The sequence below is a fragment of the Netta rufina genome, assembly GCF_964035555.1.
Source record: "Netta rufina genome assembly, chromosome: 1".
NCBI lineage: Eukaryota > Metazoa > Chordata > Aves > Anseriformes > Anatidae > Netta > Netta rufina.
In genome coordinates this window covers 94,192,308-94,245,726 of record NC_140123.1, presented here as the reverse complement: position 1 = coordinate 94,245,726, position 53,419 = coordinate 94,192,308, and the positions used below count along the sequence as shown (strand labels likewise).

The following is a 53,419-nucleotide window of genomic DNA, read 5'->3' as shown; positions in this document are numbered from 1 at the left end:
AGCAGCACACATGGGAATATCATCCCTTAGGTATTATCCTTTCAGCTGAGGCTCCGTGGAGCTCTGGGGAATGATGTGAATCTCCTTGACAAAACTGCCCACATCACATCCCACCATATGGAGTCTGAACCACTGAGTTACCTTTTTGGGTCAATGGCAAAGGTAATAGGACTGCTTATTTTAGCCAAGCTTCTTTCCACGGTGAGGAGAAATACATGTCCTAAGGACCACCTCCATGGGATGTTGGGAGTCTACTGAGTATCACGGTCTTTCCCTGTGCTGACCCATGGGTTATCACACTGAACAGTGAACATGTCATGGATAACATCATACTTTGCTTGTCTTCTCAGCAAGTTTGACTCTTAAAAAGGCAAGAGTTGTAACTGAAAAGAATATTAAATCTTTTGTTTCTATGTGGGTGTCAAAGTGATGTCAAAAAATCTCATATGTTGATGTGACCTATCTTTAGCTGAAGAGCTGGACATGTCCTGCTTTAGGCCATGCCACATGAGGATTAACCAAAATTGCAAAAAATACCTGAGCAACAAATTTAGGCTCTGCCTACAGGGTCAGAACTTCAGCTGCTGTGGGCTGGCCAAATTCAATAAGGCTAGGTTCATTTGGCTGTCTGGAGCATACAATGTAAAGGATGATGAAACGTTGCTTTAATTTTAGCCCACTGCGTTTCAATACATTTCAGCAATTGTGTGTTTTGGAAAAGCAAACAAAACCCAAAGAGGAAAATCTTCCGCCCCACACACCCTAATCCCATTTGCACTGAAACAATTTATTCTGCAAATTTGGATTTGCTCCCTCCTTCCCTTCCATTCTGAGAAAGGCAATCTTCTCCCAGGCCAGCCAGCAAGCTCTGTTGTGCACCTGCCAGCCGGTACCAAGTACAGCCCAGAGAAGTGTTTCCCACTTGCTTGGAAATCATAGGTGAGCAGAGGGCTCAGCTTCACTCACAAATTCAGCAAAATAAATTGATGTTGTGCATGGTGAACATTGCATCTCCAGCGAGTTTAAATTTCAGCAGACTATGGGATGTAAACATGAGCTTCTTGTGAAAAATAATGTGCCTGCAACTCGCAGAGCTGCCAGGACAAGCATGGCCACCCCGCGGCCCCACTCTGCTTCCCAGGTCGTGCACCCAGCTCTGGAGAATTGCACCCCATTTCATTAAGTGGCTCTTTCCTACAGTAATAATTACTAATGAGAACCAACTTCTCTTTAAAAATAATGGCAGGGATGCACAGCTGGGCAGTGTTTTACTACACATGCTGCACAGAAGTGCAGGAAACTTTTTCCGAGGTGCCCATAACAGCAAAGGAGCATGAATCCCGCCTCTCCCCACTTTCCACAGCCAGCGTTTTTGATTTGATTCTGGTGGGCACCTTCAGGAAGCAGGGGCGGGAAGAGGAAGAAGAGAAGGAGGAGGACAGAGAGCCCACCACCCACTCCATGGAGGACGCTCCTGAGTGGTGGGGGTAGCTGTGCAGCTTGCAAACCTCCTCCCGCACCAGCCTCATGCATGCCACTGTTGTGGCCATAAATGGTGTTACCAGAAAAAGCTGTTTTTGTCAGCCATAAAATGACCACATAAAATAGGAAGGAAGTTAAACAATTATTCCCGTTGCTTAAGGTACAGGCTGACAACATCAAAAGGGCTGATAATTAAAAATACAGCGATGTTTTGCTGAAGTCTCTTGCAATCTTATTTCCTCTTCTGAGACTGGTGTTTTATGAAGCATCATTTTATCAACATCTAAAAATATCTCCACACTGGTTAGGAGCTGTCTCCCCTCCCTCCCCCCAGGACACTGAATCGCGAGCTCTTGCAGTTCTGATTGCTTTAAAAGCACAAAGCACTGAAGCACGGATATGAGTGAGGTGTCCTGCCCAGGTCCCACCAACCCTGCTTTGTTCACGTGTCCAACGTTAAGCATGCTAAACTGCCACACAAATCTACAGCCTCGGAGTGAGTCATTTGAATGGGATTTAAATAAAAAATGGGAAAAACATAGAAAGCAATTATCCAAATTCTGGAAAATGCAGGTGTGTTCCTCAGAGCAAGATTTGGCAATATCCTCTTAACTTTCATGGGGTGTAGGAACAAAAGCAGAGCTTTCACAGTAAATGCTCTAACAGACCTTGCAATTAAATAATTTAACTGACCTATCTTTTTTAATGGTCTCCAGTTCCACGAACACAACAGGTTTTCAAAACAAAACCAAAAATCTACATAAAATCAAGGGCGTTCTACAGTGAGCTGGAAGGTGGTGCTTATCCCACCCTCACCACACAAACAAAAATATGCCAGTCAGGGCTATGGTGACGGAGAGAAATTAAGAGTTCAAAGCACAAAGCGCATTTGTAAGCACACAGAGGGTGCTACAGCTGACCGTCCTGCCTGAAGAGAAGAGCTTCAGATGCCACCAGCCCCAGCTGGGAATGGCAGAGGAGGGTCCAATGCCCCACTGCAGCCCTCAGCTGTCCCCAGCCCTTTCTCTGAAAGGCGCTGTAATTGATACTGGTTGGTATCATGACACTTTTTTTTTTTTTTGGCAAGCGAATTGGGAAAGATGCAGATAGCATCGCCCATCACCACCTGATGACGGCATTGAGTAAGACACCCGACTGCTGTCCTCAGAGGCTAGGGGCCAGCTCTCCTCCTGGGCTTGCTTAGGCTGTTCCTATTTGCATCCTCCTCTGAGTCATTAATGTCTTCTGAGGCAGGGATCAGAGGCTGACATTGGCAGGAGGGCTGCGCTATCTAGGCCATCTACCTCAAATCAAAGTTCTGGCAGACCTGGCTGGGGTGAAGCAAGCCCCCTTCATAAGCCCAAGCCAAGACTGGGGAGGCAGGAGAGGAGGCTGCCTCTGGTTTCTCCACGCCCCGTGTGCGATCTGACATCCTCCTCTTGATTTCTCCCACACGTGGCATGCTCACTCCAGCCGCAGCCCATGAGCGCATGATGACAGGGAGGTGAGTTTGCCCGGCGTGGGTGTTTGATTCCCTCATCCCTTCCTGAAATAAATAATGAACGGGGAGCTGGTGACAGCAGGCACGGGGACCACGAGATAACGTGCCCTGCTGTAGCCAGCGTGCTGGTGCAAGGACAAGACCCAGCCCCAGCATGCTCAGGAGCAGGGCGTGTGGTAAGCACACCAACCACATTAAGGATTATAAATCAAAGTGATGAACCCCAAGAGAGGCAAATGTTTCTATAGCTTGAGGATTCTTGTGGACATCCTAAATTTACCAGGCCCTGTAATAATCCTCTGCATTGCCCATCACTTACCAGTTGATACAGCCTTTGAAAATCTGGAAAAAAACAACAGATTTTGTATTCACACCACCTCACTTAATTCATATTTACAAAATTAAATACCAGACCGATGTTCTGTCCATCTCTGCCTAGAAGATTAGCAATTATTCCATATTTTCAAGAAGCCGTATTACAAATAGTCAGTTCTAACTAATTGCTTTAATTATTCAACCCCTGATTTAAATGCAAGTTTTTCAGCATTACTGCTGGTAAGTTAATTAATTGTAATTATGTACAGGTCACGTTCCAGATATATAATCTTTATAAATGATAGACAGGTGAGTAAGGATAGGAATCCAGATCACCAAACACAAGTTCAGCCCCCAATTAAAGAACTGTGTGCATCCCAAATGTAAATGCTGCATAATAATTATTTCTATAAATAATAGTATCTGGAGAAGGAGCTGATGACAGAGCTGTATCCCAATAATTAGGAATGACTCCAACTGTGTTTACTATTCCCTCGAGATGCATGCCTATTGATTTGGTTTCTAAATGACCAGCTCACCCCAGCACCTCAGAGTATGCTATCAAATACTCAAGCTGGCTCTTCAAATACCTGCTCTTCACAAGTACCACCTCTCAGAGAAGTCGTAACTGGGGCTGAAGCAGTGTGTAGTCCTGGTAGGAGAACCAAAGCGTTAGCCAACAGCTACACATTAACAACTTTGTCAGAGCTCTTCTCTTTGGTTCACCAAAAGCCATTTCTGACATGTTTTTAGCTCAAAAGAGTAACATTAAATATACAATATTTTTAATGGAAATATAGAATGTGTAATTCATTAACATGAGTCAAACAGTTATTTAAAAGCCATTGAGTTGATTCAGATATTTTGCTTTTTTTTCATATTTTTCTTATGAAACAGTCCATCAGAGAATGCTTGAGGTGGCCATTTCCTTTTAATAAATTTTGAACCCTGAGCCAACTGCTGTCACATTTTGCAGAATACAGGAGGTCTCAAATTTATTACGTTGCTACACTTACTGAAAACGAGCAACTGGGTAGGAGACTGACCTTGTCAGTGTCCCCATTGAAAGAAATGTTACGAAGCTTGAATTAATCAGGAGTCTGCCATGGAGAGGCACAGGAAATCAGGTTTCCTTTAACAGTTTCTAGGCTTCCATCCATTATCCTGCAGAGACGAGGCATAATCCTTCAAATGGACGTTTCTCTTCCCTTTGAACTGTTGCAATCTTTTCTCTGCCTCTTCCATCTTCAACCCTTCCCCACTCAAACCCTATAGAAACTGCTGCTGCTAAAGTCATCCTTGTGGTTTGTCACTTCACCGCCTTTTTCCCCGAGGCTTTACATCACATTAGCCACAGGCTTCCAGCCCTTACCAGCGGCCTGACTCATGAGATTTAGTCCTTCCTACACACTGACTTTTGTACCTTGTCGTCTACTGCCACAGCCTCCACTGTACTCCAAATCAAAATGACTTTGCTCTTTCTTTCACCTGAAAAATGCCAGGCAGCTGGTTATCCACTGGGCTTCTTCCTGAGGACACAAATAATAGTAATAATAATAATGGAGTTAGAGAACAAGCTGGTATCCTCTACAAATTAACTCACTTCTCCTTCTGTAAATCTTGGATTGAAACCTATCAATTAAGCATTACAAAGCTCTAGCAATTCTTGCAGTCCACTGCCATCTTTAAATTAGATGGCGGGTCTTTGGAAAAGGAATTGATTCCTTTCTTTGCACAAAATCTGACCCAATGAAGAGCTTCACACAGTCCTTGGGAGCAAAAGCAAGCATAAAAATTGTGACCCAGAGGGTGGAAATAAGTACAGAGCATAGCTGGTGGTTTGACCTTTGCAGTTCATATGGAAGACTAAGGTTAAGAGATTTACAAAGTTTGTTCTTGAATTTACTGTTTACAAAAGACATCAGAAAGCTGAGAAAAAGAAAATAATAATAATACTATTTTTAGAATCCCATAGACAAAAGATGTGCAGGTCCCACATTCCACATTGCTAAGCACATATACTTGAATCATTTACATGTATGATCATCACCCGATGAACAATCTCCCAAATATCAGAAAACTGAATACATCTCCTATCCCACTATTACTGGGTATGGAGGGTACTCTTCATCATGAACCTATAGAATACATTATCCAAAGTGACATACTGAAAACACAGGAAACAGGTAAGCACTGTAAGCACTGATAAGGAGCACTAAAATCTGGAAGACAGTCACAGCAGGGAGAAGGTACTCTTCTCCTTTCTCCACTGGGATTTCTACCACGAGGCTCCCAAATTACTTACAGAACTGGTACACTACAAATAAACACAACAAACAAACAAATCAAGCAACAACAACAACAACAAAATAGCACAAATGTAGGCGTTAATATTCCTGAAATGAAACAAGATATCTGATTCACTCTCTAGGGATGGATAGGTGCCCATTTTCTATGCCTGCTCACTCATTCCTGGTCAGATTTGGCAAACCTAAGTATCAATGGCAGTGGCCATTTGCCAAATAGGTTCCCAAATGAAATTGCCAACTCACTAATTAATAGCATTTGAATAGCCTTCAGCCAGTCATGACTTTCAGCCACTGTTGATCTCGTTTGGACAGGAGTGCATCCATTTGGCATCTCCCTGTGAAGTCTGGGAGTCACCCAACCCCACCACTTGTAGGCTTGGCAAACGATTTAAGGCTGATCCTAGCAATTCTGCTCTTCAGGCAACAATGAGACAGCAACGCAAGCCCAGGCCTCCTCTCACATCTCATCAAATATTCCCACAAAAGAGCTGGCTCAGACAGAGCTTCAGTAGTGATGAGAAACCACTGAGTAGATATAAATACTAAACTTTACCAAAGCAACAAGTAGTTCTGCAAGGAGGAGAACAAATGATGCCTGTTGCTGTGATTTGTGTCTTTGGGTGGCTTATCTCACATCTAATAAGATGCAAACTCTTATCTCAAGCCTCATAAGATGTGAGCTCTGATCAAAGGTTCTCCGTAATAGCATTTCTTTCTTGTGCGATTGTCTGGAAACAAATACAGTTGAGCCCATGTTTCTGCCTTTATCTCCATGGGGGCACTAGCTCTGGTGTCTTTTGTCTACTCTACTGCCTTTTATTTCTGAGACATGTAGGAACTTTATTTCCCTCAGACCATGAGATCCCTCACAGGTTTGGTTAAGGCTGACCAAAGAGTTCAGAAGTTGTTTGGGGGAAACAGGATGCCAGAACAAAAAATGGCTGAGTGACTCTGTGACTCTCATTTCCTTAAGTGAAACCCAAGCTAAAACATATCCTTGAAGAGAAAGCATGAACCCATGTAACAAGTAATTGATAAACAAACTTTTTCTTTAGGGACTTATTCCTTTCAAGGGAAGAGAAGGGTGTATATGCGGAGACAGGGGAATGAAATATCCTAGAAAAGCTAAATTCCTTTAGGTGTTTTCAGTATGCTTGAAAACAGCAAAGGGGAAGAATTATGCTCATTAGGAGCTCTTTACCCCTTCCTCAATAACTAAACTCTCCACTGGAGCATGTAACAACACAGGATATGGAGGCCTAAAGAAAGAGAGCGAACCCTTAATTTTCAGAATGTCTGATGTGGAAAGCAGGTGCAGTGCTTATGATTTATGGGGCATTTTATAAATAATTCTCAATCTTTTCTTTTCTCTCTTCTCTTCTCTTCTCTTCTCTTCTCTTCTCTTCTCTTCTCTTCTCTTCTCTTCTCTTCTCTTCTCTTCTCTTCTCTTCTCTTCTCTTCTCTTCTCTTCTCTTCTCTTCTCTTCTCTTCTCTTCTCTTCTCTTCTCTTCTCTTCTCTTCTCTTCTCTTCTCTTCTCTTCTCTTCACAAACACTAGCCGTTGTGGGTGAAAGTCCAGTAGGGTCCTTTTGGGAAGCATCCTCACACCACTGCCACAGATATGCCTGTGTTTGGAGGCTGCCAGTGGCCAGCAGCAGCAGCAGCAGCAGCACAACCAGAACAAGGCAGGGCTGCAAGCTGCACAAACACTGGGCAGGCACAGAGGGTCCAAGTGCATGGAAAGGGTATTTAAAGGTGACTGCTGACCTTCAACCCTGGCACAGGCTGAGTGTGAGTTCCCAGAAACTCTGGGTTCCTGAGGGAGCCCAGAAGGAATTTGAAGAAGGTGGGACCAAACTCCCTGTCTTTTAAAATCAGTTTAGTTTGTTTCCTGCATGACCAAAGTGTATGTTCCCCTGAGATAAGAGCTCCACACCACAGCTAGTTTTTCCTCGGTTTACTCAGGAGCATTAAAAGCAATACAGGTTGTGCTTACAGAAATCCAATGGAAATCAACAAAGCTCACCCAGATGGGACCCAAGAGCTTTACTTCCAAAGTTCAGTTTCCATACATGGACAGAATTAAAGCTGTGATGTGGGTAGCAATCACCTGGATGACATAGGTGAAAAAGCAAATGAATGATTATCATAAAGGTCAGAGTAGAATATATACACTCAATTGAAGACTTTGAGGAAGCATCAGCCACGTCAAAAAAAAAAAAAAAAAAAAAAAATGGTTTGTACTGAGACAAAGGAAAGATATGGTACTACTGAAAAAAAAAAAAAAATCTTTTAATCAAGTGGGCAATTTATTTCCCTTCTAATTAAAACATTTCTAATGCTGAGAAAAGGCACAACAGCAACAAACTCCTACAGCTGCTTCTCAGCCAAAGGGCAGAGAGCAATCCACTTCACACCTGCGAGCGAGCAGTGACTCCAGAAATCTTGGTGCTGTCAGCAGGACCGACTCCTTGACTATGGAAACACTCAACTGTACAAGGAGAGAAGGACATCTGGCCCAGAGGGAGGAATTTGTGCTGGTGGGGAAAAGCTACATGGAGATTCATGGGGAGAGAAACTGCCTACAGTGCTCTCCCACAAGATGAATCCTTTGCTTGCTGTGTCCAGAGCTCCACCAAAACCCACTGTTTGTAAAAAGGCAATTTAAAATAAACACATGTTAAAAAAAAAAAAAAAAAGCCAGGAGCAAAAAGAATGCAAGGGCTTGATCAATTATTGCTTTGTTTTTATATGATTTATTTTTTTTCCAAAACAATTCATTAAGTATTTTTTAACCGATTTTTGTTGTTCCTGTGGGACAAACGCCCCAGCTCCAGCAGATCCTCGTGGGCTCAGAAGACAATTTCTGCCTGCCTTTGTGTCAGCCCAGCTGGCCCCTCGGAGGGCTGGCCGACCAGCGTGAACACGGAGGTGGTGGTTTCGGCTCCGCGTGTCGCTTGGTGCCTGCAGGGCTTCACGCAGGGCCAGACAGCCGCAGTCGCATGGGGCAGTGCGGGAAGGGCTGCCTGGCTGGGACGCTGCTAGCAGGGCAAGGGGACCACCGTGCTCCGGGGCTCTGCCACCAACAGAGTTGCACATCGGGTGAAGCAAGACCAGTGGCTCGGCCCCAGCTTGACACCGCTGTGGGATATCAGCTTACCCCACACCCTATAATCCAGTCTCCCCCCACAGAAGCCAATTATTTTGAACTCTAGATGGGGAATTTGCTTGCTAGGGTTGATCAACACAGCCAAGCTCCCTTTTTGCTCTGCTAATAATAATCTTATAAACAGTATCGTTTTCAAAATTCCTGGTATATGGCATATGTCATGTGTTCTCCACAAATATTAGACATACCCCCACCCATCCCTTCTGTGTTCCGACTTCATTTGCTGTTATGACAAAGATATTCTTTAATGAATCTTAATGACTCACCTCAAATGTTGTTTTTTTGGCATTCTGATAAGCACTAGACGGGATGACTAATAGACTACATGCAACACCTAGACAACGTGAGCAACTCAGTGTTTGCTTAAACCATATTAGATCCTGATAACAGACATAGGCATTGCACCTGCTCCACTATATAAAACACCAAACAAAACAAAACAAAAACCCACCACAGCACAGATACAGCAACTGCTACTTATATTTGTATAGAGCAAATTTATCTTGTCAGTGTTCCAGAGAACGTATGTTGTGGCTATTACAAACCTTCCCTCTCTTATAAAAATGACTAATTTGACATTGTGCCCCTGGGGAAGTAAAAGCAAAAAGGCAGCCAAGTTGGCTAAGACAGCGCAGTGCTTCACAGTGAAGATGTCTGCTAGTCAAAGGCGGGCAGCTTCCCAAGCGTATGCTCTGATGGACACAACAATGAATAATGGTTAAAGCTGGTACTGCCTTTCCTTTTCCTAATTCTGTGAGATTTGGGTTAAAGCCCTTGAGAGATGGCCTGAACCATCTTCCAACAGAAGTGCGGAGCATTAAAATGGGATACAGGTTTTGCACAGATGTTATGCTAGGCAAGGCCACTCAGTAGGTAATTTTCTCCCTGGAAGCCTCAGGCTGATGTCCTCAACACAGAGGCAGTTGGATAACCCCGCTACAGTCGTCTGTGCCTGAATTTTTGCTGAGGTCAAGGAAGAGGCCAGCAGCTTCTCCCACAGTCCTGGTATTGAAAACCATCCTATAGGTCCCAGCATGTAGTACCATCCAGGCTCAGATCCATGAATTTCAAAATATTGTGTAAACAGAGATATCTAATTCACTGACCACAACAAGACTCACCACTGCTCTTTATGTAAGCATGTGCACAGGCACTAAACGTGCATCAAGAGGACACGTGGATGAAATCATAGCGTTTCCTTGTCAGAAAGAAACAAACAATTAGACATGACCCTGTGTTCATTTTTGTTCCACAGGTTCTGCCACCACCTTGCTCCTGACTTGTACTCTCACTGCACAAACCTAAGTCAATGATATGAAAAAGCCAATGGTGCAAAAAGGGAATTTCCTCTGGAAGGTAGGGGTGGGAAAGTAGTTTGAGAATAATAAATAAAGTAATAGGCAACATAAAACAGGCTTCCTAGTAATGGTCTCTCCCATCCCGTACTGTAAACATTGTTATCAATAAACTTAGTGCTTAAGTTTTTAAAATGCTTGTGACAACTTACCAGGTGCGAGCATGCAGCTTTTACAGCCACAGAGAAAGATGCAAAACTCTTGATGTTTTTTCATGACACGGAGGAGAAGAGGGGAACTGTGCCGATTGCAACACGCAGGACTGCTCTAACTGGTAAGAGGAGCGTGCCTCTGCCTACCCAGACGGGAGAGCAAACGTGGTGATGAAGGTCACATCACAGTTATTCATGAGCTGAACAAGAGGATCGTAAACCTGTGCACAAGCAGGGTAACTTTTAAATGAAACCAGCAGTACATAAAATGCAGGGAATAAAAGAAAAAGCTCTGTTGCTAAAGGACATTAAAGTGTATTTTTTTTTGAGCACAGTCATCCAAAAACAATTATTAAGCTCGTCAGTTTCTGAATACACTTGGCCTTAAAATATTAACATGTGCTTTTTATTTTATGCCTCAAACTGGATGAAATTAATTAAATACACCCAAAATGGTATGAGCAATCCCTTAAGCACTAGCTAGTTTAATGACTGATCTTCTGCCTTAGTATGAAGGGTAAAGGTTTATTTTTTTTCTGTCATATGATCCACCATCATACAGTTCATGTGTTAGGCATCTCCCTCTGTCCACTGGCAACAATTACCTGAAGCACGCCTGTAACATTTTCACTTGTTGAAAAAATGAGAAACAGAAGAACTTCGCATTTTTATACATGGTGGAGCTGACAGCTTACTTAATTTCCTTCAGCTCTATGCAACACAGATGAAATACAGTGATTTTTGTTACTGTTCAAACATGTTGGCAGAACTTTGACATAGTATTTTTTTTCTCTCTGTGGTAATTACTAGTGTTGGTTTGCATGTGCTAAGAATAATGACACACATGAATAGCTTGCCATACTTTATGACTCACGGAGATGCCTTCGCAGAAATGATCTTGGTCATATTTTGTTCACCATGTACTGTGGGGAGAGCTTTTCGGTGGGGATGGTTGGTGGTGTTTTATTTTAACAGCCTCTTCCTCAGCAAGTGAAGAATATATTACGTACGTAAAGACTTCTTGATACTGCCGTTTCCCCAGCCCTGTATAAATATTTTGGTTTAGCTGTGTTTGAACCATGGGGCCAACGAGTTTCATCCTTTGTTTCAACTATAACAGTGTGTTGTTTGAAGTCCGAGATAACCAGGTCTCTACTTTCCAAAGCTGTCACTTCCCGAGACCCTTTATGCTGTGATCTTACAGATGCTCCCTGCTGGCGTTTCATTGTTAATTGTCTTTGGGGGGCACAAGCAGGCAGCCTCCTCTGTTCAATGCATGACCAGGGTGTTTGTTTACCTTACCCAGAGGGATGGGGCGGCCAGGTGCTGAGCCCTGTTTTGGTCACCCCATGATCCCAGGCATTCGCCACGAAGAGGAGGAGGAGGAGAAAAAGAAGGAGGAGAAGAATGAGGAGGAGGGCCACGCATGCCCCAAACACACATGGGCAGGGGAGCTGAGCCAACATGCAGATGAGTGCTCAGCGCATACTTTGAAAGCACGAAAGGGTTTTCACTCCTGAGTGTCCTCTCAGTGTCGCAAGAGAAATTCTGGAGGAGTAAGTCATACCTTCGCTGGAGCGCTGGCTGCAATGCGGCTCTGCCACATACCTGCTGCCTCTCATTCCCTCTTTGTGCTTTAAACCTCTACATTTTTAGGATCTTATTCCCCCTCTGTTTTGGCACAGGCATCCCTGGGATGCCCCAGCACTCAGCTGTTCCTCCTCTCCTCCGGTGAACCTGCAAATTAGCATTGCAGCTGCTCAGGTCAGAAATCTGGGGCCAAATTATCCCCTCGGACATCCATCCATTGCTTTCAGCACAAAACGTCATGTACCTGAACAATGTAACAAATGCTAAAAAATCCTTCACCTTAATTCACTGCACTACAAGAGGGTCATTTTTTCAACATATTTCTGAGATACCATTGCAGAGAAAGAAGATGAAGAAAAAAAAAAAAAAAAAAAAAACATAAAAAACCTATTTGCAGTATGGGTCCTCTTTAAAACAAGAAATTTATGAGCAACAAGGACTGAAAAAAAAGTCTTATCTGGACTGTCACAGAATCCTAGTACAATGATTTTGCAAATATTTATTATTATTATTATCTTTATCTCTGCGCTTTCCTTTTGTCTTTCTAGTTACTTCAGCCTTGAGTACTGGAGCTACTTCTCCCTCATGCTAAAAAAGAAAAAAAACAAAAAAACAAAAAAAAAAAACAGAAAGCACCAGTGGATCCACAACAAAAAATGTCCAATATTTACAGCCTGGATTATTCATCAGGTTATACATAGCTCCTCCTTTTATCTCTCTGTATACCAACACACGTGCAAAAAACGCAGATAAGGGCTAAAGCAATTGTGAGGAGGATGGACACTTCCTAAAATAAAACAAACACACTTGTATACTACAGAAGCATTTTCAACCAAAACAAAAACTATTTTTTCTTTATTTCTCTAGCATAAAGATTTTACTCTCTGACAATGATTAGTACAGAGGGAACGCAATCCAGGTCAGCAAGGAGCTCTGCATGTCCCTGACCCAAGCAGGGCCACCCTCACTGTTCAGTTTTGATATATACCACGCGCTCCAGCCTACTGAGCATGTACCACTTGTAATGGAGCAACAGTGAATTTTATACCAGCAATAAGTGTCAATGAAATTAAATATATGTATATGATAAGAATCACTTTTAAAATAAGGTTTTTAATAGAGGAAAATAGGGGCAACTTAATAATTTTGTTCCAGATTCCAGCACATCAATTTAGCAAGAAATAAATAACTCCCAGCCTTTCATCTTATCTTTTTGGCAGATGTTTCCCCTGTATAAAGGGTGGCACAATTGTTTTTGTCAGTGTTATAATTAAAACTGCTATCCAGCTGACATACAGTTTTTAATGGCTTCCCTTAGGATTCTAACAGATGTTGCCTCATTAGATCGGGACTCTCCCGAAGAGAGAAATGTCACTGGCATAATCAAGACTTTTCTTCCAGTCTCAAAGTGTGCTGTCACAACTTGCCTGGTGACATTTGGCCATAAGGAAACGAGTACCAGCCACTTGCCTAAGGAGAGGAGGAGGTATTCTGAAGAGTTTGGAAGAAATACCAGAAAAATCTTACTCTGAGGCAACAAGTGGCATGGTCTGGCCTTTGCTGCGGCTAGAAATAGCTGGAGAGCATCAAAGGAGGTGACCCTGACAACTGCACCACCACCACCAGCCGAAGGCACTGTAGCTTTCTGTTGGTACAAATAACCACAACTTCAGCAAAGGGTCACATGTAATCTGGTGAGGAACCAAGGGGTGGCAGCTACCGGGGGCTCCTGTCCCAAGAGAAGTTACAGCCACACGACACAACTGTTAATTTGAGATGGGGAGTTAGTTTAAATAACACAGCCTGTCACAGCAAGCTTGGAGAACAGCTTTTTAAAGGCAGTTCAGCTCCCTTGAGGGTCACCAGAAACCTAGAGGAGCACAGGGTGGAAGCGAGGGTGGATATGCGGGGGCTGCTGCCCTCCCCGGGCTCGGGGTCTCACTTGGGCAGGGGAGGTGGCTGGGCACATCGGTGTTGATTCTCCCATCTTAGCATCTTGAGGCCGGGCATTAATTAAGCATGGAAAATGTCCGTGATGAGTTATCTGGTGTATAGACTGTGGGGAGAGAATGTGTTTCTGGAACGATCCCAAACAGCCTTTTTTGCCTTCCCCAAACTGTGGGGGTCCCCTCCCACAACCCCCCATCCAGCACAGCCAGCCGTAGCACCCCCCCAGACCCCCAAAACCCGGGCACTGCGAGCTGGCCTAGCCTTCCCCCGGCCTCCGCCCTGCTCCCCGCCGCCCTGCCGGCGAAGGGGCCGGGCTCCGGGGGGCGGTCCCCCCGCCGCCACCGCCCCCTGCCCGCTGAAGAGCGCCGGGCAGGCCGGGCGGCGCGGCACAGCGCAGCGCACACGGCTCCGAGCGGCGCCTCGGCACGGCTCGGATCGGATCGGCTCGGCTCGGCAGCGCCCACGCAGCCGCCCGCCTCCCTCCTCCTTCCTCCCGCCCCCTTCCTCCTCCTCCTCCTCCTCCGGGACTCTCCGCTGGGATCAAGCCGGCGCTGCCTCCTCCTCCTCCTCCTCCTCCTCCTCCTCCTCCTCCTCTGCTGTTGTTGTTGGCCGGCTCTGCCACATCGAGGATATTTTGGCTCCCGGAGAGAGGCAGCGCGCCTTCTTCTCTCTCTCTCTTTTTTTTAATTATTATTTTTATTTTTTTATTTAATTTTTTTTTTTTTTGGACCCTGCCGCCGAGGAGGGGGTGAAGCCGAGGAGCAGGCGAGCTCCGCGCTCGGGGGCCAGGTGAGCGGGGGGAATCCCAGGGGAGCCCCGAGCTGGGGTGGGGGGCTCCGGGCATCGCCCCCAACCCGGACCCGGACCCGGGGGGTGATGGCGGCCGGCGCCGCCCGCGGCGGGGGAGGAGGGCTTGGCTTGGGGGGAGGCGGGCAGGAAGGGGTTAACGGGCAGAGGGTGCTCGAAAGGGACCCCAAAAACGCCGGGTCGGGTGAATTTCCCCCGTCGGAGTTTGGGTGCCGAAAGGGGGCTCCCCCCTCCCCAAGCAGCTGCAGGGGGTTGGGCAGAGGTGGGAAACGAGATCCTGCTGACAGGAGACCGGTTATCCCTTTTGTTTGTTTGTTTGTAGGGTTCTGTTTGCTTGGTTTAGGGTTTTTCTGTTTTTTGTTTTTTTGGTTTTTTTTTTCTTTATTTTTAAGAAGAAAGAAAAAAAAGCCGTGGAGGTGTTCTCACTGCAGGCACTAGCGTGGCTTAGGTCGCCCGGCTGGGATGGTTCCCAGCCCGCTCAGGCTGTGGGCGAGCACCCGGTTATTGCTGAGGAGAAGTTGATCAGAATTCAGGAGTATTAGTTAATAAGTGCCTGATCCTGTTGACCCTGTTCTGGTTCACCCGCTCGGCTCTGCGGGGGTGTTGAAGAAGGTGTCCTGCCAGTTAAACCAATTATAGCTGGCAAGTCGCAGTCAGCAGCGGCGGAGGAGCTGGAAGCGAGGCCCGGGCACATCATGCCCTAGTGTCTTTTCTGGGCTCAAACTGCAGCTTTTGGAGTCCAGTGGGGGGAAAAAAAGGCTTTAACCCTTTCATTGTGAGAAGCTACGCTGCCTTCTTGGTCCTGATAGCTTGTTGCTGGTTGTGCTGCAGGGTGGGAAGCTGATGTGTGGCGAGCAAAGGCTATAGGAACCCATAATAACCTGAGAGATATGGTTAGAGTGTTACAAAACATGCTAGGATGTTCCTGGGTTGTTAGACCGAAGCTCTGATGCCTTTTTTCACAAGGTGTGTAGCGCACAGGGAAGGCCATGGAAACGCAACGAGTTGGGTTAATGAGCAACGCCGAGTAATGAAGGCTTCTTGTGAACCCTCTCTTAGTGCCCGAAGTGTGTCCGAAGAAGCAAACAAACAAAAAGCCTGGAAGGAGGGAAAACCTTTTAATCAGTGGGAAAGTTCCCAACAGAATTCATGCAGAGGCCAGGACTGCACCTGAAATTGTCAGAAATCCTGTTGGTAGCAATCGCTGGGGATGAGATCTAAGATCACTGAAAATGTGCATAGTGGTTTTACAAGTGCTTTCCCACTGGTAAGGCTTGTAGGGATAAGTAGCTATATAACCTCTGACTTCAGCGTCAAAACAGGGTATTAGAATTGGCAATATGTTTGTTTGTTTTTAAAAAGCTCAGTTGAATGCAAGGGTAAACAGCTTAAACTGTGGGAAATGTAATGAAAATATTAGGATGCTTGCTGAGTGAGACTCACGCTGTGTAAAATTCTTTGGTGCTCAATGAGATGTGTAATTTAGTGCAAATATTTGTACACACTATTTGAGGTAAAACCCATCATTCAGTAGGTTGCACTTTTGGGTAGTGTTAATGAAGTATAAGTTGACTGTTCTTTTTGTATCCAGTTAATTTGTTTTGGTGATAAGCCCCATACATCTCGTAACAGTGAAGCTGAAATGGGCCTTTCAGATTGAGGACTCTTATTACTGTTTTATTTTTAGTGAATGCATATAGAGGAGGATGAAAAGGATCTGTCTTTAGCTGTTGGGTATTTTTCTTTTCCTCTGCTATACAGACAGACTTTGAATTTGTCATTTTGGTGGGCTCTGCTTGTTTTGTTAAGCTCTCATTTGCCATCTTTTTCTGAGTTCAAGATTGTATTTTGATTTATTTTTTTCCTGTGTTAAAATGGCTGGAGAGAAATTGCTTGTAATTATTGGTATTCCCACAGAACTGTGATTATTTATATCCTCCATGACTTTGCTTAAGTAGTGGTGCACACTTTCAGATAGTTTCTGTAAAACAAAATAGTTTAGCACAATGCTTTGTAGAAGGAAAATCGTTGAAACAACTTGCTGCGGTCTAGCCTGATAAGGGATCATTTACTGACACCTGAATTACAGCATCATGATAAACTTGAACAATGGTTGTAAAATTGGCTTTATTCCTTATGTTTGATCTCTCATAGGTCAGTAAAAGGATAAGAATCTTATCGCCCTACTCCTTGAGTCATATGTATGAGAGCAAGTTATACAGGCCATGCACAATCCTTTTCCTGGTAACACAGGGAACGTGATACCTTTGACTTCAGTAGCTGTTGGTGGTCCTAGTTCCGTAAGAAGGACATCTTACGGCATGAACCCCTTAACTTAAACCTGAGCCTTCCAAAGGTGTATAAATACACTGATCCCATGTCTAGAAAATGGGCAAAATAATACTGTTTGGAGATGCTTTGCCTAGTGAAGGAAGCAGGCTGATGGTACCTGGAGTTAGCTTCCAGAGGTAATTCATGAGAGGAGTGAGTAGGATGGATGCCAGCCTGTAGCGTGGTGAGCGCCCTGTTGTTTTTCTTCGGTACTTGAAAAGGCAAAGTCCGGAGTGAATTGTGGCATATAGGCATGAATACAGTAAGCAAAGATAGTGAAAGGCTTAATGTTTAAGATAATGGGTGAAAAGTTAGAAAGTGACTCTAAGCAATAGGATGGACAAAGGACCTCTGTAGGCTTTTATGAGTGTCTAATGAGATGAGGTACTAAAAGACCTCCCTTTGGGTATCACAAGCTAATCATCCTCTTGTGGCTTATATCACAAAACTCTTAACTCTGCTGATGCCTGGGAAAGGTCTTCCACTTAAAAGCTGTTCAAGCAAGGTGAGAATTGTGCCTTGTGTAGTTGGGATGTGGGCAATGAAAAAGGCTTTGCCTGTACCTCACACAGAGAGCTGTTCTGCAGTCTGTGCTCAAGCAGTATGAGATGTAAAGATGCCTCTGTTAACTTGCTTCCTTCCTCAATAGCAACATACTTCATGTGACCCCTCTTGTTTTTCAGATGAGTGAATTTGGGATCAGAAACATGGATCAAGTAGCTCCCGTGTCGACCATGTACAGAGGAATGCTCAAGGTGAGTGCTTGTGAGCAAGCAGCTGTTTAAACCCCACTGTTCTTATCTCCTGGCTAGGGCATGTACTGTTTTTATTAATGCTAGCAAAGAGTTGTACAACCATGTTCAATGCTGAATGCATGTTCAAGTTTCAATAGCTTGATTGTGACCTGTAGATTTCTTCTAGAGTATTCCCACAGAGTTTGGTGGATATGAGCAAAGTGGAACTGAGGGAAACATAAATCTTACATCCCCTGTCCTAAGGATTTGAAAATGAGAGGGTAGACAAGAGTTGAGCCCAAATTCATTGGAGATCATAGAAATTCAGTCTAAATAAAGGTTCCAGGCCTGGCAGTATGAGTGATCTTTATATAGCTAACTTGAGCAGATTGGCAGTGTTGTTCTGTTAGCTCTAGTTAAACCTCATTCTTCAAGACTATTGTGTGAAAAACCTTTTTTCATACTTACTGCATGCAACTATATGAAATGGCAGTCCAATACCTGTAAGAAACCAAAGTTAGTTATTCAATATATTTTATCCTTAGATAAGATGTGTTTATTATCTTGTTTGGAAAACGGCTTAAAAACTGAAGGCAAAAGATAATTAACCTATAACAACTCAGTCTGTTAAGTGTTTCTCACTTCCACATTCATGCATGCTACTTCTCATCCCAGTATCATTTTTTTTAACACAGTATTGATTAATGTAAACCTCATAATAAGAACAGAAAGTGACTTCCTAATTTTTAACTTTGAAGAACGTCTGTGTATTAGTTTAGACACAGTTTTAGAATCAGTTAGTGAGACTTCAGTGTTCTGCCTCCCGATACTTTGTCCCCTCTTCACTTTTTCTACTGCCCCAGCAGCAACAGGGTCCAAAAGAGATTCCCCCAACTTGATAGCTGTGTGCTCTTGAACACAGTAGTTGTGCGAAGCAGATAGTCAGTGTTGGTCGACATGTAATTAATTAAAAATCAAGACCTGTATTCTAGTACTTTGTAGCTGCTCTCACTTTTTTTTTTCTGTAATAATTACTGTTAATATATGTTGAAAAAGCAAATAAAATGGTTGCATGACTGATAGGACAAGCAGAATTTATTCTACATTGTTTTTTCCTCTTGATTTACTATTAAAACAAGAACCTGCTTAAACATTAATTTAATCCTTTTTGAAATGTGAAACTAGTACAGTATAGATTTTACTCATTCACATGCCACAGCATTTTTTCCAGTGACTCAGGATAAGGGTCAGCTATTTACACAAAATGCAGGAGTTTCCAGATTATGTTGAAAGAACTTGCCCTTTCTTCTAGGTACTAGCAATGAGTCAGTGTTTTTTATCTAGTAATGTACCAAGAATTCTTTAATAACAATTGCCAAATATGTTAGTGTGTTGTTTCGTTCGGTTGTGAGGTTTTTCACGGGTTTGCTCTGACTCTTCTTCTGCTGGCTGTGGTTGGCACCTGAACTGACTGTATGCTATTTGTCTCCACTGGCCAGCTCTTAGTGGGGATTTCTGAATCCAGTTAACCCCTAGAGACATGATATTGTGTACTTTGTCAGCTTTTTCTTCTGTGGAATGCATGCTTTCATAATGAATATAGTGGCATGCATCACAGCTTATTATAAAATACAAATAAAGGTTGATGGTCCTTAGTTTCTTGGTAGGGTTCATATGAGGGGCTGGGGAGGAGTAGCAAGAGCACCCAAGAGGCACCTAGTGCAAGAAAGACTCCAAGCCCCTCCAAACCTTGTAGGATACCAAAAGGAAAGTTAGGGAACATGTGGAAATGTTAACACTTTCCTGCTATTGCAGAAACATCGTTCGGGTTGCTTTTGCCTTGCACCTGAATGCAGCCCTGAAATATCTTTGCCTTGTCCTCAGCTACATTTTCGGTTTGGGCACTAACTGGCATACTGCTGCATGCTTAAAAAATAAAAGAAGCATTTGCAAGTACCCTTAGTCTTAACCTCCCTGAGCTGTCATAAGTGTTGTAGCTTTCCTGAACAATATTCTGTCCTCAGGTGCTTTTGAGATCTCTGGGCGATTCTTATCCGTTTTTGCCTCTGGATGGTGCAGATACTGTTTCCTTATGACTAACAGACAAGTTGCATAAGTTGTTTTTAAAGTTATTTCCTCCTTTTTTTCACGTTTCCCTGCCTCCCCCACCAAATCCTTATGTGGCTGGAGAGACCCAGTGATTGTAGTCTGTTTTTAGCATATTTATTTGACACAAGTTAAGTATGCAAGTTAGGTTTTCAAAATGTACCGGTATTTATTTATAAGGCTGCTAATGCATCAGTAGAACGCGTTTTTATCTGGAACACTTCTATTACCCTCCTATTTATCCCTTTCTGTATAATTAAATTAGCTATTTCACTGAACACTTGAAGACTGCAAAATGTAGTGGCTGGCAAATCCAGTAACTCAGAAGTATAAAAGTCCTCAAGTCCTGTAAAACTGCCTGTATAGCTTCAAGTGATGGGGTTCAGACTAAGGATTTGCTGTTAAATAAATTAAAAAAAAAAATTGTATAAATCTGTTGTAGGTCTTTTCACTGCCAATTGTTTGTTCCAATATTTACCAGTCCTGCCTCTGCCGTCATGAACTCAAGTGGGCAGTGAATTTAATGGGTTAAGGAAATGCTAGAATTTCTTCAAAGTGTATCTGGGAATATGCATGCATTCTCTATTGTTAAAAATCTCAATTACAGGAAAACTTAGAATATCCTTACTTTGCTTTACTGTGACTTGCAGAACATGCTATGTGATTAGTACTGTGGTCTGAGTGTTAGTTGTTTTGTATTAATGTACAAAAAGATAGGCTGTCTTTGTGTTTACATTTCAAAGGCACGAGTTAGTTGATTCAAGATAGTGGTTGTGCATGATCTGAATCTAGGAAACTGAATGCAACCACTTCCTAGCAATTGAGTTGATAGTGCTCCAGCAAAATGCTAACATTAAGGCTTTTATTATTCTGTTGCTTTGCAGCGTCAGCCAGCGTTTGACACCTTTGATAGCTCAAACTCCCTCTTTAGTGGATATTTTTTATCACTAAATGAAGATCAAACGCTTCAAGAAGTGCCAACAGGATTTGATTCTACTTCTTATGGTAAGTTTTACTTTGTTCCTTGGTCCAATCCAGAGATCAGAGAAAAATCTGTGGGGTCTAATTCATCCCTATACTCTTACAAGTGCTATGTAGATTTTCCTAAAAAGAAATTTGTTTAATTACACGGGTTTGTGTTTAGAGCCATGACTTTATCTGTGTGAGTTGCTCTGTTGGTTGATGCTGTTCTCTGCATTGTAAAAGAATGGGATCTGGGATTCAGTAGTCTAAGGTAGATTGACAGTCCGTGGAAGAAGCCTTAGGTTTTAAAGCAGGGCTCGTTTTAAGGCAGTTTAAAATACTTAATTTATAATACTTACAATACTTTAAAATATATATATTTTATATATTTAAACTTACAATTCAATTAGGGTTGAGATGTTGCAAGTATTCTGCAAGCTTTTTTTTGACCCTCTGGCATTAAATCCTAGAACAGTCCTTGTTTTTCTTTTTCCCTAGTGATTTGTTTTACACCTAACCTTAAAGGGGGGGGGGGGGGGAACAGGGGTGAGGATGTTTACAAGTCTTTTTTTGTGTGTAAGATAGGACCTAACAATAGTTCTATACAAATCCTTGCCTAAACTCCTTTACTAGATTTTTTTTTTTTCCCTCACAAAAAAAAGTCAGTATTTTATCTGATGCTGCCTTCATCTCACATTGTAACATGAGATCCTAATCAGTTACCTGCTCTGGTCAGCAAAGCAAGTCTTAGTATATATTGAGGATGGGTGTGGTTAAAAACAGAAGCTAAGCTCGTGGCTGGTGATGAGATCCACTTGCTGGGTCAAATGGAGCCTGTACGTAGTAGTCAGGACCCAGGAAAACAAGAAGAGCCACACACATTCATGAACTGGCCTGAAGTCTGATAATTCACCGCCTTTATATACCTCGTCACCGTTACATGCCTCTCACACAGCAGAGCTTTCAAGTGCTGCCTGTGTGCTAGTTTTCAGAGGCTCTCAGGTGTTCAGGGATGCAGGAGTGAGGTAGTTACAGTGTTCTCAAATTACCCCCTATCTTAACAGTGCCAATGACAAACCAAATATGAGTAAAAGCTTTCCTAATCTGAAACATTTAGAGACTCTAATTACTTCTATTGAGCTTATAAATTCTTTGTTCAGAGTAATATGAGGCATCTTTCGGTGAAGATACTTCAGTAAGAAATGCGAAATGGAAGCTAAATTTGTCCTTAAAATGTGATCTGTTTGCAAACATAAAGATCAGTTATGCAGATTAGTAATTTACGATGGCCTAGGATGATGCTGGTTTGGGATTTTATTGCATTACTTAGGCACTGGGCAACAGCTTGTGACCAGTGGCTTGTTTGGTTCAGGTGACTGTGAAATGCATGGAAAGGTCAGAAACAGTTTGCTGGAACATGGTGTGGAATAGTGCAAGCTAGTTCTTAGTAACCCTACTGTCAGTGACTTAGCTCTCAAACTAAATGAAGGCTGTCTAGAGTTAAAATAAAGAAGTCTGAGGTCAAATTAGAGGTGAGAAAATAGGAAAAAGCAGTCTCATTTCCTTTTTTTTTTTTTTTTTTTTTAAAAAAAAGTTCTAGTAAAAGTCCCTTGCAACAAAGTCATGTTGTATAACTATTCAGAGTCAGTAAGGATCTATATGATGAAAACTAGTAAAGATTTAATTTATCGTGAAGTAATGTTATCAACCCAGTACTGCAAAGACTTCAGTGTTGACAATATGTTAAGTCAGACTGGATGTTCTGAAAAATGGATGTTCTGAAAAATGGATTTACCATGTTTGTTTCTGTTTTAAAATACATAGTTTCTAGCATCCAAGGCACTTTTTTCACTGGCCTAAAAGCTAATGCATCTTCTTTTTCCCTCCTCCCACTTTCTCTCTTTTAGAGTCCAACAACTGTGAATTGCCTCTGTTAACCCCGTGCAGTAAGGCTGTCATGAGTCAGGCCTTGAAAGATACTTTCAGTGGTTTCACAAAGGAACAGTGTCGGCTGGGAATCCCAAATAGTAAGTGTTTTCTATTTATTAGCGTTTTTTTTAATGCTAAGGAGGACGATGAATAGCGGCTCTTTCAAAAGAGAAAGAATGATGTCAGTAGGAAATACAAGAATGGATCCTATGTGAATCTGGCGCAGCTTGATTCGGAAAGACTAAACTTGCTGGTATTAAAAATGGGTGCCTGGAGATCTCATATTTTGGCAGCCTAAGAGAGACAACCAAGCTGAGGACATCTCTGGTTAAAAGTGAACGCGGAAGGAAAATAGAGGACTTCTTTTTAAATTCAAAAATAAATTAGTTCTGAAGCTTAGGCTTCAGAATGAAGTAACCTGTGGTTAACAATTTCTTTCATTCACTGCCTTCTAATGAAGATTGTTTCAGAAGCTGACACAGGTCAGGAGTTCTCTAAATACCGGATCCTTTCTGTCTTACAGATCCCTGGCTGTGGACTGAGCAGCAGGTTTGCCAGTGGCTTTCCTGGGCTACCAATGAGTTTAGCTTGGCAAATGTGAACTTCCATCAGTTTCTTATGAGTGGCCAAGACCTTTGTAACCTGGGCAAGGAGCGCTTCTTGGAACTGGCACCTGACTATGTGGGTGATATTCTGTGGGAACACCTGGAGCAGATGATAAAAGGTAACTACAGAGACAGAAAGAAGTCTTTTGTTCTAAGGCTTCTCTGACAGACAGAAATAGGACTCTTTCAACACTTACTTCACTATGAAAGGTTTTTGTTACATGTGAAAAGTCAAGATTAAATTTAAAACTTGGTTAATAAAAGCATTGTCAATAGTTGTATTATATCCTTTGCACACAAAGGACACGTGCAGGTATCTGCAGAAGCCATTCTGTGCTTAGACTGAGTATCTCTTGCAGTCAAGTTTTATTTAGAATAATCATTGAAATAAACGAGATTAGGATAAGGCTACTGCAGTACCTCATTTGCTAAAAATATATATATTCAACCAAAAGTTGGACAAAATGTGTTCACATCATTACAGGCATTTGGTTTTGTTTCTTTTATGTAGTGTTTTGAGATTATTCAGTAAATGATTGTAAAGATGTCAAGGATGCCTAAGGCATCTTAAGTGAACACTAATGGTGTTGCTAAAACTCCATATGTGTTCCCTTGATATGGGAGTGTAATACTCTGTAGTTGTAGTTCAGGACTTTGATGTTATTATTTTTTTTTTTTAAGCTAAAAATTTGATTCGTATGATGGTTTTCAAACCTACTAGAAGTTTTTTGTGTTTTTTTTTTTGTGAGGTCTTTTGGTCACCTTTTTTGGTGGCTTTCTTATGAGAGAGAGAAGTTGAAGTATGTTAGTAATGAATATGTGAGTGATGACCCCAAACTACTTGACTCAGAAACGTTTGCATTCAGAAACATTCTTTACGGGTTAGTTCTTTAAAATCGTAAAACCAAGTTTTCTATTTTCTTCTCTCCAGACAGTCAAGAGAAGACACAAGATCAATATGTGGAGAACCCTCATCTCACCTCAGTTCCTCACTGGGTTAACAATAATTCCTTAAGTAAGTATTTTAAGAAATTTGACATTTTAGATATGGTATGTTTATTCTAAGCTTGTCACAGATCCCGGGGGGGTTGTTTTTTTTTTTTTTTTTTTAAAAAAAAAAAAAAGTACCAGAATAGTTACTATGCTTCAGGAAAACACTTCAGTTGCTGCCATCTTCTTTCCTAGTATTGTTTAATTGTCATCTATTTCATATCAGAAATCTTTTGAAGAACAAGGGCTATGAAAAAACAAATTTCCTCTTTGAATACCAAAGCCTACATCTGCGGAGCAGAGTGACCACTCCCACCTCTATCAATCAGTCAAAAAGTAGCAGCAGGAGCTATGTTTAGGCCCTTTTGAAGACTGTAGAAGCGTAACAGAGCTGTTGACGGTGTATGGCACAACCATAGAGACAAAGTGTTCGTTCTCTCAGATTGTGTGATTGGTGTTGTTTTACTGAACCACAGTTTGATCTCTAGGTCAGCCTAATTACATCGCTTAATGATGAGGGCCTTCCTCAAAACCACTTAAGCTTCTCCAGCTTTTTCTGTAGCCCTGTAATTTCCTTGAAGAACAGACAATATACATACTTGTGGTCTGAAGTTCAAGGTGGAGATGAACAGAATCTGATTTGGAGCCCAGTAGATGAGAATCTTCTCAGTGATGTCAGTAGCCTTTCCAGGAGCTCTATAGCATCTAACACCACTCAGATTTTTTTATGGGAAAACTACTACTTAGTGTTATAGCTCTAGTGGGGTGCTTGAGGTGTGTTGGTTTGTTCAAGGGACTGTGGAGAAAACCATTTAATTCATTCTCTTATTTTTTTTTTTTCCTTCAGCTGTTAATGTGGATCAGACCCCTTATGGAATGCAAATGCCTGGATACCCTAAAGCCCTCAGTTATCCCAAACCCAGTCTCCTGAATGACGTCTGCCAGACTTCCACGGGACCAAATCTCCTCAATCCAGAACAAGAGTTTTCATTGTTTCCTAAAACCCAAGTAGATGCAGTTGGGGTCAACTACTGTGCAGTAAATCAAGATTTCACAAGAAGCAATCTGAACTTGCTGATAGATAATTCTGGTGAGTTACTATCCATGTAATAATGAATCCGAAACCATACCCTATATATCTTTCCCTCCCTTGCATTGTTTATACATACAAGCTAGAAAAGGGAGGAAAAACACACTTTCCTCTTTCTTTTTTTCTTATGAAGGTAAACTTAGAGAACACGAATCTAGCGACAGTGGTGCAGAAAGTTACGAAAGCTCAGATTCAATGCTGCAGTCCTGGAACAGCCAGTCATCACTAGTGGATTTACAGCGTGTGCCATCCTATGAGAGTTTTGAAGATGACTGTAGCCAGTCCTTGTGTCTGAACAAACCTACAATGTCTTTCAAAGACTATATTCAAGACAGAAGTGATCCTGTAGAGCAAGGGAAACCAGTTATACCAGCAGCAATTCTAGCTGGCTTTACTGGTAAGTGGTGAAGCAAAATGGTCACTCCTCTTCTTATGTAACATATTTATTCTCTATAAGTGTGTGTCTGTGCTGATAAAGGTGTGTAGTATCACAGTGTGTCTTACAAGGTGGTGAGAGACCACTACTCATGAGGAGGTTCAATTCTAAATGTTTATAAGGAAAGTCCCCTAGGACTATCCATCTAAAGTTAAGAACACAAGTACATTGGAATGCTGTAGAACTCAAATGTACTTTCTGATCTGTTGAAAAGAGGTAAACTTTTTAACAGTATTTCTCAGTGACAAAGTGTTCCTCGGTTCTGAGTTTCTGCAGGTGTTGGCTTACTTATGAGGACCTTATTCCTGTAGTCCTTGCTGAAATCAGAATTTTCCTATAGAAAATCTGACAAGACAAAGGCTTCAGGACAGGACATAAGGGCTGATTTGCAGCTGCTGCAAAGTGGGAGGGAGGGGTAAAGAATCTGTATAACGAAGGGAAGCCATAGGTTGCATCAGATCCTGTGTTTCTATGACAAAGCTGACGTTTTAATTTCAACATGTCTATGAGCAGATTTGTGTTAGAGGGAAATCTTAATTAGGCTTCTTTCTAAAACTTTAAAAAAAAAAAAAATGGAGCAATAGTAAGACTTATTGTGTGGTATGAGTATGGTTGCATATATGGATTGTGATAAGAGCTGTCCGAAATACTAATTGTGGCTTCTCCCCACCCCTGCTCTCTTAACAGGCAGTGGACCTATACAGCTATGGCAATTCCTGCTGGAGTTACTGACGGACAAATCCTGCCAGTCTTTTATTAGTTGGACTGGAGACGGATGGGAATTTAAACTTGCTGACCCAGATGAGGTATGTGGCTAATTGCAATCTACAAAAAGATTTAGGGTCTGATCCACCATCTGTGGGCCTCATCTTGAACATAAAGCATTTGCAAGATCAGACACTTGCTGAAGTCTCTTCATCTGCAAATGCTTTACTGTGTGGTCAGGATGCTGTGGGATGCTCCCCCTCCCCCTGGAATAGCAGCATTTGCTTGCAGTTATGAGAACTCATTGTATAGTTCAAAACTTAAAAGTAACATACAAAGTTAGCTGTTTTGACAGGGTAAGCAATACTGTAGATTAACTTACTTAATGTAACTGAATCAGCAGTGTCTGGGATTGCACAAAGATGAGTGGAAAAGGCACCTGAGGTATCTCAGGTCATTTAGATAAACGGCATATATGGTAGAGCTGCTTTTTAAATTTGTTAGAAGCTTAAAGCATTGGCATTAAAAATAAAGAGAATACACTTCCATTTTCCAATTACTGTTATCAGTGGCAAAGTTCATGTGTTAAGAGACATGATACCAAGTCCACTGAAGCCCTTTTTTTTTTTTTTTTTTTCCACTTAAAATAAGGGAAAGGAGGGGGGAATCCTCAACTCCAAGGGACTTCTTATAATTCAACTTCCATTTAAAAAGCTGTTCCATGCTGCTAAATAGCAAATGAACTCTTAAACTGTGTGTCCTGTCAAAGGAGAAACTATATTTCACTTAAGTTTGATCTCCTTAAACACATTTGGGCCCATCCCCTGCCAAGAGGTGTCCTTTTCACTGCCACTTTGTCATGCTCACCTTAGTCAAGCTACAGCTGGCAGCTCTCTTGGACTTTGTCCAGTCACCAACTCTTGTGCTATCCACGCTTGGTACATCCAAGTAGATAAAATGCTCTGACTGAGAAGGGATTTTAGTAGCTGCATTTATTAGCCACTAACAGAAAGAACATGTCTTGAACAAATCCTTTACATTTGCTTTCTTTTTTGGACTGGCAGGTGGCACGGAGGTGGGGAAGAAGAAAAAACAAGCCAAAAATGAACTATGAGAAACTCAGCCGAGGGCTACGCTACTATTATGACAAGAACATCATCCACAAGACATCAGGGAAGCGATATGTGTACCGCTTCGTGTGTGACCTGCAGAACTTGCTGGGGTACACGGCAGAGGAGCTGCACGCGATGCTGGGGGTGCAGCCGGACACCGAGGACTGAGCCCGACTGCCTGGTGCCGTGCCGGTGGAGACCCAGCATTGGGACTGTGACCAGGAGCCATCTGCAGTCAGTTCTAACGGCTGTTCAGATGGGTGCAACGGTGGTGAAATAAGGACCTTGACTGATTTTTTTTGTAACCAGCGGAAGTTGGAAGGAAGTGGCCTTATTTCATCAGTGGCTTCAGTTGTTGCTGTGTCATGCACTTGAGCAGCATGGATATTGGCACAGATCACAGCTCTGTCATGAAGACACAGAAATGCTCTGGGCTTGAGCATTTCAACTACCTGTACTGCCACATAAAGTGTTTCGGCTACTTAACACTGCCATATGATGGGTTGGCTTTGAAACCAAAGTTTGGATGAGGAAACCAGTGATGCAGCGGAACCATTGCTCAGATTCTTTTTTTTAACATACAGTCATCCTTGCTTCCATCTTATATCATGCAGTTTATTTAAGAAGTATATAATTTATTTTAAATGAGCAGTAAGAAGAATATTAATGTGTTCTCAAGCACGTTTTATTATTATTACTTCAGAAATGTGCTGCAGGTACATCAACACTCTGTGTCCAAAACCAGATGTAGCAACTGTTTAAAAAAAAAAAAACAAAAAAAACGCCCTTTTTAAGAAGGGAAGGAAAATCATACCATTTCAATATCCAGTTTTGTATATATTCTGTGATTATTTTTTTGAAACTCTGTAATGTTCCTATTTAACAGATATTGTATAGTGTAAATTAAACTAATTGTATGTGTGTTTTGAAATAGGATGAATGTAAACTTATCAAATGGCTATTTCATGTTTGTCTAGGTTATACAACCTTCTGCAAATATTTAATTGGCCTAAGAGACAACATACATACTCAGTATGCATGCATATGGTATGCCTATGATATGAAATGTATGGGGGGGAGGGGGGGAGGACTGGCACAGTATTTTGCCAAGACTGAAGTTGGCAATTCTTTGTGCATTTTGGCATTTTTACAAGAAACTAATATAATATTCTGGGACATTAAGGGACTATTTGTGGTTTCTTCTTTATCTGAAAAATGAAAATATGGATAAAATTACCTTTTTTCATTTATAAATGGCATATGTTTTTCAACTTCTATGCATGTCGTTTAAACAAAATTTATATACAAGCCTTATTTTTTCAGTTGACTTGTCTTCTTCCTGCAGTTTATCCTGTATGATGAAAATATGAATTCTATTTTTGGAAATAACTGTGACTCCTTTTCAAAGATCAGGAGGGATTTATGTAGCAGCTATTTTTACTGCACAAAAAATACACAATTCACTGGAAAAATGTACTTTGTAAGAAAGCTTTATTTTTTATCTGAGCTTGATGTACATTTAAATGTGTTGTACAATGTGAGAGGTTTAAAAACAAGTCCTTATTAAAAACCTCTTGAACAGGAAAGAAAAAGAGCTTGTGCTTTTTTAACACGAAGTTTGAGTGTAAGGGAAGGGGGAGGAATATCCCTGAAATAAACCTCTGCAGGGGTGTAAGGGGGGGGGGGAAAGTGGCTGTAGAAAGCTTGTTAGAGGAAATTATGCAAGATTGGTAGGCTAATGGCCTTGAACTAAACTAAATAGATGCCAGTGCTCTGTGTTTAGATATAAATTAGAAGCTAATGCCTTTGTTCCATGCCTTTGAAAGAAAACTGGCATTTCTGAGTTGTATTGTGTACTAATATTTAACTATGGGTAAATACATGGAAGAACAGAGGTGTGTTAAGACTGTTTGTGCTTGAACTGCTCCTGATTTTATCGCAGACAGTGAGCCTATTATAATTATCTTCATCTCATATTCCTCTCTGTCCCTACACATTATATTTCAGAAGTCTTTTTGTGTGTTTTTGTTTTTTTTTTTTTAAATGCACTTTAAAAAAAAATTACTTCCTCTAGGTTTCTTAAGCTTTCTCTCTATCTAAGTGTGGATCTTGCTTTCAGTACTTTCAGTACTGTCACCCTGGTTTAGCAGTATGTTAAAGATCTGAAGAAAAGGGTGGGTAACTTTTCTAAGAATGTGCCTTTCTAAATGGCTGGAGCTGAAAGGGTAGGTCTGCATCTTGCACCACACCACAGCCCTGGTCTTCTATGTTTGCAGAGATCATCCTTTAATCTTACTTTTCATAGTCCCTGTGGAGGAAAAGAAGCCACCCACATCCTTCCTCCCTTCACCCCAAGCACTGCTGCAGGCCTACATGCAACCCAGCGGGTGTTGGCCATGGAGGGTTTCATGCTAAGGGTGAAAAGGATGTAAGGGCTATAGAGAGATTTGCATGGGCTGAGCCAGAAAGTGGTAAAAAGAGAAAACAAAAGCAACAAACAAAACCCACAAGTTTCCCTGGGTTTGAGGGAATGGTCCTAAAAAGACTGTGTTAAGTTTTAGATACTTGAATGACCTGCTTTGAGATGTGGCCCTGTCGAGGGGAGATAGCTGATTTCTTCCAAAATCAGCTATAATCTGTAATGATGACTTGTTTCCCCTGGGTGTCTTTCTCTCACGTTGGCTACAAAACCTTACTCGTTCCCTCAATCTGTAAAAGTTCCATTTTCAGTCTGTTCTTCCTAAATTCAGGCCCTTTTTTTTTTGTTCAGACCAAAAGTGTGTTTGTCTCTGGTTTGCATGATCAATGATAGCTTAAACCTAGGTACTAAAGGGAGGTTGCTTGTTTTTATTGCTCAGTAGAAACAGACGTTTCATGATAGCAGAAGCAACCAAGTATCCTGACACACAGCCTACACTACTCTGTCTTCAGTAGCAAAACCTGGTATCCTGCACTGGGTTGGGTCAATGCAGTGGTACAAGCTGTAACCCGGTGTGACCCAGAAGACAATTAATAAAGGATATTTGCTCACAGTGCACACAGAAAACACTGCTTTGTTTTCTCAGCCACACAGCATCAAAGAAGCTGTTGAAAGTCTGGCTAAATTCTTTACCTTCTTCAGGACATGCCTCCCTGCCCTTCCAGCTGCCAGCTTTCCTCATGAGACACCAGTCAAAATAAAGTGTTACGGTTGGCACCTACCCATAGCTGGCATGTCACCTCTAATAACAAAGTTGTTAGAGGACTTCAAAGCCCACTTTACTTTTTTTTTTTTTTTTTTTGCTTTTATATATATATATGTATAAACCAATCTTAAATAAAACAGTACCTCTGGGTTGGGAAATCTGTGAGCCACAAGGGCTTGATCTCCAGGAGGCTATTTTGGGAAACATCTGTCTACTGTGCCCTATTCATACACTCATCTTAGGTCTTGACTCTTGGCCACAATCATGTACAGAATAGGGGCATAAGAAATGGGGCAGATGATGCATCACTTAGACCAGTAGTTTATTTCCGCAAGTGGAAGATGGAGCAAGTAACCTTGGCCACCTTCTGCAGGTCCATTTCCCTTGTACTCCCTCCGTGTACCCCTTCTGTGTTTGGCCTGTGGGAGGGAACACCCTGTCCAGACCTTTCATTACCTATTTAAGGACTTCTTGCTTTACCCAGACCATAAGGAGGCCTTGTGTGCTATTCCATTCACTCACCCTTGTGCGTGCTGCTACCAGCACCAAGGTATTGTGCTGCCAAATCTCTTTTAGGCTTTCTCTTGCCACGAGTAGGTGGTGGGCCACCACTCTGCTGATGTAGGACCACATCTGTCAATGAACAAGATCAGCAGCAGCTGGTACAATATGGAAACACAGCATCTGGCCATCCAGAGGGTTCAATACTCTACAAAGAGCTCTGAAACTATCTTACACTATAAATGTCAATCAGACACAGGAACCTCTCATATTCTTATTGAATAAGCCTCTTGGAATTAAAAAAGAACTAAAATTCAATTTACGTGTTCACAGCACTAGCAGAAAGTATTTTTGATATTTTCTTCAAGGACGGTCCAAATTTTGACAGAATAAGGAATTGCCACATCTCAGCCATCTCAGGGTATCTTGTATCTCATGCCTCTTTTTTCTCCTGTGTGAAGCTGAGCACCAGTTCAACCACGTGTGTTCACACGGCCATGTGACTGCAGCAGTGTTTCATATGCTCGACATGTGAATGGTCAACATGCCAAAGAGGGAATAAAAGATGTCCCTGTAAGCAAGAGGAATTAAAAATTCAGCCCAGTGTGCGCAATCTTTGAGAAAGATATCTAGTATCCCATTTGTAATGGGTGCCATGTGATGAGTAGTCCAAAACCACACAATATGGAAAGGTATTAAAAATAAATTAAATACATTGGCCAGTGATAACATATTATGCTCCATGAAAGTTGAGATTTTCAAGTGATAAGTCTCATTTATGAATGGAAGAGTTTTAAGAGAATTCCGTGGCTTGAGGATGAAGTATCAGAACATGTCATTTTTATTCCTTCCAAGCCTTTTGGCATTTACACTGATGTAAATTATGAGTTTAAGAAAATATATTGAGTAGCAAGTATAAAAAGCATAACGAACTCACAGCATGTGCAAAACAAAGGTATATTCTTTGGTAGATACTTTTCACAGATGATCTCTAGATAGCTAGCAAAATGGCCCAAACCCTCTTATAACGCATTTTCAGGATTTTTTGCATCAGGGCTTAAGAGTTCTAATGTATCCTGATGCAATTCCTCTGAAGCCTGCATATCCAAAAAGTCCTTGTTTATTTATTTTCATGTTTTTGTTTTTTTTTTTTTCACTGTAAGCAGTGAGCTGTAAGTGAGTGGTGTGGAAATGGAAGGAGTCAGCACACCGATTAGAGCATCTCACCTGGGTGAACACCCCTGTGTATTGGGGCTGGCTAACCGCACTCTTCTAGCCCCCCAGGTACTTGCACATGGGCCTGAAGGCAACACAAGCTGGTGGTCATACCCCTCCTTTCTGGAAAACTGGGGCTGGGCTTGACCTCCTGAAGTATGTACGGTCAAAGGAGACGGTGGTGGAGAGATGGCTCCCACCCCTCTTGGTGTACAACATGCTCACTTGCTTGGCAAGGTCTGGGGTCATAGAATCACAGAAACATAAAATGGCTTGGGTAGGAAGGGACCTTAAAGATCATCTAATGCAACCCCCATGACATGGGCAGGGGCACCTCCCACCAGACCAGCTCGTCCAAAGCTCCATCCAACATGGCCTTGAGCACTTCCAGGGATGGGGCATCCACAGCTTCTCTGGGTAACCTGTGCCAGTGCCTCACCACCCTCTGAGTGAAGAATTTCCTCCTAACTTCTAACCTAAATCTCCCGTCTTTTAGTTTAAAACCATTCCCCCTTGTCCTACCATTATCTGTCCAAGCAAAAAAAGTTGCTCTCCATCTTTTTTTATAAGCCCCCTTTAAGTAATGAAAAGTTGCAATGAGGTCTCCCTGGAGCCTTCTCTTCTTCAGGCTGAACAGCCCCAGCTCTCTCAGCCTTTCATAGAAGAGGTGGTCCAGCCCTCTGAGCATCTTTGTGGCCCTCCTCTGGACATGCTTTAACAGCCCCACATCCTTCTTGTGCTGGAGGCCCCAGACCAGGATGCAAGCACTCCAAGTGGTGCCTGACACGGGCAGAGCAGAGTGGAAAAATCAGCTCACTTAAACTGTTGTCCACTTTTTTTTTGGTGAAGCCTAGGATGCAGTTGGCCTTCTGGGATACAAGCGTGCACTGCTGGCTCATGTTGTTTACACCAGAATCCCCAAGTCCTTCTCTGCAGGGCTGCTCCCAATGAGTTCCTCTCCCAGTCTGTACTTCTGTCTGGGATTGCCCCAGCTCAGGTGCAGCACCTTGCACTTGGACTTGTTGAACCTCATTAGGCTCACATGGGCCTGCTTCTGAAGCTTGTCCAGATCTCTTTGGATGCCATCCTTTCCTTCTGTTGCATTGACTGCACCACACAACTTGGTGTGATCTGCAAACTTGCTGAGGGTGCACTCGATCCCACTGTCTGTGTCATTGATAAAGGCATTAAACAGCACTGGTCCAGGGACCCCTGTTGACCCCTGAGGGACAACACTTGTCACTGGCCTCCACCTGGATATGGATCAGTGTGCCACAGGAGGGTTTCCAATGCACACCTCCCATCTTGGCCACCTGAGTGAAACCATATCACTGTGCAGAAAAGGAGAAAAATCTTCCATGAAGTGGATACAGGTTAAAACACAATCTAAGGTGCAGAGACCAGAATTCCCCCCTCCTTCAAATGGGTGCCTACTTACTAGGCTAAAGGGACCTGTTCCTTCTTGTGTTTCTTTGGCCTGATAAATCTTAAACCAAACTTTTTTTTTTTTTTTTTTTTTTTTTTTTTTTTTTTTGACAGAGGGCAAAGATCAGTCTAGCAGATGCAGTTCTTCCATTTGCCTTCCTCCCATTTCCAGGGAGTTTTCACTCTGTTACAGGGTGCTGTTTGCCCTGCGGAGGAAGAGGACTTATTCCAAAGGAAATAAAATTCCTCCTACATGCCTTTGAACAGACCTGTTTTTTCATTTTCCCCATCCCAAGTGCCAGCCCTTGGGAGATGCCAAGAACCCACATCTCTTGCTGAAGTCAGGACCAGGTCCCAAAACCCCAGTCTCATGCTCTGCCCAACGCACAGCCAGTGCTAACTCGAGCTCACGCTGCTGCTGGTGAGCGAACAGGGACGGTTTCTGCATAAGGATGAACTGTTTTTGAACAGTTCCCCAATGTCCTGGACACAACGCTCCTTTTCTTCCTCATCAGGACTCTACGTCTGCTGGCTTCCCAACTTTTTTTTTCTTTTAAACAAATGTACGCATTGTTGCTTATGCAGGGAAAATTCCACTTTCTCCTGCAGGGGCTTTGCCAGGATCTGAAGGCTGAGACTATATCTTTTCCACAGCCTGCGCCTCCCAGGACTCACAGCTCTCTCCTTCTCTCTTTCATACACATGAACACATTTTTTCCCCCACATTTTTAAGCAATCTATAAAATCCCCAGCTAGAGCCTGGTGCTGTGGCTGAGTCCCCATCCCATGACTTGCACATTGTGAGGGAAAGAGACCCCTCCAAGCCTGGCTCACGGCTAGAAAGGAGCATTAAGAGCCACCAGTGAGGCCATGTCCTGTGTGGTCCTCCCTGTCTCTCTGCCTGGTCCAACTTTAAGGACTCAGAAATGGGGAAATCTGCCATTATCCCTTGGAGGAGCACTGTGCAGGCCTTACATACACTCGGTCAAACCCTGCTTAGATTTATGGTGCCTGTTACTACGCCGTAGCCACCACCCTTCTCCAGTGGGTCAGTTCACGGTGCTATTGCTGCTACCGCCTGTATATTTACCCAACTTCGAAGACCACAATCCCAAATGACACTTTGCTAGTGGTAACCCTAGTGCTTGGGAAACGTTGGCCACTGCCACGTGGCTTTACCCAGGTCAGCTGTGCGCAATGACTCATTCAAGAAAACCATCAGTGGAGACCACAGAGGTCCAGATATACTTCATCTTCCCTTCCCAGATGAGTGAGTCTTTCCACTAGTTTCAGCATGGAGATGTTTACCAGGAGCTGGAGCGCCAGCAATGCTGCCAGCTCTCTTTGAAGTACAGCAAGGAGAACAGCCTCGCAGGGCAATGCTTTCACTGCAGCGTGATTGGGCCCAAGATATTCATATTTTATTGCATCCATTTTTCTCCAAGAAATATTAAAATGTTCTCACTATTTAAAGGTAGTGGGGAGGAGGGAACATGAGCTGCCTAGCTATCCCTAAGCAACCTATCAAATAAAGCAATAAACTATCAGTAGGCAGAACAGTTTTAAAAGGACCCACAGCAGTTTCAGGCTGTCAGGGGAAGAATAGGAATGGAAATGATTCAGAAAATTATTAGTAGTACCTTAACAGCAGCCCTTTAATATCTCCCACAGTATTCGCAGTCATTAGCACAGCCGAGATGCAGCTTGGTGCCAATTACTGTCCCTGCTTTTCCCTCTGCTGGAGAGGGATTTGCAGCAAACCCAGCTGAAAGGAGGTTTCTCTGAGATCCTGCTGCCCTGGCAGGTCTCTGCTCCAGCACCAGCGGTGGTGGTGGGTGGAAGCTCTCCCAGCTCTTCCCGTAAGGCGCTCTCCGGAAACAGATTTTAAATGCATCTGGGACAAGGAACTGGCTACCACAGCTGTGTTTCTACAGTTTCTTTACTGCAAGGATTGACTTCTCACTAACAGAGCTGCAGGGGACCTACTGGAACTGTTTACAACACCCTCACAACCCACACCCTCTGGGTTTGTCAGTTTTGTCTTTGCCTCCTCTCTTATCACCTCTGTGGTATCACCTGCAGCAGACGTGCCTCCTCTGCAAGCTCATGTAACTTCAGAGCTGGCCCTGCTTCAAGCAAGCAAGGGCTGCACCAGAGTTGCCTCCCTGCCTCATTATTGCACATCTCCGTCTTTTGTTCATAACAACACAGCGCATCCCTCACGCTGGTACGGCAGGGTCATGCCATGGCAGCAAGAACTGATGTTGACAGCAGCTGCCTGTCTTCTGACATTGCTTTCACCCAACTGTGTAAGGAAAGTTTGCTCTATGGAGCCAGGGGACTGTAAAATTTGTGCCTTGGCACCTCCTGAGCAGGTTGGAAATGCCAAGCCTCCCTTAAAGGCCCCTGCCCTAACACCAGCCCAGCAAGCTGGTGGAGATCTGCTCAGGTACTGGGCCTGGTGGCTCTCAGAAAAACCTGCTCCCACACATGCCTTTCATGTATTTCTTTTCCAGTCAATGAAGTCCTCCCACAGCTGCCAGGGTGCAGAGAGGTGGGTGTGTGCTCAGGGGATGGGGGTGGCCATGGCCCTGCATGGCCGTGCAATTGCTATGGGGCTCCCAACCAGCAGCCCTTTGCACAAGATGTGTAAGGTCCAGCAGTAAAGTCAGCCACTCCTGGGTCCTTTGGAAGGCAACCAGCTCTCATACTGCTCACAGAGGCCTTTGATTTGCTTTTGTTATAAGCTACTGGGCTAGCCCAGCAAGATCTGCAGACACTGAAAGAAGGCACGGAAAACACAACTTCCACCTCATTTCTATAACTAGGCAAAGCATTTCTCAAACTGTGCTGGGCTGCTTGGCTTCCCTTTTCCCGTAATGCCATTTTCCCAATTCCAGGCAGAAGGGAAGGGGCCGGGCCCACAAGCGGAGAGTGTTCTGGGACCCCCTTACCCCCACTCTTCTGTGTGGGCAGTCAGAGAAATGCAAGAGCCACTTCCCGGCAGCCCGCCTCAGCCCCAAGCGTGGCTTCAGACAGCTGGGGCCATCCCTATGGTGCATGTGGGCCAGCCTGCATGGGGAAGAGACCCTGTAATGACACATAGCTTGGGGGCCAAGTGGGGTTTGCACGGTGGAGTAGCTGCTCCCAGACTGGAAGGCGTGGGGAAATATTGCGCTATTGCTCTTCTGCTTAATTTGCCAATTTAGATGAGCCCTAAGCTAAAATAACTCCTCTTGGTGCTGGTATTGGAGTGCAGGGGCAGCATGAAGATGCACATGTTATCTATCCCTTGCTCTCCTCTATCTGTGTGGAACACAGGAGGTCCGGCTGTGGTGGGACAGCCCTGGGTGTCCCAGGGGAGTAGGGTCCTGCAGGGCTGGCGTGCACTGTGGAGGAACAAGGGCAGCACTGGTCAGCTCTGCTTACATAAATAGAGGAACTGAAAGTCGTACCCAGATTAAGACACGGGTGATAACTATGTGAACACAGATTTTTCCACCGAGTTACAAAATGCCTGCTGTGCTGCTAGGAAGGAGCTTTAATGTTGCAGCACAGCCTCTGCGCACTGGACATTGCTGCTGTGCTATTAAAAATACAAGGAAGGTTGCGACACATGACCACATTTACAAAGTGTGGGAGAAGATTACATCATTGTATTGTGAATGTCCCTACTATTTTGGCTCTGACAGGCCTGCATGTCAGGAACAAGTGCTGACTTCTTGAGTAATCATGTGTGTCAGCTTTCGGAAAACATTCAACAGCTTCGCAAGTAGAAATTGCTCATAATATTTTAAGATTATTTGTTGTTTTAAGGCTACCCTGTCCTGACTCTTACCTGTACTCGTGTGTTTCAAAATGCTTTGCTAACAGATCTGCTCTTTCATTTCAGTGTTTGTGCCCCTCCTCAATTTTGCCTGAAATGAGAACTGAAAGCAACATCATACAGCCTAAGAATTAAATCTTTTTTTCTGATCAAAAATAAATTTTACAGTTGGGGGATGGGAGACTACAATCAAAACAAAAACAGGGTTTTATTTCTGGTGTTCTAAACAAAGAACATTAGATCTTTAATGGCCTTTCAATTGAATTAATTAGGAGTGCATGAAAACCAAATTAAGGTGGTTTAGGTCTTTTCCTTGGAGATGGGATGCTTGTGTATACAATATAAAAAACAGTTTAGACTTCACATTCTAAAATATCTATTTATGTGACAAAATTACTTGTATCATTGTGTCTTCAGTTCTAATGCAGATTCTCTTTCATATTAATGGAAAACAAACAAACAAACAAAAAGAAGGCAGTGTAGCTCAGCGCCTGAAAATCCTGACAGCATATCCGTTCCTCAGCTGTGTTCCTCTTTCTCTTCTCTCTTGATAAAGTATCAGTCATTGTTAAAAGCTCCAAGTCCGGACAAGGCCTGAATTTCTATGGAGAAAGACAAACAAACACTGATAAACTTAATTTAGGGAAGTAGTCTGTTCTGTGGTTGTTTGCTTATTTAAAAGAAAATAAGCTACTGTATAGCAATTCACAAGAAAATCTGAATCAATAACTGTCAGAAGGATCTTAATTGATTTTTCTTCTTAGATCTGGAGAGTGCTAAATCTGCATTTTAGCTTTGTGAATCAGGTTCTGATTATTTTAGTATTGTTATTTTATGTGAAATTTCAGGTAGAATCATAGAGAAATCCAGTTATTATCCATGACTTCAATCACAATACACAAAGAATTACCAACAGGAAAATTACCTGGATTTGAATGCAAAGATGAGAGTAAATTCCTTGTTGTAACTGCAAACATTGTATTTTCCAGGTTTTTTAAATATATTAGCTTGGAAAACACATCCCATTCCTGACATGATACACAGTGTCACCAAATGTACATGCTACTCAGAAATACTTGTGAAATTAACTCCTCTTTGTTTTGGAAGGTATTGGCAACCAAAGCTGAAGATGTATTGCAAGCGTGGTGACCATCTCCCCTGTGGCTACACTGGGATGGGATCTCCAGAGATGACAGTACTTGCCTATGCAGAGGGGGCAAAGGGGGCAGCCACTGAAGTAGTGGTACAGCAGCCTCCAGGGTCCAGAGACTGGGAACACACTGACCTTCCACTCGTGCTTATCCACTGGTCTTTATCTGACCAAGGTCTTTATCTGCCCAAGCAGCCCTACTTCCATTACAAAATGAAGGTGCAAGAGTATCCCCACAAGAGCTTTTTGGCTATTCCATCCCAAGCTCTAAAACCCTTTATTTCTGTACCCTCCACTCCAAGCAACCCTAATGTGGCCTGAGGCTGGGTTCCCTTTAAACAACCTTTGCAACTGGTGGCACTTTCTTCAGGAAGGTTGTGTGGCCATCTTGCCTGACACTACTGCAGGTGCTGATGGGGCAGTTGGGGACCATGGAGGGGGTTCTCCAAGCCAAGAGGGATGAGAGGTTCCCCCTAGAGGATAGCCCCAGGGCTGCCCTACACCAACTGCTGCACAGTAATACAGACACAACCTGGGAGAACAGCTCCTGATAATGTACAAACACAGAGGTGTCCCCCTTTGGATTCTCCTCTGAAGCCTCTCTCTTACCGTATCCAAAAACTTGTTTTCAAGATGAATGCTAAAAGTAACATCTTTTTCTTTTACCAGTAATGAATATGATAGCTTCCTTAGCATCTCTGCTTTGGGTTTCATGACTGCTCCACCTAGCAGCTCCGATGAACCGCCCCAACACAACACTTAGGAGCAATTCCCACAGGCCACATAAGGCTGTGGACCCTGAGAGAGGACCTCAGAAAGGAATAGAAATACTGAAGCTGTGCAACAGTCATTTAGTAAACGGCAGCAGACATGGCCCAACAGCAACATTTCTGTTACTGGGCTTTTTAAGCTGGTAACAGACTGCTTATGATGCTTGTAAGATGCCACTTTTTAGTGCTTTCTGCATTTCTCACTCAGGAAGGAAACAAGTTTGGTGCAGAAAACTCAGTCTTGCGGAATATTTCTAAGTCTCGATAACCATCAAAGAGGATAACAGAACAGATTACTGGTACAGAGCCATCTGGTAAACTGGAAACCATAAACCCTGTGCATATTTAGACAGTCATGTGTAAAACCATAATGTTTGAGATAAGAAAACACATAGGTGAGGGAAACAGAAACTTTAATAATGACTATGTTTCTTTCTAGCAGGTAGACAGCTGTGTGTAACATCATGGTATGGTATTTGAATGGAAAGCTAATATCATCTTTGGGTGTGTAGCTAGGAGGAAAAAAAAATGTTTTGTGACATCTCTGTTAAAGGTTTCAAGGGCACCAGCCTTCTTGCCTCTCTGGACCACTGGTATCTTCAACACTTATAGTCTGCGAGTCAGATCTCTTAGTTCTCTATAGCCTATCTCCAGCTCAACCAATTCCTCAGTCTGTTCTGAGAATGCAACCCCTGCCTGTGGCTGGATCATGGCACCAGCTCCCATTGCTTCACAATGCTAAAGCTTGAAGACACTCATTCTTCTCCAGCTCTTTTTTTTTTTTTTTTTTTTTTTTTTTTTTTTTTTTTTGTGAGTGTCTGCACAGGATGAAATATTCCCCCAAAACGTTCACAAATTTTCTTTCTACCTCCCATCGCGTATTACCAATGACCAACTGTAGTGAAGAGGTGGTGGGGTGTGCTAGCTACCCCTTTGGACTGCACAGACCACCCCATGCATGGATTATGGCTATGTCTTCAGCTGGGGCCAGCAGGGTACTGTTACACTGCTATGCACAGCAAGACTTGGCAGGACCATTAAGGTACAACAGACTTCTGGTACAACAAATACATGCAGCAATGGTGGAAAAGTGTATCAGTTCTGTCCAGCTTTCTAGGAAAGACTTTACAGAAGAACTGTGATTACAGAAAATCAATCAATCAATAAATAAAAGATTTTAAACTGAAATAAGTATTTTTTTCATTGAAGAACTTCAAGAACAGAGCCTAATTTTCATAACAACAACAACAAAAAAAAAAAGGTGGAGCAGTGGGCCAATAAATGTATTCCTGGAAAATGCAAATTTGATGATATTGTAGCTGATGAAGGTACAACAAAATTTGATATCTCAAAACTGAAGTCAGATATGAGTGAACTATAAAAAATAAACGCATTTCTCATACTGACAGGAATTAACCCATGGAAACAACATTTCATGGTGTGTGCTAGATTCCTTATTTCTAGAAATGTCATCATCAAGACAGGAAAAGGTTTTTTTATTTTGTTTTGTTTGTTGTTGTTTTTTTTTTCAGCTGATGTGCTCAGGTTCAGATGAAAATCGTTTCAAGGAAACCTCAGTTCAAGGAAACCCAAGAGGTGACATGATAAACCAGAGATCAGATTTTGTCGGAGATTGGGTTGGTCCCACAATCCCTGTCAGTGGGGAAATCTCCTGATTCCTGGCTGGCACCGTGACTGTTTCTAAGCTTTAGCTGTTTGCAGGGTGGCAGAGAGAAAACCTACAACCCTTTAACTTGCACTTGGGGAGCAATGCAATAGAAAGTAAGGAAGAAATGCCTCCTCATCCTTTCTTTTGCTGTCCTCTTCTTATGCCCATCACAGCTTCTCTGATCTCTCTAAATTTTCCTTACTTTGCTCACCAAATGAAGGCTTTAGTTTGGTATGCAATTTAATGAAGCTTTGTTTGCACAAATGCCTGGAAAGACTTTCTATAAACTGTTTTTCCCAAGCATTTAAAGTAATGCCCTAACATGCAGGCAGCCTCTCAGTGTTGCTCAACATCATTTGATGTGTCATTAAAGAGGCATTGCTGTTTAATCCTCATTCCTTCCATGCTTTGAAAATAATGACATTTCAAGAAAAGGGGCAGGTTTTTCTTTTCTGGAAGTGGTTGTGCTCTTCAGTTTCCTGTCAAGTTTCCTGACAGTTTCATACTTAATAGGTGCAATTTCGAGACTACATAACTGCCTGCAGCACTGTATTTCCGTGTTTTGGGTGTGTATCACGCAGCATTGACTGCAGCAGAGCCACTGAACACAGGAGTGCTCCTGACACTGTACCAGTATGAGACCATGGACGCGTTAGCTCACCTCCCACACCCTGGCCAGGGTGGAGAGGAGCAGTTAGTGACCACGAGCCTGCTGCACAATCAGCTTCGAAACAAGCTGCATGACTTACACTCATTACAGCCAATAATTTAATGCATACAAAATTGGAAGTGGGATAATGGAAGCCACTAGTTATGGAAATAAATAAATAGAAGGAGACCTCATGTACCTGCGGAAGGCAAAGTCAGCAGCCAGCACGGATGTAAATCAGCAGCTGGCGTTAGTGCAGCAGGCTCCAGCCTAGCAAGCAGTTCTTCCTCTGGATGCAAGGCTGGATGCAGTTGCTGTGTGAACAGTGGAGCTGCCAAATGGCATCACCTGGACAGGCAATATGAAGACAATTAAGATATCAAATCACAGATCAAGCCCTCTTTTTTTTCTGATAGCAGGGAGAGGAGAAATACCAGCATGGGTGGCACCCCCAAGAAGCACGGTTGCATATACCTTCTGTTTGGGGTCCATCCAGACACTGCTGAGCAGCCAGCAGAAGCTATGACACACAAACAGAAATGCTCTCTTCTTTCATTCTTGCATCAATTTTCCAAGCTTGGGGCAGCAAAACATGCAGGAGTTTATGTGCTGCTCTTTGAATCCAAACCTTATGTCAGAAGAGTGCTGGATTATTTCTATCACAGGACTGAAGGATGCAGCAAGGTAATAGGATTTGGTGTCCCATGGAAATCCACTTTTCTCAGAAAACTATTGCATGTGTGTGAACATCTCTGTCTTTGAACTGAGTATGGACAGCTACTGTGATTCATCAGTCATGGACCACTACTGGCCAGGCATTCAGAAGACTGAAAAATCCCTCAAGATAAGGGAATAAATTGTAATCAGATGTAGTTACAAAGATTAAACACACTTTTATTACAGATGTATCTGTCAGGGCAGCACACAACACATGTCACAAGCTCTTCTAGTGGCAAAGTTTTGTTCCCTCAGTGCAGAATTGAGAGAACAAGGAAAAAAAAGCAGCTTGTGGGTTGCATGGTCTGTTTCACTTCAGTTAAGGATCACAAATCAAACGAATTACTAAGTCACAAACCCTTACTACAAAGCAAAGCAAAGACAGATTTGCCCATGCCCTGAATTGCTTGTTTCAGAGCTCTGTCACTGAAAATTGTTGCAGCTATTTGAGGGGGCATTTCTGTACTTTTCTCTTGGCTGCAAATCTAAATTGTCCAGAGTGCGGAACTTGTCTGAAATGCTGCTGAAGACAAATAATGGGTCATTTCAAGCCCTAAGAGTTAAAACATGGTGAAACCAGAAGAGTATTTCACCATGAAGTAACATGCAACCTAACTGCCTAGGAGCTGAGCCATAAATGTGGTGTCTCAAGGAGAGTTACTTTTCACAGATTACCTGGACTACCTTCAGTGGGTCCAAAAAAAAAAAAAAAGAAGAGAGAGAGAGTATACAGAAATTCTTTAGCAAGTAAGCCTCTTTCCTGTCAACATGTAGTTCACAGAGAGAGCAAATCTTTTGCACCCACCAGGCACACTGTTCAACTTGTGGAGGATTAGGGTGGCCTTTTTTTTTTTTTTTTTTTTTTGACATAACCTAGTAAGAACTCCTTTCTCCTCACTGTGATATCTGAGAATGGAGAAAAAAAGAAGGGAGGGGGGGAGAGGGGGGATGAAGTGGGGGGACGACACGGGACTTTTTCTGTAAGTCTGTCTTCAACTGAAACTAGACTGTGATTTGAAACCAGACTGTGATTTACCATTCAGGTAGCCAGCTCAGACTACCAGGAATGCTTTTGTCATTGAAACAAAACTAAAGGACTTGCAAACCTTTCAGCAACGACAACCCCTGAGGCTGATTCCTGAGAGGGTCTCTGGAGGAATCCAACACAGCTTTATCTAAAGTCAAGCTACAAAGCCCATCCCAGCTGGATCAGCTATCAGCTCCTCTGTCCCTGGAAGAGCTCCTTCCACTTTCCTCCAAGCACCTCCAAAAGGCGTTGCGTGGGCACAGAGGAGGACAAAGCTGAAACTGTTCCAAGACTGCCTAAGAGAACTACTCAGTCAAGAAAAATCAGTAACAAATGTCAAGCTGTGGGGAGTGCAGGCGAGGGGGAGAATAACAATAAGAGCTAATACATTTTTTTTGGTTTCTCCTGCATGCAATTTGCATGAAAAGATATTACTAGGAGTTGCTTCTGTATAGCGTGATGTGACCTTACAGTTACAAATGTACGAGTTCAGAGAGCAAATGGTGGGGGTTTGTCAAGTGATTACTTTGGAAGTAAAATAATCTTGCACACTTCAAGAATAATCTGCAAAAATAATGAGGTTTAAAGGAGAAAAGGCAGACCTTTTCTTTGAAAACTTCAGTTTGTTGTACTTTCACAGACCCATGCAGAAGTGAGGATAAATGTTCCTGCATTTAGTAGTGCTTGGTGAATTCTGTTGATACATGAGCTGGAGGCAAAATATGACATGCAGTTTAGCTGCAGCAGTTAGCTGTAGATATGATACAAAACCATTACAGGGCAGAGTTGAATTCCCAGTCAGGGAGTCCTGTATTGCTTTTGGTTAACTTTTGTTTTGCTTTTCAAGCGATGTCCATTAAATGGTACAGTTTGCTGACTGAAGCAGGGTTTCTGCCCACTGAGCCCTTAAACTTGCCATAAAGATACTGAATAAAAGTCTTGACTTTTCCAGCTGCAATCTCTTGATGCCAAATAATCCAGAAAATAGTTCAGGGAGAGATTTCCAAGCCTGCCATGTCCTCTGGATTGTCATATGACTGAACGTCCATGGACTGCTTAGTATGCTCTCACCACCATTTCCAACAATACTGTTTAGAAATAGTAAACTCTATGTAGAAACAACTCAGGGTCAGAAAGAAGTTGCCCCATTACTCCTGCTGAAAACTGTCTTTGGACCTCATTGTTCTGATGGAGCAGAAGTACATTGTTTCCTGCATAAATTTAATAAAGTCAAGTTTGTACGCATTTGTTTCTATGCCCACGCTAACTTCCCTTCTGTCACTTATTCCCTACGGGAATGAAGAGACTATATAAAGCCATCTGCATTAAATTCTTCTATTTTATACATATGTAGAACCAAATGGGTCCTTCTTTTAACCTCTGGGTTTATGACTATGTAGCAGTATGATGGAAGAGTGAATCAGCAAAACATTCTTGGTGGGTTTGTTGTTGTTGTTTAGTTTTCTGGTTTGGTTTAGATTGGGTTGTTTTGTGATAATTTTTTTTTCTTGAGTCCTTTTGATTCAACAAATACATCAATGAGATATCCTTTTGGGGATATACTGTCCGTGGGGAAGTGGCTAAAAGAGAAGAGCAACTCTCTGCGTAAACCAGGGGAAATATGTTGTTTCATAAGGGCATTCCAGTAATACCAAATATGCATACTTGCTTACTGCAGTGAGAGCACAGCAAGTGACATAGCACTCAGTGCAGCTCATGAGGGTACACGTCAGCAGTAACCCATCTTTCACACATACTTTGAGAACTCTGAGTGTTTAAGCCTTTCAGATGGATAAGCCAAATATGCTATCTGAACATGAATAGATTTTGTGACTTGATAGCATTTCTGTATTGGAAGCCATCCAGGCAGCACCAATTATCTGCAAACAATTATGCAGTGCGTTGTAATATGGCTGAGTAATTGGCTTTGGAAATTTGATTAAAATTGTTCATACACTGCCCATCAGCTGAAGATTAAACTCCTGTACTGGTCGTAGTATACAACATTGTGACAAATGCAGTGTGCTTAAGCGTTATCAGGCCCTGCCTCACAATCATTTATGTTGTTGAAGTATAAGAATACCCCCTGACCTATATTTGGTGTTCCTCTAGCACCATCGCTAAAAAATTTTGGGGCATGATTTGGTCGGCAGAGCATTTTAGGGATCACTCCCCTTGCACACAGCCACCTTGTCTTGGATGATGAGATGTTTTACCAGCACAGACACAGAGGCTGGCCTATGTCTGCGGGTGCCAGCACTTGGCAATATTCCTGGTTGTGTTTAATTTACCAGTCTAGATTCAGTCTATGTTGCTATGTTGCTCCCTCATTAAAATGGGTTTAGAAGCAAGTTCAATGCTTCCATCTGTTTGGCGCTAATGTCAAACACGGTATATCGTGTTGTTTTGTAAGGAGAAAAGCAGCTGAGATGAACGTTTATGGCAACTGAGTTTGCACAGTTAATCCCCCAAACCAAGCCAAAGTCCCAGTCAATGCACTGCCAAAATGCAATGTTTCCATGTTAGCTAAAAAATGTAATTTAGCACTGAAATCCAACCATCCTACAAGGTCCTACAGTAAATGGGATAACCTCTTCCCTTCTTTTATTTATTTATTTTTTTTAATTGCAATCAGAAGTTTTTCATTTAGCCATTGCAAAAGTGTGTAGGAGTGACTAAACATAAGGGTTGAATCTCTAACAAATATAAGAATCGTGCCTAATAACATTGACAACAAAAAGATAAATAGTATGTATGTACATACATACATATATATACACCATTTATATCTGACTGTATTTTATAAAATTAAATGTTATATGGTTGTTTTAAATGCAGTCAGGATGCCAAATCAAGACTCTTAAACTATGGTCTTCTTTCATAAGCCAAAGAAATCAGTAGGAATAATGTATATGATGTGAACCTACACAGGGATCGCTAGAATCAATTTTATTTATTTATAAATGTCAGTGAGTTCTGTAGATTAACAACTGGGAGAACTTGGGACAGCGGACCACTATGTTTCTGAAGTGATGGCACAAAACCTCCAAGAGATGCTAGTCCCATACACCACTGTGGACAAAGTCAACATCCTCACCACTGATAGGGTTCTTGGTACATCTTGGAGATGTACCCCAAGAACACCAAGTATCAGGACCAAAAGCACACGTAAAAATGTATATGAAAGAGATCAGCCTGAAGTAATCTGGAAGAAGAATTCTGCTGAGGTCCTGATGGAAGAGATGTAAACCTACCTGTGAAGGTCTCTTAGTAGGACTTAAAAAATTCCTACTAAAAGTTTCAGAAATATAATGTGAACACCTCTATAACAGTAAATAGGCTTACAGATAGGAAAGATTATCCAGTACTGTGTGGGATTTTAGTCCTTGGAATGTTGGTCTCTCCCTAATTATAAGCAATACCTCAATATCTTCAAAACAGTTCCTAAGAAAAAGGAGGGGAGAAAGTCCCAGTTCTGTGACAATTTGATGATATTGTTTCCATCCTTCAAAAAAAGATGGGGAGGAAACAATGGAGCGCAGTAGGCTCCTTTGGAAAGAGAAATTTATGGCAAAGGAAGGCATCCCAGGGTCTAGCACCAGCTGAAGAAGCCTATCCCTTCTCTCTTAACTGGGCTGAGGCACCAAATGTCCCTCCAACCGAAGCCACACAAGGGTCCCTCCAGCCAAAGCCCAGGTGTGAGCCCAGGTGAGGTGGGACGGGCTTGGCCCGTGCCACTTTAGTGGAATTTGAACCGTTGCCACCTTTGTGTCCCTACTCTGCAGCAGATAAACAATGTTTAGGACTTAATAGCTACCAATAAGCTTTTATTGTCTGCAAAGTGTGTTCAGAAGAGGCTGATTTTGAGTGAATATAATCTTTCCGGGAAAACCAAGCCCAATCCGGTAATTATCTCTGACAGTTAAATCAGCCCTTAACCTACTTGAAAGTGATAGATTCTGGCGATGCAGCAACAAGCCTTTGCAAGCTAAGCTCTGGAGCATGTGAAGCCTGCTTCTTGCCCTCTAAGAATAGCAGCAGTCCTACCTCGTGTTCCCCGGGGACTCAAAACACAAATGAAAGTGATCTGCAGAAGCAGCGTGTGTGTGTGTGAGCAAGGAGAGGCACCACACCTTTGCCAGCCTATCTCTTCAGCTAAGCTCTCAAGGATCATTAAAACCTGACAAAACTTGTCTCCACCTATTAATAACATCCAGAGGTATTCTGTGGCTTCCACAGGGGGAGGGTGCATTTCCTTAACCTTGCTGCAGGTCCACTCCAACCCAGCCTGGTGTTACAGCCTAATCAAGCCTCCTTGTGCCTGCCCTGGCCAGGACCAGCTCTCTCCTACCCACCCGACATGGGCACAGGCAGAGGAGGAGGACATCCTCTCTAGGCAGCTCTTGCTGGGGGCCCACCAAGGAGATACTCATACAGAGAGCAATGAGGGCCCCTCCAGAGCACCATGGGGCAGCAGAAAATACATGGAGGATGGTGGCTAGAGCCCAATCCCTTTATGAGACTGCAGTTACTGAAGTAGCACCTACTTGCAGATGTATATAATATAGGCCAGGGTGTGTCTACTTTTACCATAATCCCTGGGCCTCATAAATGTATTTTATGACTTGCCTCAGAAGTGAGGTTTAGTACCTGAGGTCCTGACCCCTGGGTGAATCCAGGACAGGAACAGCCTTGTCCTTAGGTTGGACAAGAGAAGTAGGGAGCACTGAATGTGCTGTCTTTCCATTCCTCTGCCCAAATGAGCAAAGGTTTCAGAGCTTTGCTGACTTTTAGGTTGGGCAGCAGTGTAGCAGCACATAGCACTGATAAGGCTGGAGGGTGTTGAGAGCATCGTGGAAAGCAGCACAGAGGCTGCAGAGCTGGCATTCAGCACCGCTGCCTCACTGTTGCCTGTGTTTTATAGCTGAGCATTAGCAGCCATCGTTAGAGCTCCGGGTTTTTTCTGTGTTTATTCACAGTGTGGAGATGGCTTTAAACTGGGAAGTATGCGGACAGGCTTCTGGCACAGAGAAAAGAAGCAAGAACGAGAGATTTGGTGGCAAAATTGAACTGCTTTCAAGAGACGGAGAATGAGAGCGGGGAAGAAAAAACCCCAAACCCACAACCCAGAGACACACCGTGCCAGCAGGGAGCTGTTCTCTTTCATCCTGGCGGGGCAGACTCCTTGTGGGCGCAGCTCCTGGCCGTCTGCCCAGCCGCGTAGGAGGTGTTCTGGGTATGAAAGTTCAGGGCTGCCAGATGAGCTGTATCACCTACCAGGGGAACTTTGTCCTGCCAGCCTGCAAACAGCTCACGTCCCTCAAGCAAGCAGGGCTGAGCCCATACAAAGCAAAAAATGGGTGCTGCTCGCCATGGTGGTGGATGATGTTAACCTCATTTTGGTGGTGGAGAGCAGAGGTGCTCCAGGACACACAGGAGGACTTGGGGTCAAGCTCAGGGATGGACACGGGGTCAAATGAATCAAGGCTGCAGGGCTAGGGGGAGGTGGCTGCTCTTCTCTTGGCCTGCTGCAGCAGGGGGATAAGCAAAATCTCTAGGTTTTTATTTGCCGTATTTCATACGGTGCAGCACATAGCAGGGTTTACCAAGGAAGAAATTCCCTGTCATGCCTGTTGAGAAGAAAACTGAACTATGCTCCTTCTGGCCATGCCAAGGTATGCAGAACAATTACAGCCTATGCCTTTTCTGGAGCTGAAGGAGGTAAAACAATGACCTAGCATGCTCTACACATGTCATGGGACCATATCAAGTCACAGGAGCTGCATCACCCCATTCACTTATCTCCTCTGATTCATTCCTCCACTCTGAAGGAGGCCTATGCAATCGCTCACTGCTCTTTACACATTGCCAAAGGAAAGTTTCCTCCACAAGATGCAACGCGGTATTTTCAGCTGACCAAGCACTCTGCGCTTGTAAAAATCCAAGACCAGACTATGCAAATCAGATGGTAGCTTCATCAAAGCCCTCATTCACAGGCAGGAAGGCTTAAATCTCCTTGCAGCTGATGGAGGTCGCTCACCACAGAGGCTCAGTGGCCAGCGTGGCCTGGCTCCACACCATACACCCGTGCTCCTCAGCTGCCTGGCAGCTCATCCTCGCTTGGATCCTGCTAGGTGCCTATCTCAGCCATGGCCACAGCCCTGGCACAGGTTAGGATGGGTGGTTTGGCTACATGTGGAGCCTTCCTGCCTATGCCATGGTCATGGGAACAGTATGTTTCCTTCTCATCCCGACTCTGAACAGCAACCCATCTCTCCTTTCCCATGACTTTGTTGAGAAGAGCTCCAGCCCCTATGTATAAAATAAACTGGTATTTTTCATGACTTCATCCTGAAAATGGAGATGCTTTAAAGTCCTCGTCACCTTCAGTTGTACACACGTTTGTATGTCAACAAAACCAGAGAGCTCTGCCATGAAACAAAACTAGGATGAAAAATCCTGAATAGTTACACTACTTACCCCACAGCCCACAAGTGCAGCACCAAACACCCTCTTGTTTTCTCTCCATGGTCACCATGCAGCTTCAGCCTGCTACCCAAAACCCTTCATGCCTACCTGGAAGACTGCCTTGAAGTAACCTGTGGCTCAATTTTTACAGGTGGTATTTCACTTCTTGAAATTTATTTTGAATCTTTTAAAAATGGATCTTGGAAAGAAAAAATGCTGTTGCCTGAGACTCCTGCATTGCTGTTTGGGACTGAAGAGGCAGGAGGTGTTACCTCTGCAGCCATGTCTCACAACACATAGGGGACACAGAACGATATAAATACTGTTGTTTTTTTTCAAGTAAGCTGTTCCTCCATGAACACATCAGGTCTTCACTCAGGGTATATTGCAACTTGGCCAAAATGCCTGTTTCCTTCAGCTCCTTCTCCCACATACCCAGGGTGGGCAATATGCAGGATTGCAATGTTTGTGTTTCTACAAAGGACTCGTACCTGTAAGTTAGAGTAAGTACCCATAAGCATCTAGAGTTTCATAACAGTCAACCCGAGCAGCTAATTGCCAGGGTTATACTAAAACCCGGTAGCCTCCTTCTGCTTCTGTCTAATACTGAGATGCTAATTCCTTAAGCTCCAGATCATCGGCCCTGGCTCTGATTTCTAAAAGTGCTCATAAAAGTCCAAGGGAAGCCTGACATCTTCTTTTAGCTGGTATAAGGCCCTTAACAAAAAGCATCCATTAAAAAATAATAATAATTAAAAAAAATAAAATCTTGGCTTGCAAGTCTTCATTGCCTACAAGAGTTTGCCAGTAGTTTTCAGCTGCCTTTCTGGGAACACTTAATGACAGTTTGCTTTGCTCTACATGCATGGGTAATATATAATCCTTGTGCCACTGCTTGCTTTGAGTGTTCTTCATGACTGGAGGCATTTTTTTTTCCTTCTTGCTTTTGATCTTGCCGAGACTGTTATTCCTGTAGTAGCAAAGCTATTTGTCCTTTTAAGTAAGCATGTGGTAATCCACAAAATTCATGATTCATAATGAAATTGGCTTCAATCTGCAGGAGTTTAATGGTTGTCCCAACCCAGTACAACTGGCAATTTTGGCACTGAGCAGCTGCAACCCCTCCTTGATGTAATAACATTTAAAATGCTGGACAAACTGGGTACTTGATGATAACTAGCATAAAACATGATATATGGCATAGCTCTGGGTAAATTAGAGTGTGCTTTAATTTGTGCTTGTGCAACCACGTCTAGCAGCAGTTGGTGTTTTGACTGTGTTAGTTGTAAAATTAATATTACAATTGGACTTGACTGTTAAAGATCAGCTTTGGATCTTTTAAGACCACCAGCCAAGCTGTGCACTGAATTAGACCAACACCTACAGAAAAATGCAGTGTATTTATGGTGATGCTCTTTGCTTACAGAACAAACAATGTTCAAACTTATGCTGCACAGTGAGCTGTAACATTTTTAAACTATCATAATCGGGGATATATATAAGTTTCTTGTCTTACATACTTGCTGTGCTATTGGAATATATTTATGTCTTTGTATTTAAATAAAAAATGTGGATGATGTGCTTGTACTGCAGTCCATGAAACAGCCTGATGCCCTTCTAGGCAAACACAGCCATTCACAAACTTTTTTTCCCTTCAGAATACAGCTTAAATGCCCTTGCTGTGCTACTAGTACCCTGTTAAAACGCACATTTGAAGTGGCATTAGTTTCAATCCACTGTCCCACAGTATTTTCCTAAACCTGCCATGCACTGAAACCACCTGCTAGCCCTAATCTGCAGTAAAGAACCTGCCCCCTGATTTGGAAACTATTGCACACCACAGTTTAAAAAATGGAGTTGGTTGAGACATACTTCTCTCTTGTGGGAGGAAAAAAAGTAGTCTGTTTCTAGCTGTTACTGAATACATACAGCTTGCCTGGTACAGTGAGTGAAGCCCAGCCAGTCCTTTGTTTTCTTTGATCTGCTGCAGCCTGAGCCCATTTTCTTCTGCCAGAGCAACATCACAAGCAGGAGCATTCAAAGCACTCCTTGTTTTCTCACCCTCTGTTTGTGCTCCAGCTTTCTCAGGGATGTTCTTGTTGGTCTGAAATTTTCCAGGACTAATTTTAGCTCATAAGTGATTGTTTTTTTCTTGGAAAGACATTGCAAAGGAGCACCTTAACAAGCACTCTTGGTGCTCTAAGAATGGGCACCATGTACCTTTAACAGTCAAAAATGTCAAGTGGCCTTGTGCTTCAGCTGCTCCAGGGGAAAACAAAGGTAGTCATTAAACAGACTTGGGTGAAACTGGAAAAGACCCATCTGAAAGGTTAAAGAGGGACTTGGGAGGAAGAGAGGGAAGAGGGTGCATGTTGGAAACATCTGTGTACAAAAAAAGTGTCATATTTACAGTGTTTGCATTTTCCACAGATGGAGCTAAAGATGGAGGGAGCAACATAGGTGTCCAGAACAACAGAAAACATGAATTCCTTGCTGTGTTTCTGATCCTGGATGGGGCAAATGTGGCTCTAAGTTTAAAATGACCGTATGCATCTCCTTGAGGCTTTAAAAACACCCATAAAATCTGTAAGCAAATACAAAGATTTATCCAAACTCTGCTATTTTTGGCATTTTCAGCTTCCTGCAAAACAGTTTTTATTCCAGCAGCAGTGACTGGCTGGTTTCTGCACTAGACCCAGGCAGTTCGCACTGATTTTTGTGGCCAGTTTCAAATTCACCAGCTACATCAGGGAAAAGCATTAGAATTTCCACAAGTCCCTCGGGAATATCCCTTTAGGAGGAACAGCACACACTGGTAGCCAGCACCGATGTATGGACATCCCAGGCCAGTGAGCTGCAGTGACCCACTGCACCACAAGGGTGATGCTGTCATTCCAGCCTTGCTTTGTGGTTGATTTTTTTTTTTTTGTTGTTTGTTTGTTTATTGATCATTTTCCCTCCATTTTTTTTTTTTTCTGAATCCCTTTTTTCTCCTCTGGCCCGTGTACCTGAGCAGTGAACTGAAACCAAGTCCATGTCTTTGGGTCATGGTGGTGCTTTTTAGATGGCACAGGAAAAAATGAAATAAAATCAATTCAGAAGATTGCTAGGGTGCTGAGCTGGGCTGGATCCAGTCAGATTGGAGCATGGCTGTTCAGGAGTAGCTGCTCAATGAATAAGCAAGCAT

General features: G+C 42.9%; 1 protein-coding gene across 1 annotated transcript; it reads left to right on the top strand.

Annotated features, from left to right (window-relative positions):
- The first annotated feature begins 14,321 nt into the window (after window positions 1-14,321).
- ETS2 (ETS proto-oncogene 2, transcription factor) lies at window positions 14,322-28,722 on the top strand. The gene is made up of 10 exons (XM_084305907.1): window positions 14,322-14,611; window positions 17,644-17,715; window positions 20,685-20,805; window positions 22,671-22,790; window positions 23,216-23,416; window positions 24,229-24,312; window positions 25,135-25,377; window positions 25,511-25,774; window positions 26,501-26,619; window positions 27,583-28,722. The coding sequence occupies exons 2-10, from the start codon at window positions 17,644-17,646 to the stop codon at window positions 27,796-27,798; spliced, it is 1,440 nt and encodes a 479-aa protein (XP_084162033.1). The 5' UTR covers window positions 14,322-14,611; the 3' UTR covers window positions 27,799-28,722.
- The last annotated feature ends 24,697 nt before the right edge of the window (window positions 28,723-53,419 follow it).

What these genes read in the sequence shown, in the direction of transcription:
- ETS2 (XM_084305907.1), top strand. Translation starts at nt 17,644, where the DNA reads ATGAGTGAATTTGGGATCAGAAACATGGATCAAGTAGCTCCCGTGTCG. An exon ending in ATTTGATTCTACTTCTTATG is followed by an intron (nt 20,806 to 22,670) that starts GTAAGTTTTACT and finishes TCTCTCTTTTAG; the next exon opens with AGTCCAACAACTGTGAATTG. An exon ending in AACTTGCTGACCCAGATGAG is followed by an intron (nt 26,620 to 27,582) that starts GTATGTGGCTAA and finishes TTGGACTGGCAG; the next exon opens with GTGGCACGGAGGTGGGGAAG.